This window comes from Patiria miniata, unplaced genomic scaffold, assembly GCF_015706575.1.
Source record: "Patiria miniata isolate m_02_andy unplaced genomic scaffold, ASM1570657v1 HiC_scaffold_7, whole genome shotgun sequence".
Lineage (NCBI taxonomy): Eukaryota > Metazoa > Echinodermata > Asteroidea > Valvatida > Asterinidae > Patiria > Patiria miniata.
In genome coordinates, this window is record NW_024037074.1 from 25,747,217 (window position 1) to 25,819,305 (window position 72,089).

The 72,089-nt window shown below is 39.9% G+C and overlaps 1 protein-coding gene across 2 annotated transcripts; it reads right to left on the bottom strand.

The window, feature by feature from the left end:
* Positions 1–7,911: 7,911 nt before the first annotated feature.
* LOC119744647 (amyloid-beta A4 precursor protein-binding family A member 1-like) lies at positions 7,912–52,980 on the bottom strand. 2 transcript variants are annotated; one of them, XM_038220703.1, is made up of 10 exons: positions 52,060–52,980; positions 33,008–33,153; positions 28,072–28,098; positions 20,948–21,034; positions 18,352–18,543; positions 14,650–14,829; positions 11,929–12,141; positions 11,001–11,120; positions 10,084–10,224; positions 7,912–8,013 (listed from the first exon to the last, which is right to left on the bottom strand). In XM_038220703.1, the coding sequence occupies exons 1-10, from the start codon at positions 52,139–52,141 to the stop codon at positions 7,942–7,944; spliced, it is 1,260 nt and encodes a 419-aa protein (XP_038076631.1). In that variant the 5' UTR covers positions 52,142–52,980; the 3' UTR covers positions 7,912–7,941. The 2 variants fall into 2 exon arrangements, with proteins under 2 accessions (XP_038076631.1, XP_038076632.1); XM_038220704.1 differs by lacking the exon at positions 28,072–28,098 and having other exon boundaries at positions 52,060–52,962.
* Positions 52,981–72,089: the final 19,109 nt, after the last annotated feature.

A 72,089-nucleotide genomic window follows, 5' to 3' on the forward strand; every position in this document is an offset into this window, starting at 1 on the left:
CCGGGAGAATTAGTAATCTGCCCGGGCGAATTAGTAGTCTGCCCGGGCGAATTAGTAGTCTGCCCGGGCGAAATAGTAATCCGCCCGGAAGTAGTGGGCCTAAAAAATATTTTCGGTCATGTCCTAAATACGCTTCCGTATGTTTTGATACGTGTCACTAATAACAGTTGTTTCGATTCTTTCACGACCAGGACGCCATATCCCGTGGTTCGGAAACATCGTAATTCGTAAGCTTCAAAATCATAAGAATCACAACTTAATTCATCCAGAACATAAACCGGGACAGCAATCCGGAGGTCGCAGGTTCAAACCCCACTCCAGTCAATTTCTGTGTTCAACTTTAAAAAAAAAAAAAAAACACCGTATAATGCACCTAGTTAGTTTTCCTCTGTGGTTTCTTTAAAAACTTGTGATAAAAAGCCGGATCGTCTCTGATCTGAGTGATCCCCGTTTGATATTTCCAACATTTGCAGCATTGCTGATATGTTGCTAGCATCGTGGCTGTGGGTGTGATCCCTGGCTACGTGGTATGTACGGATTTATAGCTTCTAACTACGCTCCCTGAACAAAGAATTATCAATTTGAGCGCCCGAACGGCAATCCGGCTGTCGCTGGTTCAAACCCGCTCCAGTCAATGTCTTTGTTCATCTTTAAAATTATTATAATACACCTAGTCAGTTTCACGTTGTTGTTTATTTGTAACTTTTTCCATAATTACTGTTGGCGAATGGTGATTTATATTTTAATCCTCTTTAACTTTTAATTTAAAATTTAAAAAGTTCCCACTTTTTGGCAACACACAGACCCCCAGTGGAGTAGCAAGGTTAATGTGATAGCGGGAGGGGGGGGGGGGCATAGACGTGAAAAGGGGCACTCGCCTGATCCGTGCTGAAAGGTAGACAGGGTATTTTAATCGGTCAACCAGCCTCCGTAAAACAGAAAAAAAGGGGAAGGGTGGAGGCTAGGGGGGCTATACATAACACCGTCGGACAATAGGAGGCGGACAAAAGGTGGCATTTGTCATGGCGGCATCGCACCATGTTATAAAAAAAAAAGGTCCCTCGTAAAAAAAAAAAGTAGCTCGTGAAAAAAAACCTCGTAAAAAAGTCACTCATGCAAAAAAAGGCGCTCGTGGCGATCGTGAAAAAAGGTCACTTGTGAAACAAAGCATTCGTGAAAAAAAGGCACTCGTTTCCAAAAAGGCGTTCGTGAAAGAAAGGGTCACTCGAGAAACAAAGCGCTCGTGAAAAAAGGTCAATCGTGAAACAAAGCGTTCGTGAAAAAAAGGCACTCGTTACAAAAAAGGCGCTCGTGAAAGAAAGGGTCACTCGAGAAACAAAGCGCTCGTGAAACAAATCGTTTGTGAAAGAAATGTCACCCGTTACATACAAAAGGCACTTGTGAAGAAAAGGGCACTCGTGTAGAAATATCGGGAAGGTTAGATAGCAACCCCCAAGAAGACAAGCACAATTTCAGAAAACCTTATACACAGAGGTTTAATATGCATTTTTGAGTTCAGAAAGTGAACAGATAACGCCTTAATTGAAGTACAAGTGTGTGCCTATAACATCACCGCAACAGCGCCCTCAGTTTTCAGGGACATTTTTTTTTAATTTCAAACCCTGACGGGGAACGTGGCGACGGTGTTCTTGGGCAAGCCCGAATAGCCTCTTTCCACCCAGGAGTATAAATGGGTACTTGTGAAGGTAGAGACCAGAATGCGCTGATCTCGAGCTGCTGCAGAAAAATGGTTTCAATAATGTGAAACGCTTTGAGATCTTTAGTATATAGAGCGCTTTATAAGCACCACATATTATGTGCAAACCCAACGTACAAGGTAATGAATGACGCACTACAGAAATCATTACTCGAGTACACTTTCATTTTTTATTGATTAGATGAATTTTGTTTTAAGCTTCGCCTTGGATTTTATTCAATAATCATTAAATACTGTACAAAGGGTAGGGAAAGAAATTAATCTATACAACGGTACTACCAGATGTACGCAATACTAAATGACTTATGAAACGGGACAAAGGCCGATATAGGCCTACAAGTACTTACTGATTAGAGGACGAACATTAGTTTTGGTCAAATATGAAGGAAAATGTGTGAATTTCGCGTAGTAATCGAAAATCAAAATCAATTTTGTTTATTTTAAATGAAAGTGACTTCATGTTTTTGATGACCAATCCTACGAATGTTCTTTTTTAAGTTAAGTGCAAATTTACTTGTCACAGTGCGTCCATTCATACCGCAACGCAGTCCTTTTTAAGGTTTTCCAGCTCGACCAACGGCTGTTATGTGACCTTATTCTACGACTAATTTTTGGCTAATGAAATAAAACAAGTTCTCTCTATCGAGGTGTGCTCATTAATTTCTTTTCGTTTTCTTGAAAGAACATGACTTTTGAAAGTGATTTCTTTTTGTTAGTCTTGAAAGAACATGTGTGAAATTAGGGTATTTTGAAGCCCTTTCAACCGTTCATATTAATAATTTTACACAATGTCCTCACCGAATTTTCAACACCAAATATTCGTCGGCATTTATAAATTTCAGATGAACGATGACGTTTTTACAGTACACGAAAAAGAATACGGAGAGACTTGCAGGGCGTTCATACATTCACTTTTTCATCCAACGCTGACGCAAATAGTCAACGGGGACAAAAATCGTTTACAATTTTTGTTACGAAGTTGTGTGTTGCATAACAAAAGAGTTCTTACAAAGCAAGAATTGATGCATTCTTGCAATTTTCCTTTCTCGCTAACTGAACTTCTACGGGCTACTTTGCATTAAGTGAATAACAGAAAGCAGAAAAGAAATCTGTAAGAGATATCTGAAACTGATTTGTAATCTTGGGTAAGTTTGGCTAACATTCTATATCTTACAGGCGAGAAATCTAGCGACAATACAAGCTCGCCCGCAGTTTAAGACAGCCACGCCCCCTTCCTATACAATGTATCTATTTACAACATCTCATGTCTTCCTTACTAACAGTGGAAGCATAACATTTTCTTTAAAAAAAAATATTTATACCACAGAAATACACCAGAAATCAACAGTTTATACTTTCAGCGGCTGCGTTTAAATAATTATGCGAGTTTTAAGGTTGCATGCTATTACAAGTGCATTTGCAGACCTCATTTTTTTCTTACAAAAAAATCACAGTTATTTTTTTTCTCCAATTAATGCCCAGCAACGATAATTCCATCCACTGTCATTGAGCGATTTTTTTTTTGACTTATTATTACAAACTAACTCCATAAACTTGTCTCGACACTAACATCAACACAATGGTCATTCTACCATATCAATTCATACTTAGTAATATTTAAATAAAAAGCACCATTTCATTGGATTGTACACGTAATACTCACGGTATTAATCAACATACTCAATTTTTGTTTTTAAAGTTACAGTAACAATAACATTTTACGATTTTTAAGAATTTTTTTTCATATTTGTCCCAAACTGGAAACACTTCAACATCATGCATCAAGTTCCGAATTATAGCATATTATAATCGTCCCATGTTTCTTCAGCTGTTTCGTATTTAAGTACAATTGTTAACTGCTGTGATGTGGGATATGACGTTTTGAACACCCGCGGGGTGAATAACACCCGATGCACCCCGAGGATGTTACTGTTTAAAAACGCCTTATCCCACACATCACAGCAGTCAACAATTGTTTTGTTTTACCTCTGTCTTGGATTCTTTGGATTTTGATGTGAAATTAACGAAAACAAACAACAGGAAACACAAAAATCATGAAAATCGAACGTCAAACTCACATGCATGTCGCTTGCTCCAAACAGCTGATCGTCTGCTAATTCACTGATCCCACTCATGTGTGAAAACATGGTGGAAATAGCGTGGGTACCAGTACAAACGATACAAGCCTTTCACACCGTATGAACATGATATCCCACAATATCACAGGGAGTGTGCCATGACTTTTTATATAAACTTAACACGTGATCGTTTACGCCAATGAAAATACAGTGAAAGAATTCAAGACAGAGGTATAACAAAATAAAATGAAGAACTGAATGTGTCTTTTTTTACGCACATTAAATACGGACAGCTTTGATAACGGACAGAGTGAATAAGTAAAATGGGACCCCTGAATTTGGCCTCCTTTCAATACTGCGCATGTCTCTTGAGACGACCAATTAATACACACATGTGATTGACGAGTACATGTATATCTTTAAGAGCAAAGAACCATTTTATAACAATCGCAATTTCTTACGACACCACTGGACATGCGGAGGTTTCAGATTTAGTACCACGAAGGCCAGGTTCGGGCAAGGACCATTAGTCAACTAGTGGTTGATTTGTGACGTACCTTACGCCTGCGCACTGATAGCAACGTGCGAACGTCTCCAGTCAAACGCTGGTCAAAATGTCATGGCAAAACTTCTGGATCCTGGCTCTCAGCTAGCGTTATGAATGCGTGCGGCTATTGGTTACCAGCGAAGCAGCCAACCCCAGTAGGCTGGTTCCGAATAGTCGACTAGCGTAGTCAACCACCGTCGACTAGACAGAGTTCGGGCAATCGTTAGTTAACCATCGGTCAACTATAGTCCTTGCGCGAACTTGGCCCTGGATAAAGCAGAGTTTACTCTTGTTTACGAGTCTTCATACGCGTTTAGCAATTTGCCATCGGTTAATTTCCCCTGCTATCAGTATCGTTAATACAAACGTGTACTTCACTGTATAGCTCCACTCACTTTTAACACAGTTATTTCTTTTACAAAAGTACGTAGAATCAAAAGCGTTATTACCTTTTCTTTCAATCGCACATCTGATTCAATTAGTGGTATGGCTTAACATACACGTACCTGTGCGTGACAGATGAGTTATGTACCCAGGAAGCAATATTCAGCGAAAGTGTTCAAATTCTGGTCAAGAACTTCAAAAATAGGTTTCGTTAAGATACCTGAGTCTTGTGTGTACGTTCATGGTTTGTATGGCGTGCTTTCATTTCGACCAATAGGCTTGTTTCGGTAATATTTTCACACAAAGAGGAGCACCTCATTTCATAAACCTGTCCCAAACAGTCTCTTTAAACTTCATATGTCCAAAACAGTCTCTTTAAACATCATATTCAGAGCCTTGAAGTTGATGAAGGAATCGAATGCCATAAATCAGAAAACGAAAACAAAAAACAACAAATTAAACGAAGAGAAAAAGTGAAACAAATATGTATACAAATTAGTAATGAATACAATTCAGAATTTCAGATATTTGAAAAAATTAATTGTGACTTCTGCTTAAAGAGCACTAACTCCACAAATTGACACCCTTAATGCGTCCGTTTGTGGTGTAACTATGAAATGTATCCAAGAACTTTGAAGAACCAAACAAATATGCAATACTTACATATACTGAGTTACCCTTCACATAGTTGTGTCTAAATACATGTACCGGTATGTCACTTATATTTTGGACGTTTTTTTATTACTCACTTTTCCTTAAGCCTACAACTGTAGTTTAGTTTCATATTTTTTACAATTTTCTATAAGATGTTTTCTGCATACATGTATGACTTTTTTTTTAACAAATTAGAAAAATAAATTAAATGATTCATGAACTAGCATATTAGTAACACCTCTACCCTAAAAAAAAAAGGATGCAGAATATTTGTAACCTTAAATTGAGAAGTATTTTATTCAGCTTGTATAAATGCGAGAATTGAAGATGTGATTGCTCTTATAATGATAAATATGATCTTGATGATTGTTTACAGTAACTTTACCCAAAAAAAAAGGTAAAAAAGAAAATGTTTCAAATAGGAAAAAAAACAAAACAAATTAATTCAATATTGTAAGATCAGTTACAGCAATCTGAAATTATGTCCCAGATTAAATAAATAATTATTGAATGAACATTTGCATGAGGTTTTGTACTATGAGATCATCAACATCATAGCTCAACACATATATACATTTTAATTTGGTACAATTTGAAATGAAGGCCTGTTTCTAGATACATTCAAATTGGAATTGATCAGGAGAAATCTCATTATGGTTTTACAACTGTAAAAAGTTCTAAACGAAGTCTCATATATCTGATAATATTCAGAGAAATCCATTTCCTCGACATTAAGTAGCAAAATTAGAGTTCCCACATTTCCCAATTTGACAAAAAAGGTCTAAACTGCCAATGCGACATACGTTACACACCTCATATGGGGTGTGACACACGTTACATACCTCATATGGAATGTGACACACGTTACACAAGTCATATGGGATGTGACACACAGCAATAAGACTGGATCCGAGTCGTACAGTAAATTTGAACGAAAGAAAACCAATTTCAATCAAGAAACGTTCACAAATTTTAGCTGTGGAAAATGTTCCACTTCGTGCAAGTGTATGTTGAACGCATTGCTTGGAAAGGACAGGAAAAAAGTCTGTTATATAATTACATTCATTTAAGGTCAGAACTGGCCTAAAATATGTATACAGTTGACATAACACAGCACCATCCCTTCATCGGTGGAAATGCAACATGGCGTCCACTTTCTTTTCCACTTCATCCCTGAAACTGAGGGTGCATTAGTTTTGGCACGGATCCAAATCCACATCCTTGGAACCAGTACAGTGGAACGTTGCTATACCGAACACCGCTATACCGAACATTCCGCTATACGGAACATGGTGCTTAGCTCCCGATGTTTGTGTACAAAACGTACTGAACATTGTTGTTGAAAATTTTTTACAGAAGAGCGACAAAGTGGCTATTATTTCCCCAAGGAATAGAAAGGGAAAGCCCCCCACTGCTGTTGGTAGTAAGCTCAAAAACTGTGTAATTACATCATTCAATAGTCGACACGTATTCAATAGTCGACACTTATTCAAAGTCGTCTTTCAGTAACTACCAGGGCATGCAGGGTGATGTTCTGAAGGGCGCTATTTTTTGAAAAGTGAGTACCGGAGCACCGGCAGCTTAAAATCGCTATACCGAACGATTGCTATTACGAACAATTTCGGTGGATCCCGCGATGTTCATCATAGCGGCGTTCCACTGTACAGTGCAATAGCAAACAAACCTGCGCCTGACAAGCCAAAATTAAACATGGAGGCAGTTAACATTGTTTTGTTAGTCCCCTCCTGCTTATCCAACTATCAGGAAGGATCCTTGAATTGCGTGATCCTGATCAAAGCAAAACAAACAAACAGATTCCGGATTTGGATCTGTGCCAAACAAACAGGCCCGCATTGGCTCACGATTACCGGTATCCTGCTTAGGTTCTTCATTACCCCATCCACAAGTCTGGGAACCAGCATTGGCAGGGTTGTATGTGCCTTGGTACATCGTTTCACCCGTCTACCGAGTGACTGGTATCTCCGGATCAATAGAGGGCAGTCTCCGATCATCCGGAAAAGTGGCTGGAACGGAGCCGTCAGCCAACTCCAAAACGTCATGATTACGATGGCATCCTAAGTGATCACAGCAGCAATGCACATCAAGAGCGCCCTCTATGAAGCTCAACCGTTACCCAGAAATCCTGAGGAGGAGCTGGCATTCCGTTGCAACTCCTTGGATGCTCACAGCGGAATGAATCCAAAACCAATCTTGGTTTCTGACTACAATTAATATGTACTCATCCAATTTAAATCGCGTGTGGTTCTGGTACAGTGTCGCAAATCGGCGCAGCTGTGATGATCCCCACTGAGGTGCTTCAGCAGGCCAGGCTCAAAGCACTATGGCGCCTATCTGGTTGACTACAAGTGACACGGGTGAGGTTCGAACCTCTATCCTCCTGCAACCTCCACAGCGCACCGGGAATGTTGTACGTAGATTTCTTTGGAATAACAGTGACAATAATAATCACAGTTTATTTTTCTTCCTGGTTTAGTTCTTACATGTATGTGCAAATATTTACAAATGATTTGTTTCCATTCGATTATGAGAGTTCCTTTCTCTCAGATATAGACTGGCTGCTCCTGTCCCGTTAGTAGCTTGTACATCGAGAGCGGCATTGTCTTCATACGAATCTGTAAAGAGAAAAACAAACATGAGCTGTGTGAAAGGCCTTTTTTCTTATACTGACAGTTCCAGGTAAAACAAAAAAGGAAAATCAAAATTTACAAAAGAGGCTGTAAAAATGACCTTCATCCAGAATATATGTGACTCGCTGTACAAAAAGGGTATTCTGTCGCAAATAAGTGAAATTGAGTTATATATCATTGGAAATCCCAAAACGTAAGCTTTCATTTGGTATATAATAGAGCTCCATAGCCCCTCCCGTTCTGGAGACATGACGCATATTAATTACTTCCTTGGAGTTCAAATTACACAACTGAGAAAACAGGCTTTGAAAAAGCTGGCTCTGTTGTAGAACAACAGAACGATGCACTCAAAATGGTAGTTTTTTCCTACTTTAATTCATCAAATTCAACATTTCTGTGAATGAAACCTGAAACTGTAGGTATTAAAGATGTCATTCATGACAAAAAATGACAATCACATTCTGACTAATGTTCACCCTCTCAATGTTGAGCGGGCCATTACACGATCAGCAATGTTATATCAAAGTACACTTGTCGACGATGTATTATTGGCACGCTGTTTCCTGAAACCTGCCGTTGCTAACATTACAGTCACTCACTGTACAATTCGGTGGTTTGCTGTACAAATTATTGACCTAAAACCAAAGAAAGGCCTTTAAATATTTTTTAGAAAATGGTGGCAAAAGGCTAAAAAAATATGCATTGTATTAATTTGAGAGTTATTAGAGAGTCATAATAATAATAATAATAACAGCTTCTTATATAGCGATTTTAACCAAGATCAAAGCGCTTTACATTACTATTACCCCTGATCATTGTGCCAATTAAACATTCCAATTACCATCTCAGCTCCCTGGGGAGTATACAGCTCCATGCTGCCATTTCGGCGCAAAGCAGCTAAAATCAATCACAATAACCATCTCTGCCCTCACAGGTGCCCATTTACACCTGGGTGGGGAGAAGCAATGAGCGACAAAGTGCCTTGCCCAAGGACACACGTACCACAACCCCAGGCTGGACTCAAACCCACAACCTGCGGAATTACCCGCAGACCACAAATTCAATGCCCTTAACCATGAGGCCACGGCAATGCATGATGCCCTTTAATGTCCAAGATGTGCCTTACAGCCATAATATACAAAGTTTGGACATTGATGCCTTAACCTCAAGTAACCTGTTGGTAATTAAGTACTAACTTCAATAGACCGCGTGCAAAATTACTCAGCTGTGGCTTGCATTAACACACAGGTCTATGGGAAGTGACTGCAGCCGCTGCCACAGGTGCATGGCTAACTGCCGCAGCCAAGAAATGTCAACCAGGCCTTAACTCTCCCTGGGGGGACTGGGACCAGATTGTCCCTAGGCCAACATGTCGTTTTCATGCAAGGTGAAATTTTGACAGAGTCCGTAGGCAAGACCATGCAGCAACTCGGCAAGGCAAAGCTGTTCATCAACCTTTCAACGTCCATTTTGATCAAACAGTGCGTTAAGAATAGCTCACCGCCTTGAGCTACTGACAACTTAAAACAAATCATCGTCAAAGTTACGGGTTTATAGCCGGAGGAAAGAGGAAGGACTCAACAGACAATGCTAATTCTCAGTCTTTTATGCAGAGTCGGCAATCCTCACAACGATTGTCTCTTTGTGTAAAAGAGAAAACTACAGGCTCAGAAATTATCGTTCCTCAGGCAAGTTTTGGACGTTATTAGAATTCAGGCATATACCTCTTCCATTAACAAACCTTTTATACTTTCTTTGAAACCTTTTGGGAATAACATGTCCAAAGGAATGAATACAAAACTGTGAATATATCTATTCCCTCTGCATGAAATGCCATTCCATCGCAGGTTACTCCCTAGATAATACCAGTACCCATTTATAATATTCAGTGGAGAGAGGCAAGTGGAGGTACAGTGGCTTGCTCAAGGACACAATACATGATCAGCAGCTGGATTCGAACCCTCGGACTATGGGTCACAGACCCCAACTACTGGGCCACACCCTCTGGAAGCCGGAAAATATTTGAAGAATTCAAACTGAGCATGAAGGACTCACCTCCCCAACCGACGTGGACAACATCTCGACAATTTTCTCATGTGCCGTAGCTACAACGCTGGCCCCATTGATCTCGATGATTCGGTGCCCTACCCGGACCCCACCCCTCTCGGCGATACCACCTCGCATTAAACTGCAGATCTAAAGGAGAGAAATCAAATTTGGATTTTCAATATTAACTTGCTTTTTTAATTTAGTATGCTTAACTTAATTAAAGCCCTCCAGCCGATTTCACAAAACAGTGTTAACTTATGCCGTGCGTAAGACTTACGCAACAAATTTGTTGCGCAGCTGTGCAACAAACTTACAATCGATTTCATGAAACCTGGCGTAGCTGCGCAACATTTTAAATGTACACATCTTGGACGAGGATAATAACAGCTTTTTTTTACATTGTTTTTTGTATTTATGATTTTGTTCGGTCTTGAAACAGTCATCCAATCACCTCTACCCCCAGTTTGAAAGTTTTGTCCGACTGTCTTCGGAATCGTGCGGCACTTTAAAAATTCTGTCACAAGTAAAATAGCAATTCATTTACCTCAAACACAAACTGTGAGTGTCTTGTATCAACCTACATAAGTCGTGTAATGACAGGCGATCACTATTTGCTAGTAATATAGTTAATTTTCAATCGCTACGGCACAACATATGGCACAACTTACACCACCTAAAATAATTGCACAAGTTACGCTAAAAGTTGTTATGTAAGTTGCATTCTTAACACTATGAAACTTTCGTGAAATGCGAAACTTTCGTGAAATGCAATAATTTATGGCGCAAGTGGGATCACGCCATTGCGTTAAGTTTCGTGAAACTGTCTGCTGAAGACATAATGACATCAAGGTGATTTCTTATGGGAGCAAAATTATGGAAGGCTTCTTGCTTAAGTTTTTTTCTAATCTTTTCCAAAAACTTACGATGCCGTTCTGTACGCTGAATCCCAGCTGGTACTTCGTATCAGGTCTCTTGATGAGGACCTGGGTTACCGGTGGACAGGAGACGATGTTGAACTTGGCCAGACTCTGGCTCTTCAAGGACTACAGGGTAAATGAAAAAAAGAGAAGACAATGGAGTTTGAAAATAAAAGACAAAATATTCAAATGTTGGCTCCATCTCTGGCTGCAGGTTGACTTGTGACACTGAACAATGTTAAAACCGAATGGGAAAACCCCAACCTGTTTCTTGGAATTACAGGAATGCACAACAAAAATGAAAACATACCATATATGGAGCTGGAATCTGCAAACAAAAAGGGAGCTAATAACCAGTTCGCGTCGGAGGCCGCGTATACGCGCAAAACTTTTGCGGTATTCAGAACGGATGACAGATAAACACGCAACAAGCGAGGCCGGAAATATCTGTAAGCAACCCGCTCGCAGCAAGCGAGGCCGGTGTTGCCCGAGGGTGATGGCTTCAACCCACCTGGCTTGAGGCCGACTGAAAATTGCAATTTTCGCAAAAGGCAAAATTTTCCAGCCAACTTCTGATATACAGCCAAATGCCACAAAAACTGATTCGCAAGAGTAATTTCAACAGTATTTGTACGATATTTCTTGCCGAAACCTCATATGTTTCAATACTCCAGGATATGCACTGGAGCGTAATTGTACAACAATAGGCCGTGCACAGCGGCCAATTCAAGATCAACACAGTCCGCCTCCACAGACTTCACTGACTTTGTGTGTGTGTACAAAAGGCATGAGATATTAGCGTGTTTAGACGTCACCCGGAGGTGAGTCGAGGCAATCTTGACTTCTTATCCCGTCAGCCGTGCCTGTGTATAAAAACAACCAGTGCGTGTTATCACGGCCTTCGACGCGAACTGGTTAGCGGAGGACCCCTCACCTTAATCATCTGTTGGCACTGTGCCAGTGGAAGGCCCACCAGGCTGATGCCGTTGATGGACATGACCTGGTCGCCGATGTTGAGTTTGCCGGAGCGTGCCGCCGCCCCAAACTGGGACATATTGGCTATGACAACGGTGGGGATGAGGGAGCCCCACCCAGATTCCACGATGACCACGCCCATGATCTCACCTCGCTCCTTCTCAATCAGGACCTAAAAAAAAGTAAGACCAGATATTTTTCATCAGTTTCTCATACAATTCTACACATACATGCCGATCAATATACAAAATTTAAAACAAAAATCAATTTGCTTAATTAGAGAGAATTAAAACAATGCACTGTGATATTTCAGCGGATGTATGAGTTTGCTGTCAATAGAGCTGCCATTTCTTAGCTGATTATCAGCTTGTCGGATGCAGAATGTTGAACCTGTTACATACATGTACATTTACAATGATTTTTTTTTATGAACGTTCTCTGTGTCTGGGAGATTTTCATTTTAATATTGGGTTCTGCCCTTCCCTGTTGTAACCGTATTGGTGGGGGCTGTGGTCCAATGGTTACGGTGTTCAACTCGTGTGCCGTGGTACATGGGTTCAAATCCTGACGGGGAACATGGTGCTTGTGCTCTTGAGCAAGGCACTTTACCATACTGCTTCATCCTTCAGATGGGACGTAAAGCCGTAGGTCCCGTGTGTTGTGTAATGCACGTTAAAGAACCCAGTAACACTCATCGTTAAGAGAATGGGTTTGCCCCGGTGTTTCTGGCAGTGGCTGCAATATGCGCCGCAGCACCTTATAAACCCTTATAAAGGTGGCACATAATGGGTCTCATATTTCTCATAAATTTCATTTACCTATCTTTAAAAAAATAAACATAATTACCAGCGCTTTGAGTACATATTTGTTGGTAGATACGTGCGTTATATAAGACTCCGGTATTATTATTTATTATTAGTATCATGTACAAAAGTGTTGTGTGAGATTCAAATCTGCAAGCCAATCATGGCAAGCTATGTGGTGGTCCAGTTGTTAACATGACTACACCAGAAAGCAGGAGGTTGTGGGTTCGAGTCCCAACTGAGCAGGCTTGTGAATTCTGTCACACAAGCTCTCAGACAGCACTGGGTATGAACACTACACGTAGATGGGATTTGTGACCACTTTAGTGGAGGGACACGCTGCATGTGCATACTGGTTCGCGTGCTTTTGGCACGAAGTACTGGTACGCGTGACTCATTTTATTCTAAATATACACAAACCCCAGCATCTTTGCATTTAAGCGTCAAGCATCGTCAGCAATGTGTTCAAATGTCCCTCCCAGTGGTCCCTCAACTCTCTCTCTGCAACCGTTGAGGGGGTACTTGTGCAAGGAGTCAATACGTTGCAGCAAAGTTTGATAGATTGACCAAAGGAAAAATTTGTGAATATCACGAGTGAAAAATAAATAACCTTTTTTTCTTGAACCGTCTATTACTGAAACAAAGAGAGTCCTTTAATCAATCAACATTGTTTGAGTCCTAGAGGCATAGGAGACGTAGCTTTTACAGTCCTTTTAAATTGTGTGGATTTTGATTATCAAATAAAGTGTCTTGTTTTGATGACTACTTCCGCAGAACTGCCGAAACATGTCTCTTGGGCATGCACCTCGACTATAAAAAGGACCATGCTTAAGGAACAAGGTACCTTGGGGCACGCTTCAAAGTGAATCTCGTTATAGGTTCTGATTGCTTTCATTTCCCCAGTACCCGTTTCTGTGGAATTGTGGGAATATCATCATAATTACGATGGCTGAATTCTTTCCCCCTCAGGCCCATGCCATCAGTAGCTTTTGCCATCAGAGAACCTGCCACCTGTACAACCAGATATAATGTGACTGCCCTTCATGAGCACTTTACTTACAGGTTGTTCACAAACTACTGCTTTCTTTAAGTTATGGGTATGTCATAACATCCTGTAGTTTTAAAAGTTTTTAAAAATATTCTCTATACTAGAACTTATGAGTTCATGAATTGAAAAATTTGGACCATAACACAACTTTGTAACCAAAAACCCTCAAGTTCAAAACATAGATAATCTATTGTTAGAGTTTTGGGCATTTGCATTGATAAAAGTTAGATTTTTAAAAAAATATTAAGTAAAAATCCCCTTGAAAGTAATTACAATCCAGCTTCAAATTGTCCATACCTGTACACTTTAATTAGAATGGAAAAAAATTGAAAAGCTAGCTGTATCATAAAATATCATACCTTTCCCACATAAGGACAAACATAACGTGCCCACAACAGCATCATAAGTGCCCACAACAGCATTGCAAGTGCCCACAACAGCTTCATACACAACACCAATATATATCCAATTATATCTTTGTAATAACTACAATATCATGAAAAGCAGGAACAAAGCTTTTCCCCATAGCCAGCCACCACAAACTGGATGAACTGACAAGCATATCTCCCACCGCCACACATCTGCCAGTTTGTAAAATAAACAAGTTGATGAAAACATTGCCACAGCATGCAGTAGAATTCCCCAAGACACTGAACTGACTAAATCACACGCAGAGTAAATGTAGTCTGCTTAAATGGAATGGCCTACTGGGATATGCGAGTTCACTTCACCATCCGCAAAATGTTCTAGGGTAAAAAAGAAAAACAAGGCCAAAGTAAACAACCTACTATTTGTGATCAAAATGGAATGATCTAAGAGTACACCTTACCTCCTTCTCGCACTCCTTGTTAGAGAAGAGCATGAGGTCATCACCGTAGATCTCCTGGGAGTTCAGCACATCATGGTAGTCTAGCTCATTGACATGGGGGTCTTCTATGCCGTTGGCTTTCAGGAACTCCAGGTAGGCCATGGCAAAGGCCTGGCCGATGGTCTGAGCTATCAGCTGAGCCTGGATTGGTTGGAGGGCAAAGGATCGATATCATTAGGCATCAGTCATCAACGGTGAGGGGTACGGCAGCCAATTAGTGATAAGCTGCCGATTGGCGATAATGATTGACAGGAGAACACTTTACATCACGGAAGCGCAAACTGGGATTTTGCCCCCTCTGGTATCGCTTCAAATGTAAGAATATCGAAGGCTACAACAGTGAGCTTTGAGCCCAGACACTCTCACTTAATGCATCCAGAATGATGGCGAAACTCCTGATCTAAACACTATTTGGTCGTGAGGATGACACCGATGTCTTCTGCCAGATACTCTTACCTAAAACAACCGTGACAATCCATCGATATTGTACTCATGGCAAGCTACATGAATCTTCCTCAAATACCAGTTTAAAATGCCAATAAAAACGTAGTCACAGTGAATCACTTTATTTGTCCTCGACGGAATCCCGCTGCAAACACAGTTTCCACCGTTATTTTGCTAATATTTCTTCCCGCGGCACTTAATAGTTCAAATCAATGGGCAGCACCATCCATTAGCAGGGAATCGTCTAGACAAAAGGGGGGGGGGAGAAAAAGCTTCACTAAGCCGAACAAGAGTGTGTAAAGACTGTACGCTTGCCTGTGTGGGCAAGGAAGTAGGAATTTATGAACTAGGCTGTTTTCTCAAGCTGAATTTCCTGTCATTTTACTGAGGTTACAACTTGTATCCTGTCTGTTCATGTGTGTGAGTAATGTCTGTGTAGTCCATGCCACTTTTTAACATGCAAACATAACCTGTTTCCGTTATTCATACTGAGCACTAGGGTATTATTTACATATGCACATATTTCCTTATTAATGTGTTCGTATGGTCTTTCAATATAAGGTATTTTTACGCTGTTGCATACAGTACATGTACATAAAAAAGTTGTTCATAAAAATGAATTCATTAATACCTAAGACAGTTTACCCATTCCCATTGGTCGAGAGGCTGGTTTTAAACAGTTGATAAAGACCGGCTGGCTGGTCATAAACACTTTTTACAGTGTCTCATGAAATTTGAACTCCTATGAAATCCGGTGCCAGCACCATTTTATTGGTTGAATGTTCACAATCCTCACGTAGGCATGCGCAATAATACATGTGTGTCAGAATTTCATAGTCCTAACTTCACACTACACTGACACAGCTGCATTCTGCGCCATATCACCCAGTACGACTTGTGGTTTTTATTTATTTATTTATTTTTTTGTACGACTGGACATATCATAATATAGCTAGAGGGGTGTCCTGAAAAACACAAAGTAAATTTGTTGCACAAAATCGTTGGAAATTTATATTTTTTTACTTGTTTTGATCTTCGGACCGATTTTTGGCTCGGGTAATTATCAACTTCCAGACTCCGACCGGTCTTAAACAGAGTGTTTAAAACCAGCCAAGCACACATTTATTTCCTAATGGAAACAAAACAAAACATCTGAGCGAAGAAGAACACATGCAGTTGTCCATCAGACTTGAATACAATCAAAACTTCCCTAATTGATTTTTCCTTGGACAATGTTGCACACTTGCAAAGAGCTCCAACTTTTATGGGAACGGACAGATAGCCTCAAAGTTGCATACAAATTTCAGGGGATGTTCTTCAGCTGTGTTAGGTGTAATCTTCATGCTGTACAGGATAAATATAATTTGGGAAAGCTGAAAAAGCAACCGAAGCCAAAGACAAGCAACTGATATCTGCCAGACGCAACTCTTTGCAAGACTGCACAAACGAAAATAACCGCAGGCAAAATAAAGCCAAGGCGACACAGAGAAGATTGCAAACTTCATTTTCTAGGTTTTCGCCCCATAATTCTGTATTTTGACAGCTTTTTATTGCATATCCTTGTTGTCACTGCCTGTTGCGGGGTGATCATGTTGACATTTCATGCTCGGGGAAAATTAGAGAAATGGATGTTTTTTCTTGCAGTTGTTGAGAAAAAAACGGGTGGCTTAGTTTACAGGTTGTGTTTTATCAGGTGGTTGTTTCAAATGAAGACGTCACGTCCTGCGCTACACAAAAATGCTCGGGGGACAGATCTGGGCTTGAACGGGCAGCTGCCATCAATTTCATTGTAAACTATAAGGACTTTCTTCACACGCCAATGAAATAGATACAGGATTCATCTCTAGTAGTTCTAATCACATTGATTTTGTGAGGGCTAGACAAATTATGAATTATTTTTATTTTATTTATTTTCAGTCTTATTTAAACAGGGTGGCCTCCTCAGTTAAATAACTGCTTTCCTTGAGGGCCCTGTACAAAAAATGAAATAAACAAATGAATTAAAGGGAATATACATCATTTGCTTTTGCTGTAATTTTCAGAAATGGATGGAATTGGGGGGTTGGAAATATATAGCAAATATAGTTACACTGACTTTTTTGAGGTTTTGGGTTCAAAAATGCTATAAAAACCAAGAAAAACAATCATTTTCCTGTAGTCTGGTTCCCTGACTCCATTTAAGAAGAAACAGAGCAGTTTACATACATTGGGGAATTGTAAGGTCAGGGAACCAGTCTAGCTGGCTTGTACCCGTTCATAGGTGTGTAATCGATTGCAAACAAGTGCGATGGTCAATTGGGGCCAGTTTTTTCCAATGCTGATCGGCCGATCAGCGTTGGAAATTGATACAAAAATACCACTTTTCTTGAAAATGACAGTATACCAGGTGCCATGATTTTACAGGATGCTTTACACTGTCATTCACTAACAGTCCAGCAAGGTATTTCAAAATGATTTGGTAGTTTTATTTTTTGATGTTTGCAAATGTTGTATTTTCCCTTTAAGTAATATTTAAAAATAAAAAATAAAAAAAAAAATTATTATAATGAAAACATGAATTGATGTTAATCGTGCCAACACCAGATACCCCATGCACTCTTCTCTCTCTCTGATCTCAAACCCACATTTGTCAACACGTAGTTAGGCCAGAATTCAAATTTCATGTAATTTTAACATGAAATGATAACCCGACTGTATCGCTGGGGAAGCATCCATTATTGGAGTGGGATATAGTCTGCATGCATGCTTGATCAATGCACGCTTCTTCTTTTTTTTCTCTGTTTTTGAACGATTTTCATTAAATATTACACTAAGTGGTAAGTTAAAAAATATAAAGTCAAACTCTTGTTTTTCAACAAGTCACGTGTACACTCACGTGCACTGAGACGCGTAAATGTCAGGTGTAATATTTATATCCTCCTGATTCTTAACCAATCAGAGTGCTCCGTCCAATTTTGATAGGAAGTTCCATGCCTTGTGTACAACGCGGGTGCAGATTATTCAAGTCGGTAATTGGAATCGACGTTCACGCATATTGGGGCCAAGGATGCAGGAATCGTTCCCGTGTGTTATTACACCGTGCGCTACATGTAACCCTGGGACAGTATGCATGCGGCTAGTACTAGTCAACGCCGGTGGAACGAGGCAGCACAGGCGGCCTAAACTTGATTTCAAGTCTACATTATTAACGGCAAATTAGATAACTGAAGCCCTACTCACATCTTCTGTTTCAAAGACATGGCAGATGATTTTGCGAGGTTGTCGCCTGCCCTCGGAGTCCACCATCATACCACTGTCTTCCATGGCTTCGTCCAGAGTCCTGGTCACTCGCCGTCTGGCCATGATGACCACGATGTTACCAATGTCCGCTATGTAGGAAATGGTCTTCAAGGGATGGTCCATCATCGTCTCCTGTTAAATTAAAAACAAATTGTAATGCTTACATAGCGCTTTCCATCGTACCAACAATCTCAAAGCACTTTACAATTATTCCCCCATTCATCAGGCCACGAGACCACACGGCAGCCGATATCAGCGCACATTCAGTCCTCTACCCTCACAGGTACCCATTCATACTCCTGGGTGGAGAGAGGCAATTGTAGTTAAGTGTCTTGCCCAAGGGCACAAACACCATGTTCCTGACAGGGTTCGAACCCATGCACCATCGTACACGAGCCAAACACCGTAACCACTGAACCATGGCATTCAACAAAAAATGAGAAGGAAGAGATTGAACAGTTACAACCACTTGTGGTAGATGCAAAGACTTGATTGAAAATCAAAACTGGTGATAAGGTTGTTTTACTCTTTGTGAATGGAACAACAAAGCATCTGCTTGAAATCGGTTTGAAAGAGACAACAAACTGCTGTCCTATGAAATTTGGACTCCATTGAAATCTGGTCTCTGTTACCATATACACATGTATGGATTCTAACCCTCACACATGACCTGTCACTGTCCAATCATATTCACTTAGGCATGCACATACTACCAAGGAGTTTGTATTTCATACACTGCTATTTTAGCTCGATGTTAAGTCTGCATGATTTCAATCCACGTTCAATTAATTCAACAGTCCCAGAGGTAATTCCGCACAGACAATTTTCTCACGACACGAGTCACTGTTATAAGCTCCCCTAATGCTAGGTAAGAGTGCTGTCTGGCTTAGTAAAGAAGGCTGGTTGTTCCAAAATCATCATCATTTAACCAAATTCTGCAAAGTACTGTAGAACAAACTGGAAAATTGTTGACCACTGATTCGGTGTCTTGTGTGTCCACAACAAAGGGTAACGGAATTTGAGCATTTTCATGTAAAAAAATCTGACAAAAGTTACCAGATACCCCTGGGTTTTTTTTTTACAGTTGCAAACCACGTCTCTTCCAATCTCTGATTTTATTAGTGATTTACCATGTAATGGGGAACATAAATATTTTAAGTCATTTCAGGCTGTTAAACACAAGCCACGAGAGCCACATCAGTAAATGGATCAACCAGGCTATAAAATCCCCCACCACCCATTAGTGGTGGATCATTGCCATTACTTGTATACAATTGAGCAGTCTCACAATTAGATATGATCCAAAACATTCCACTTCATGCATAAATGACAGCAAAACAATTTGTGGAAGTGATGGTGATTGATTGTAATATGAAAGGTCCATTACTGATGTTATGGAAAGATGCTTTGCTTTGCATAAAGCTGTTCTGAGAAGACAGGTACATTAGAGTGGTGCCGGTATATAAAAGCACTGATTGTTATCAGGACGGCCTGAAATTGCCTAGCATCAAAGCATTTCTGAAATATTACGTGGTTTGTAATAAATCAACCAATAATAAAGACTTGGGTAAGTGTCACGAAGCTGCTTGGAAGCGGGTTCATACTTAACGCAATGCGACTGTGAAGCGTATTTGACATCACAAATTATTCCCTACAAATTTCGCAAGAATGGAATTGTGTTCAACTTTGCAAGTTCGCAGCGCAAATACTCGCTTTGACGTCATAAATTCGCATTTGCGTTCGCTTGAAGGCGGGTTCATACTTAACGCAAATGCGAACGTGAAGCAAATTTAACGTCGAGATTTATTCACTGCAAAGTTCGCAAGAATGGAATTGTGTTCAACTTTGCGAGTTCGCAGCGCAGATACTCGCTTTGACGTCTAAAGTCGCATTCGTGTTTGCTTTCACGCAGAGTATGAACCGGACTTAAACACAGAAATCTGGTAAGCAGAAATATATTTGCTCAGCATATGCAGGTAAACAATCAAAATGCCACACAATTGATGGTATATTTTTTTTACAAGTTGTGTGGTCAGTGTGAAATTCGTTGTAAATTATCGATTTTCACCTCTTAACTGATAGGTTTATTAATCATGTGTGTTTTGATTGAAATAAAATGACCTGCTTAACATACGTTGTGTATCTGGCAGACTGGCAATGTCTGTATTTCAAAGCAGGATTAACATCAGATATGAGACTTTCATCTGAGGCTGCCATTTTTTGTTGGTAACGGTTCTGTTAACTAAGCATATTGCATCCCAGTACAGGATCCCAAACAACGAATGGTCGATAAGGGTTACCGATCCGTTTGCACACACGCATCCGTTCGGATGCGAAACCTCTCTATTGCATATGATTAGTTCTCAGCAATATTTTCTGCATAGAATTTCCATGTAATTGGGATGTTTTTGGATGGTGTAGTGACTTCATCGAAAATGTGAAACTTAACACGGTCATAGTACAATCTCTATGGGGAAAGCATGCCATTCACCATTTGACTTAGTTCAGTTCTGATGGAGTGAACTTTGTGTCTGACCTGTGTGTCCGCATTGAGAACTTTGATCTTCTCATTGGAGATAGACAGGTCCACCTCTGTGCTGGGCTGCTCCTCGCCTTCTGGGGCCTGGGAACAAGACCACAAACAAAACGAAACTAAATTCACATCAATCAAAGAAGCATTCAGTTATGAAAAAAATACAGAGTCACACTGTTGCACTGCCATTACCAATACTTGGGAGAAAATAAACGCCTCAATTACATGTACCGGTACTAACTCTGAACTGGTTACAGTATCTTTTCACAATAGGTATTATGAACATGACTTGATATTTTAGATTCAATAGAAAAAGCGGTCTACTTTGTGTTGATAGACAACTCAAATAACGCATGATGCATAGGATCATATAGCAGGGGATATTGAGGGGAAGGGGTGTGTTTCATTTGTGTTTAATGACTTGGTAACTGTAAACGTGCTGGCAAACATTCGTCTTGGTTTGTTAAGGTTAGTAGCTGGTCAACTCACATAGATCTGCTGTCAAATCCAATGAGTACATGTATGTCACAACATGACTACAGGTTCCGGATATCTGTTTTCAAATTCTGAGGGTATTTTTCTTCCAATTTCTGCACTTAAAATATGTTTCTTATCTATGCTATTTCTCTTTTTAGTATCAGAGAAAATCCGAAAGCGAGGACTTAAAATAAAAGGAAGGGGTGAATTTCAGGGCTGCACATTTATGATTAGGATATTCTGGGGGAAATGGACGAAATTGTTTGTTAAACAAGTGAGTAAGACATTAGTGGGCTATGAACATATAAAAGTTGGCAATGCATTGTTAATACAATGGTCATATCTTGATTTCAAGGAATGCCTGGTACTCAAACCACCCTGAAATGTCATATGTTTATTGAACACCATTGAAACGTCAGAGTAGTAAATCAGTATTTCCTAGATTTGGAATTAAAATCCATGTTTCATCCCGAAATGAAAATTGCAGGTACAGAAGATTATAATGAGTGCTTCCACATACACGTACTTAAACTTAGCAGTCTCAACATAATTTAAAGAGTGCCAAAATATAAAAAAAAAATCATGATTTTTACCAGATAAGGCATCAAGCCACATGTGCCTTTAAAAAAAATATGGCATCTCAAAATGATGAAAAATAAAAAGGAAAATAAAACAATAGAAAAAAAAATAACAAAACAACAGTTTCAACTTAATATGACGTTGTGCCAAATTAAAAGTTGTCATATCGTGGTTTCTATTCTATGCAACATTGGCCAGTTTTCAACAAAGGTAAAAAAAAAGTGTTGTTCTTGAGTGAAAATTGACAAAGTAAAGGTGAAATACGGTGGTGGTGATGGTAGTGGTGAAGGCGATGGTGGTGATGGTGAGTACAGTCATAAATATTAGGAGAATGGTTAGGATGCAAAATAGGGAGGGTATTATTTTGATGTCAACCTCAATATAAATATTTGTATGACAACAAAAATAAGAATCATGCCTTAATAACTAAAAAAAAAGCTGAAGGGTTTCTTTTTTATATAAAAAAAAATTCAACAGGGGATTGATAATGATTTTGATGGATGGATTTTTTTTTAAGAAACAATAGTTATAAATTTGGGAGCTGTAGGTACATGATGTCATTTTCGAACTTCTAAAGAAATGTGAGATAAACTAGGACCTGCTTGAAAATGGCAAAATGCTTTCGTTGGTTTTTGGGGAGGTTATTGGGCAATAATGTTTAGAAGAAAATGTAATACTTTCCAGCCGAGTAGTATATAATTTATGCCATATTTGGCTAAGTACGTGCACTTTGGGCCTTGCAGCTTTGGGAAATTTGCCTGGCAAATATGTTCCAGGGAAGGAACATATGAAACAAATACCACACATGGGATCTGGGAAATGCGGCTTCCCTGTTTACTGTGGGAATGCAAGATCCATTTTCACTTATTACTTACCAAAGTTGCAAGGCATCACAAGGCCTTACAAGTCATTACAAGTCAAAACAAGTCAATCAGACTGAAATTAAAAGACAAGCTATATGTATGTACATGTACATATTCACAATGGCATACCGGTACCTTTGTCACTGTTCATCACCTGTTACTGGTGATACAGAGTACTTATGATTTGATTTGGGATTGACTTGTGATTGGCTTGTGATTGACTTGTGATTGACTTGGGATTGACTTGGGATTGACTTGGGATTGACTTGTGATTGGCTTGTGATTGACTTGTGATGGACTTGTGATGGACTTGTGATTGACTTGTGATTGACTTGTGATTGGCTTGTGATGGACTTGTGATTGACTTGTGATTGGCTTGTGATTGACTTGAGATTGACTTGGGATTGACTTGTAATTGGCTTGTGATTGACTTGTGATGGACTTGTGATGGACTTGTGATTGACTTGGGATTGACTTGGGATTGAATTGCTATTGACTGGTGACTGACTAGTGATCGACTTGGGAGTGACTTGGGATTAACTTGTGATCAACTGGTTATTGACAAGTGATTAACTAGTGATTGACTTGGGATTGACTTGGGATTGACTTGTGATTGATGTGTGATTGACTTGGGATTGACTTGGGATTGAATTGTGATTGACTAGTGATTGACTTGGGATTGACTTGGGATTGACTTGTGATCGACTCGTTATTGACTAGCGATTGACTAGTGATTGACTTGTGATTGACTTGTGATTGACTTGGGTTTGACTTGGGATTGCCTTGTGATTGACTTGTGATTAATTTAAAACTGACTTTACTACAAACTTGGCTAAATGGATAACACACAACAAAAATGTTAAAAACAAAAGAATCAGAAACGTTGTCTTTGGGCCAATCCAGTTCACCAACCAAATTTACCAGCTTTCCAAAGAGATCACACACATAATTTGAAAGAAAAGAAGCAAAAGAACATTTGTTTCGTTTGTAACAATAATTAAGGTTTTGAATTTTTTAACTTTCATCATTTCCCTTGAAGACGTTCCCATTTCTTCCTTCTGAATATCATTGCAAATTCCTCTGTTCTTTATGTACAAATTTTGTAACAAAGAAGATGTCATGATCAACTGATCTGAAAATGATTCAATTTTGTGTACATTTGAGCATTTGTGATGAATATCGCTGCGGATCATTTGCTGCCAGACAAGGAGATTCATGCGATAATATTTCCAGGAACGCAGACTAATTAATGAAGGGTGACTGGATCAGTCCAAATGAACGCATTCTGCAAGTCTCCACTAGTAATGCGCTACGGGCAAAACACAATATTACCACAACGTTCATGAAAAAAAAAAGCACTGGGCATACATGTACATGCATTTAGTATGAGTCAGTACATTCATAATTATAGCAACGTAACCAACAGTGCCATAATGCTTGGGCTTTCACATCATGCACATGCACACATGAACATGCACACATGTGTATACACATCAGCAATTCATTATGTTAAGTGCGCAACCGCAACAAAGATCGAGGGTTTTTTCTCCTCGGAATGAACTAGTTTCTCAAGGCTTTCAATGCAATTATTTCAGACTCAGAAATCAGGTTAATTTGATATTTTTTGAGAAAGCAAAGATGAAACCTCAATATGTTGAATGTAATTTGGATAAGCTTAGTGAGAAAAGGAGGTTTAAATATAGTACACGTGCAATTCACTATTTGGGCAGTTTAGACGTTGGGCGTACATTTTTGACAATTCAATGGTGTGCATAATCAAAGTTTTAATCACATTGTGGATTTTAATGATATATTGTACCAGTTAGTTAACAATGATTTAAAAAAGAAATTATTTAGCCAACTTTTTTTTTGATGTAGTAGAAATCGGCTTGAAACACCATGGTGTTGGCTGTACTCTGACAAATTGATTTTTGGGGGTACTTAATTTATTTTTCAGTTAAAAATACCAGCGGAACTGTTCAACATTGTTAGAGCTAAACTTTATTTCAATAAAATACAGATAATAAGCTTCAAAATGATATACATGTTTATTTGTGGCATTTGGTTTTTTGAAGTTTATTTCCACTGAGGCTTATTATTCGTGGAATTGCCCAATATGTTAATATTTTTATGATTCTATGATCAATTTCAGTTCTAAAAATGAGAACGAACTCTTGTTTTGTTTTAATAATCTGAAAAGTTAACACGTTAACAAATACCACAAAATGTGTAATGTCTTTCTTGACTTAAAGGTAGATCAATTTGTCGTTGTGCATTCTTTTTGTTCGAAGCAACAAAAGTGCTAAAAATCAAAAGAAGGGTGCTTAACAACTAAACCTGATGAAGGTTTAGCTCAGTGAACGCCGTATATTCCGAGAAAACAATATTCTAGGATCTCGATTTCAATTCAAAAGTTGCCGAGTCATGTTTTGAATTGCGCACGAAATCAGCGTCCGGGACACATTCTCATTCAACTGATTGCAGCTACGTGATGTCACGCACTGAACCGACGAATTATTATAGCAACCGCATGCGCGCGTGTGCATCGTATCAACGCCTGTACGCACCCATTTACGGTTATCACCGAATTAAAAACGAATTACTAGCGGAAACTTCCAAAAATGCGTCTTCAGATCTTTAGATTGCAGAAGATCTTCAGCAGATAGAACATCAAATATGCTAATAATACCTCAAAACTCTTGCTTGCAACAAAGTAAAAAAAAAAACATGTTCTGGTCAATAATGCATTGATGCAAGCACTGTGCAGAGGTTGAATTGAGCTCACTATAGCAGTTTTCACCACAAACTGAATATCCTCGCCTTCTTCTTTAGGTGCCAGGATTTGCTGGAATAACTGAAATTTTCACACACAAAACAACACCATTTGTGATTGTTCAACAATCAGCATGCACGAAGTGTACCATGCTAAAGACTATTATGTGCATTTGAATTTCCTGAGCCGTAAAGTTTTAGGACAACAGCCACAAGTATGGCTATGACTGTTACAGCAATAAAAGACAGTTGTCAATAGCCACAGCCACTGGGCAAAGATCCACTCTTTTGCTCTTTGGGGCATGCAGTCATCATTTGATCCATGTGGCTAGCACTGTGAGCCACGTTGATGTAATACATATAATGTTTTGGAGTGCCCGCGCACAGCTATCTGCATGATCACATCAACCATGTCATACAAGGCAATTGAAAATGTCAAATTGTCCAAAAAAGAAAACAGGCAAAATTTTAATAAGGGGATGATGGTGGAGCAGTTATAAACGTGTGGTGTCAAACTGCTCCATCACACTCGCCTTCAGCTCGGGGAATTATCAGTGACCTGGGGCCGTTTTCATGAAACGCCAAGATGCACCTTAAGAAGGGTAACTCGTCTTAACTCGGGACTCGTCCTGGGATCGATCTCACCAAATTTAAGACGCGTTCATCACGTCCTATCGTCCTATCTTCCTGCGGCTGAACTCGTCTTAACTTAAGAGTGGTCTGAGGGTTGTCTTATCTCACTAATGTGTGCGTTAATTTGTATATCATCTCGAAATCATTGCCGTTAAAGATGAGTGTCGGCCTGAGTTATAGTTTCGAGGAAGAAAACCGCTGTAGAAACAGATTTGAAAAGATTTTGATAGGTGGGTAGTTTGAATAAAAATAATTTATATATAAAAATGTAATTATACGCCACCACCTAGTTAACTTTTTAAAACAGCGTGTTGAAACGGAGAGCAAGGAATGACTCTATTGTTTCTTGTGTTTTAACTACCTTGCATACCGTGTGAAATTTATTGAGTATCATTTTTCGGACGAAAGTTTGTGTTCTATGCACACGCACGAGAAGTTGGATTTGCGCGTTTCTCTACAATGACTGTTTCATCAAGCGGTAAAAACAAACATGAAATAGCCATCAAACTGGTAGTTTTGATGCGTCTTGCTTAAGATGGGTTTAGTGAAAATCGGTCTCAGGACGTACCGGTATTTTAGCTAAGATCGATCTTAGAGCAGGGACTCGTCTTAAATCCTAAGATGAGTCGCAAGATAAGACGAGTTTCGTGAAATCGGCCATGCAGGCCCCTAACCTGTTTTTAACCCACATTTTTAACTGCTCCATCCCACTCTTATCCAAATTCATATTTCATGTACCTTTTCGGTGAAAACCATTAAAAAATGTTGGCCATTTCGATGGTGCACGCAGCGTGGTGTGCTCAAGACTGATCTGCTTTTAAACACCGGTTTTAAACACTTCCATTTAAACATCTCAGCGGTGTTCAAACAGCAGTTTAAAACCACCCACTCAACAGGCTCTTGACCAATAGGAATAGGTCAACTGTCCCAGGTTTTTATAAACTGCCAATAAGTTTCGCAGGAATTTCTGAGAATTTTTGGACAAATTCTCCAAGTTTCCGGTGAACATTACCTTGTTATGACATGGCCCATATGGTAATGACCTATGAAAAACCCAAGTTTTGGACCAACCTTTTTTGGGTCCCATGTTAGTAATTAGTCGGTTAATTTAATTTTGAACTCCACTTAGGATTGGATATGTTAGGTCTGAGGACTGTACAGTTATTAATAATAGCAAAATAATAATTTGCCACAAATTAACATTTTTTTTCTTTGAATAAAGCAAAGTATTGACATGGGAACGTTTAACTTCAAACTTAGAAACTTGGTGCTGCATTTGAATAATACAAATCAATTGTGCCAACAAGTGGAAAAGCAGGTTTATTTAAGTGGAGCTGAGCTGGTCGTGACCGATAACATAAAATCCTCTCTAGAGGTCAACCTTAAGTATATGACCAATTGTGTCAGTATCCGAAATTGTGCAAAAAGTATTATGCTGCTACCAATAATTTTAGAACTGAACAGTACTAATTTTCAGACACGCATGCAGAGCCTGACTACAGAAACACTTCACAAAGATGTCAACAAAAAAACTACTGTTTTGACACAAATGTATACATGTACAATACAATTACATGACATGTAGTACAATATTTAAGGAAATTTCAGGGTACTATGAACAAAAAGGCCGCAAATGAAGTGCCACCATCACCATCACCACCATCACAATCACAAATCAGTAAAAGGAAAGCAAAATTAACAAAAAAATATAAAGTAAAAAAAAAAATTGAAGATATTTTCAGAGACAACTTCAAGGCTTTGTTGAGAAAACATCAAACATCTAGAGAGTGAGAAAAACACCACCTTATTCCATCTTCTCCGAATACGTGTCTATTAAGCAGGGGGAGTGGGGGATGCAAGAAAAGAAGACTGCAAGTCAGTTTTTGTTTTCAAAAAGGAAGTAAGATAAAGGATGAGATGTATTTGTGTTTGACAATTTTCAAAGATCCCAAATAAATCAGACAGTTCCCATCACCGGATGTCCAAGAGCTATTTGTAAGAGAACAAAGAATGGTTAGTGTTAAAAAATAAACTGATGTGCTACTAGAACACAGCACAGACAAAACGTAAATGTCAAATCAAAGTTTACCCAAACCCCAAAATGTGAAGGACTACAGAGAAAACCATAAAATTGAGAGCCTTCATTTGTCGCACTGACCAAAATCATAAACCAGTTTTAACCCTCCTGCTGTCTGATCAGTCACAGATAATCAAAAAAATCAAATCCTCTATCCCTGCCATGCCTTTTACACAGGCTAGTCACCAACCATCAGATCATATTTCAAACAAGCACTGTGACTAGTCAAATTCAGTCAACAGACAAGAGCAGGCAAGTGACAAGCACAGCTGGCTTATCAATCACCCGCAGTCAAAGCATAGCTGTATCAAGTAACACAAACAGTCACAGCCAGTCAATCCTGCTTTACGTAGGCAGGTAGCACTCAACCGTTAAAAACATTCACTTGACTGATTTTGACTGAAAGGACAACTTTGTACAGAATGTATGTTTGCATAGGAGGGTTACAGAGATTTAGAAAAAGAAAAAAAAATCAAAATCCTCTCACATGCATACCATTGAAATTTGTGCAAATTTGAGTATATCAAAAATGTATCTACATGAGAGACATCACATGACCAACTAACCACGAAACTAAACACATGGTCTGGGTCAAAGTTCATGGAGTTAAAATTCAAAACAGTCAGAATCAATAAACATAATATTTCCAATTGGCAACCTTTGTTTTTTATTTATACCTAAGTTTTCTCTGCTTGGCAGATTTATGTACTGACGAACTCCACGATTTTGGCAACTTTCCTAAGCAAAGGTTCCATAATAAAAGAAACAACCAATATCATGTCATGGCCCCTTGAACATTAAATTTCAGAGATGAGAAATTCAACCTCTTCTTCTTCTTCCTTTATTTTTTACAAAAACCTAAAGAATGATTTAAGTGTGGGTTTAATATTCAACCATAACAGATAAACTTGATGTGCAATTGGCATTTCTTTGAAAACCTAAGCTTCGTCTGACATTTTGGCTTTAAGCCTGCCTCAGGTCGGCCTGCGATTTGCTTGCGCCGTGATGGAATTGTTGGCATTAGGCTCAAAAGTCACGCTCAGGTCACAAAACTGAGAAATTGTGTGATGATCATGGAGCAAGCCGCGTCTTGACACAGAATAATCGCAACCATGCTCATGTCACCCACGGCACGACGACGATTCACAATAGAATTAGATGATCCGGATGTGCGCACAACGTCGTAACTTCATACAGGTCCACTGCGATTGATTCCTGCCTGTCGGGAACGAGTTCCGTCCCGACGCAGAAGTCGAAATTTTTCTACTCTTGTGACTGTTGATTTTTTTAAGTGCCAACTGATGCCAATCGTCTTAATATCGTCGCAGTTACACTCCGGTTGCAAAAAAAAACGACACTGAAATGTTGCCAACGGTTCCTAACGGCTTGTTCCTGAAAAGTCAGTTGTTGACTGTTCTGTGTCGTCGCAAGGTGGTCGACCTGAGGGTGGCTTTAGGTGAATTTTGAGGTACGAAGGATCATTTGCTTTGTGTGCATACATGTATTGTCGTTTGAAGCAACAAAACTGCTCAAAATCTTATGTTAGGATAACAACTAACCTGTTAAACTTTCAGCTCAGCAGATACTATACATTTTGAGAAAACAGAGAAGATGTATGCACCATTTTGAGGGTCTTGTAACTGGATTCCATTGCTAACGTACAAAACAAAGTCTGCTCGTGGGCAACCTATTTCTAAACCACCTCCAATGTTAGTGTTCTTCCAAACAATACCACTTCAAGCAGAATAATTTCACAGGGTATTTGATACCAGTCCTATCCTCGCTTTTGAGTTTCTGTCATTCAATCAGTACATCATGTCAGTGCAACAAGTTTTTATTCGGATTTCACTCATCTCGAATTCCCATTATAAACTTTTGTGACACCATGTAAATTTGTCTTTGACATGAAACTTGTGAAAAACATTTTAAATTCTACATCATTGATATCAAAACAAAATTTTCATTGTGCCGCAAAACTTTACATGGGGATTATTCGAGATGTTTGAAGTCCGAGTTACAACCTTGTTGCACTGATAGGATAAGTGCAAATGATCCTACATGGCTTTATGGCCCCCGTTGACTAAACACGGGTCCCTTTTTCTGCTTCAAAATCATCAAATCCTTTACATGAGGCCAAACATTTGAGTGCATGGATTTCCATTTAGTTTGGAAATTATGTGATTCTGAAGCCAGATATATACTGTAGCCAGAGACGAAACCCCCCCACCCCTGTCCCCAACCCCTCCCCCTTCCCCACCCCTTGAACAAGAAATCTGCATATCAAAGTACCCTTGCTCACAGGATCTGTACAGCTAGCTTCAAAGGCCATGTGTTTATAGGTTACTCATAAATCACTAGAGCCAGAGAGGAAAGCACACATTATTTAAGCAAGGCCTTCTACAACCAGTCATTTATCAACAGCTAGACATTTAGTCCTTTCAAATGCACAGTCTTTGTGTCCATATTTGCACAAATGATCTCAACGAAAAAACGTCATCAAAGTACATACAGAAACATGTCACACAAACCACGAATGAAGGCAAAATAAAAATCACAAGAAAATCATGGACTACGGTAGATAGGGAAAAGGGGAGCACCAAAGAGATAGCCAGAAAAATGTAATACTTTGCTGGAAAAGTTAAAATCTTGGATAAAATTGACGTCCAGGTTCTCATGAGGGAGTCATGACAGGTTGGCGTAGCGGTACTTTCCTCGCCTTCCACCGTTGTGACCCGGGTTTGAATCCCACCTTGGGCCAACATGTGGATTGGGTTTTCAGTCCCTGCCTGATTCCGTGGGTTTTCCCCAGAATATTCTCCTGGGCTTTTCCTCCCACCTTTAAAGCTGTAACTTCTTCTCACTGTCTTCTCTCCACAAGTTTCTTCAGGCTTGCGAGCTACAGTGCCTCGGGCACTTTTGAGAAATCCTTGTTTCATTACCAGAAATGATTACTACTACTACTACTACTACTAATAATAAGTTAATATCAAACCAAAAGACAAATCAATGAATAGAATGAGTAAACATGAAACAGCAGTGGAGAACAACTCAAAGACAAATCAATGATTAGAATGCGTAAACATGAAACAGTATGGAGACGACTCAAAGACAAATCAATGATTAGAATGCGTAAACATGAAACAGTAGTAGAGAAGAGTTCAGACAAATTAATGATTTGAATACGTAAACATGAAACAGTGCAGAGAATAACTCAAAGACAAATCAATGATTAGAATGAGTTAACATGAAACAGTGTGGGAAATAACTCAAAGACAAATCAATGATTAGAATGTGTAAACATGAAACAGCAGTGTAGAAGAGCTCAAAGATATTTTAATGAGTAAACACGAAACAGCGGCGGAGAATAACTCAAAGACAAATCAGTGATTAGAATGTGTAAACATGAAACACTTTCAAAGAGCTTAAAGATATCAGAAGAGTTAACACGAAACAGCGTTGGAGAATAACTCAAAGACAAATCAATAATCAGAATGTATAAACATGAAACAGCGGTGGGGAAGAGTTCAAAGACAAATCAATGATTGGCGAACTCTTGTCTGTCTAATTTCTTGGCCTGCATGTAAACAGTGTGACTAAATGGAGGCTCGCTGCCAGGCACAATGTCCGTCCACCATGGAACAGTCTGTAATATTGGGAAAGGTGGTGGCTACAGAGCAATGCATGGTTTGCCCTAATGACACAATCAGCTACCATCAATCATGTGTATTGACTGAAGGCTTCAGGTTTTGTCCGAGGGTACATGCCTGTGCACTTAGTGGCTCATTGCATTAGATATTTACTCTTCTGGGTCCCCACAAATAGCTATTTGTCAGTCACTTTCAAATTCTGTGGACTACTTTACAATGATTAAATGGATAAATGGGTGAGCCAAAAAAAAAAAAAAAGCCAATTTTTTTTTTAAAAACCCAGAAGTATAGATGTATGAAATCCATGTTTTAATACTAAAGGGCAGACAATTATATCAGGCACAGTAACAAAAACAGCTACACCCCCACCAACCAGCTAGAAACCCAGTCAGCCAACAAGTTGGCGAGACCAATGGGCTACAATGTTTAATTAGCTCAATGGGGAGTCAGTCGGGGAGTCAGCTGGCCAGTCAACCAGCCAAACAGTTGGCCAGCCAGCCTGGTTGTTAGTCAGACTGTCAGTCAGTCCAGCCAGCAAGCCAGCTAGTTGGCAAGCTAGCCATATTGCCAGACAGTCTGTCTACCAATCGGTCAGTCATTTAGCCAGCAAGCCAATTAGTTGGCCAGCTGGCCACCGGGGAGCTCGCCAGCCAGCCAACAAGTCGGCAAGCTGGCAATCAAGCCAGCCATCAAGCGAGCAAGCCAGTTGGCCAGCTAGCAAGTGAGCCACTCTAGCAATCAGTTAGTCAGCTAGCCAACAAGCAATAAGTTGATGTACAGAAAGCTACACAACAAGCCATTCTAGCTGTCGGGGAGTTGGGGAGTCAGTCAGTCAGCCTTCCAACCAGCTGCTTAGCTAGCCATTAAGCCAGCCAGGCAGCTAGCCAGCCAATAAGCAAGCCAACAAGTTGGTCAGTGGGCCAGCCACTCAGTTTGTCAGTTGCCATTCAGCCACTTAACAAGCCAGCGAGCTAGCCACAGGCCATCCAGAGCAACACTACAATAAAATATTGACCTTGATTCTGTTGACAGCCTCCTGCGCCTGTTGCATGCGTACTTTCTTGGTGGGCTGCTTGGTAGTGACCAGCTGCGTTGACCCCAGATATGCAGCTGGGTAGATGATCCCTTTGCTGAGAGCTGTTTCATCATGAGGCCCACGAGCTATCACCAAAAACAAAATAAAAAAGTAGTTTCAAATTAACATCCTACAAAAAAAAAGTACAAATGAACATGAAAGGGATAAAATTATTAAACCACCACCAAATGAATATGAGTGACATTGCGAGACTGTATTTGTTTACTAAGGAAGAAGACAGGGTGAAAGACACTGCAAACAGAGAACGTGGTTGGTTGTAATGAAAGCGAAATAAAGTGGCGCCCAACTTCGGAATGAAAGAATTGTTGGAAACGGAGGTGGGCAACTGGCATTTATTTAAAGATCTATAGGCAGCTTAAAGATTGCAAAATGCAGAGGAATTCCATAGGTACACAATCATTAAAAATCACCTCGCGCTGATTTGAGGTGATAAGATCAGACCAGAATCACAGGGCACAAAAAAGATTTCACTCAGGGAAACATGAGTCAGATGTGATAGGCACACACAAGACAAAGCAGGAAATACTCTGGAATACAGCGAATGTTGGTGACTCACTGAATTGGGTAAAATGCAGTGCAGTTGGATAAAATAAGACTAGTATTTCCTCAAATCTTGGACTATGTACCAGCATTTATTGCATGGACAAACCCTGCAATGGAAAGGGGGCTACATGTATGTACATGTATGTATGCTGTTGAAGCATGGCCTTTTACCCATTTACTTACTTTTTACCCTTTACCTACCTTCTTTTTGCTCTTTCCTTCTACCTTTCAAGATATGGTTTACGGAATAAAAGGAGGGGGGGGGGGCATTTGCCCCACTATGCTTCGACGAATGCCCCCTTGTATATTGGACAAACAGAAATCCCTAAGTGCCAAAAGTTGCATGGTAAGAGCTTGTTTTAATAGCGGCCTACAGTTTTTTATTAATCCATGCATGCACTTGAGCTGCATTGTCTGATGAAATACGACAAGCGTACAAGCGTAGTAAAAGATGACACGACACGTTTCTTATAAGCATGTTTGCCGCTTGACTGGACAGGGGAGTGCGGTTTAATCCCCTAGAAGCATTCGTTATGAAATTTGAGGGGAATGCGGCAAGAGCAAAAGAGAGAGAGAGCACTTGTGTAGGTAAATTATCCCTCATAAAAATATCGTGCTCTGTCAAAGAGCCTCGTGGATAAGGAGTCCATCTGGTTGTACATGTATGCTGCTTTTCTTTTTTTCATTTTGTGCTATATTCATCTAACCCCAATACAGAGAGATACTTCATGTACTTGGCACAATTTGTGTACATGTACTGTATACAAGCATACATGGTATGCCTACTTTGGACAGTGTATGTGTACACATACATATCTTAGCCTATGAACATGTATGTATGTACATGTACAGAGTGTGTGCAAAAAATTGCAACATTCAGAAAACAAATAATTAAAAATGTTTCATGTTTTTTTTCTTCAATGAAATTATATGTTACATTAAAGCCCGACTACGGTATTTCTCAATCCACTCCTTTTTACCCCATTCCATTTGGGTCTCTAGATCCAGAAATACAATCAAATAAGTGAAAGGGTGTACATTTTACTCTCACCTGGACATGCTGAATCTGGGTTAAGCATTGAATGGGCATTGAATAGGCATTGAAGTTGGTGAAATCACAGGTGAGAGTGGCCCAAGTAAAATTTACACCCTTTCACTTAATTGATTGTATTTCTGGATCTAGGGACCCAAATGGAATGGAGTAAAAAGGAGTGGATTGAGAAATAGTCAGGCTTTCATGTAATATAAAATTTCATTCAAGAAAAAACATTAAACAGTTTTAATGATTTGTTTTCTGAATGTTGCATTTTTTGGGCTGCCTGCTTCCATTATTGGGCATTTCTTTTTGTCTTAAATACAATTTGGACAGACTTCGTTGAACATTTTCAGGTAAAAACTTTTATTTCTTTAACAAAACATTTTAAAATAAGTTTGTTTTTGTTTTAATTATCAATAAGCGATTATTTTCTCATTCAACAATTCAAAAACGTCACCTAGTGAGTGAGCATACCGATATCAAAATAATTAATACAGAAATGCAAAAATGAAATGGCCAACCAAAAAAAAAGTCCCTACGTTTTCAATGTCAGCTCCCCGAGCCAAATCAAAATATTCCAGTGCTGGCAGCACAGGAGGGATTAATTACTTGTAAGCTGAGCATCCTTGTCACGCCTGGCTAAATGCAAATGATTGGGCCTGTTGGATCGTGTTATGCATAATGACTGCCTAGCTTCTTGCATATCATTAACACCTTTTTGCCTGCGTGGCTGGTCAGTGTCTCGCGGAACGGCAATAATTTTGTATTTTCATATTAATAATACACACTGCATTATTTGTCTGATGTTATATTTTCTCGCTGTGTGTTGAGACCATCGCAACGCCAAGGTTTTGATCAAGTGGTTTTTGATGCACGATAAATATTTGTTTAATGTCTATTCAGGCTGTGTCTTCATAATTCCTAAACCTTCTCAAGAAGTAAAAGAAAATAGCAAAGGAAAACTAAAAGAAAGGGAAGTATTGAGGAGAATGGCAAATGTATTAGTACAAACAGTGCACACTTTCTGTTGGATTTTATTCTCATGGTCAGATAGTTAACTTATTTCATTACAACTTTCTGCAATAAGTATTTTGTTTTATGAAATCTCTTCAATCATTTTCTTCTTCTTTTTTTTCCAAAATTGAGGGTTGAATTTTGCATCAAACTATTTCTAATAGTACGATAAACCTTTACATGCCTTCTCTAAATTATCAAATTAATAATCAATTTATCCCCTAACAATAATTGTAAGGAGCATTACTAAGTGCACATCAAGGGCCAATGTAATGGATTTTTTTAATGCAATCCTTGAAATGTAACTTTGTTTTCCATTTAACTTTATTTTTAATCATCATATTGTCATTTTTAGGATGTTTTGGTGCCTTTTTTTATTTGATACTAAAGCAATTTTCCATATTCATGAGCAAAAATGTGATGTAATTCAAGGCAGAAACTTCAGTTTTACATCTGCTTCAGCATGAAAAATCGCCAGAATTTTGGTGGCTTGCTGTGGTTATTTTTCTGCTTTCAGTGGTTCATTGTTGTTTCAGTACAGTTTATGGCAGTAAGACAATGAAAAGCTTTATGCACACATGTTTTCAATAAGCAGAATTTTGGGTTTACAATTTAAAGAGAAAACCCCTACACTGGAGAGAGTGTTCCTATAAAAGTGACATCACTTCATCAACAGCGTCCCCAGTTGCCAGAAAAAGCATGAAACTCATGTACGTTGGTGTGTGGGTTCGAACCCTGCCAGGAACATGGTGTTTGTGCTCTTGGGCAAGACACTTAACTACAATTGCCTCTCTCCACCCAGGAGTATGAATGGGTACCTGTGCGGGTAGAGGACCGAATGTGCACTGATATTGAATTGTAAAGCGCTTTAAGATTGTTGACACGATGGAAAGTGCTTGATAAGCATCAAAATGTATTTATTTTATTTATTTATAAAATGCAACATAAACTAGGATTAACTATATCAAATGGGCACATTTTGGGCTAATTTTATGCGACTTCTTTTGCAATGTAAAAACAAACAAACAAACAAAACAAAAATACACACAATCAAACAAATGAATTGATGCATCTTTGTTGTTGTGAAGCCCCAGTTTCTAGTGTCAAATTACTCAAAGTAATACAAATCTCAACCGGCCAGCTCCGAGTGTAGCTACGAAGACGCCACACTGTATCGCTCCCCTGTATGGCACAATCGCACCACGCTTCGATTTCTACCTGTTCTATTGGTTATTCAAGCCCACTGCCATTGTCAGGATTCTCCGGAGGAGAATCAATAACAAACCTGAAAGATTAAGTACAACTGCAAGAAACTACGCGGTAAACTGGCTCCCCCGCACTGCTTTAGGTGCTTTTCTTCACAATTAAGAATATCCTACAAAAAAGGTTTTTTTATTCTAAGGGTAATTTTTAATCCCTTTTTGTGGGGGGGGGGGTAACTTAGCAACTAACAAACATTTCAAAGAATTTGTGCTCAACTGAAAACAATTTTATTATGACCTACAAAAAAAAAATTGAATTTTTCCCGGCAGTAATTTTTTTCATTTAATAGCACTGTACAGTGAAGTCTTATATTTGTGTAATGTCATAAAATGTCAATTTTTTTGTATAGGTATCTTCAGTCCTTGCTTGGAGTTACATGTATGTCCTCTTGAACTTTCGTGAATGTTTGGATTAAACATTTATCAAATTTTTTTTTTATCAAGTTCTAAAAAATTCAATAATAGGTTTTGCCCTTCACTGACATATTACAAAATTATTATTCGTAGTTTTACAAAATAGAAGTGAGATGGCTTTTTAAACAAAATGACATCTGGCATATGTTCAACAGAGAGTCTCTGCCTTGTATCGTGAACGGGCAAAAATCCTTTTCGTTTTTCAAACAGTCGAAATATTGTTGAACCAGTCGCACAAGTCTGGTACCTGTATCCACTGACAACAAGTATATGTATATATGCATGAGGTCAGAAGGTGACAGCTTCTTTAAGCACCCATACATCTTGAAAAGCATCTGCAACGCAGTGCGCCATTGATTTATTGATGCCTTCTGAGATCCTCTTCATGCATTTTAAGGCATGAGAAAAAGACAAGGAAATGCTATATTTTTTATATTTATTTTGCTACAATTTTTAGTCTTAGGTTTTCTGCAGGGTCATAATCGTAGCCATGGGATGAGATTGTGTCCGTAAACCATCTTTGGATACAATCGTTCTTGGCTATCAATCTGGGGTGTTATTCTCAAGAATAATGTACATGTAGTTTTTGCTCATTCTTTCTGAATTTCAATTGTTGGAAAGTAGTACGTCTCTTTTGACTTTTTTTTTCAAATTTTAACACTGAAACTACAATGTACAATGAAGATAGTTTTAAATCGTTATTGGTGTTTCATTTATTTAAGTACATGAAATTTTGAATACTGAAATGTCACCAAAATGATGCCAACTACAATAACATGTACATGTATCTACATTGTATGTAGTGGCAGAATCAACCTTTTGGACACAGAGTGTTAAATTAGTTGACTGATTTGGAAAGGATATGGGAATAATACATAAGATTCATTTGGAAATTGGAACAAGAATGATTCAAAAACATTAAGAGTAAACTCCCCCCCCCCCCAAAAAAAAGGCTACCCCCCCCCCTGTTATTTGAAGGGGGGGGGGGGGTGAGTGCTGTTGGCAGCAATGTTATTATCTTTTTTCTATAGACAAAACCTCATGTACACGTACACGTACATGTAGTGTAGCGTCCCAAGTTTTTAATGAAAAATGTTCCAAAGTCACTTGAATCAAATGAGGAAATTGAAGCTGAAATCTCTTAAACGGAGAGTTAGGAAGGAGAGAATGCGATTGTACATATGCGTGGATAAGACTGACTGTCTGCATTTTACACATTGATATTGGCACACATGTAGAACACCCACTGATGGGTAACGTGAGCCTCTCAGTGTCAATCCTTGGGGATGCGGAGGGAGGTGGATGTGGTAAGGTAATCAGGGATCAGGATGCGTAGTTAGGACCCATCTCCCCTCCTCTCCTTATTCAACTCAGTAAACAACAATGCACACAATTACCCAGGGCTTTATCGAATCACTACACAGCAGAGCTGTGATTACAAGGAAGAGATGGTTACGACTGATTTTGTTTTTAAGCTTGAAACCAAGATAAACATAATAAGATAATTGTGTGCATTGAAAACTTCAACGAACAGATTACCTACATGTATGTATGTATACGTACACATACATTTGATTGCAGGTTTGTAACATTGTTTGAAGAAAAAGAGTAATCGAATCAGGGCTGTCCTGATATACCGAATATTCGATCACCAACTGAATATTCGAATAGCTTTTTACAGGTTTGAATATTCAAAAAGATAACAACTATGCACTTGCACGCATGACTGTGATGTTATTTTACTCGTAAAGATGCGTTTCTTATTGTCAGATGCCGCATTTTTGTCGACGGTAACTTTTTTGGTCATGCCTATTTATTGGTGCCATTCTTTAGCTGGGTAAAGTCCCTTGACATACACAGTCGAGTCTCGTTAATACAAACTCGTTCGGACCTAGCCAAATTGTTTGTTATATCAGAATTTTGTATTAAGAGGAACATCAGTCCCATTCATTTTGCACATAAATGCACAGTCGGGACCAAGGCTTTATGTTTGTTATAACCAGAATTTTGTATTAACAGAGTTTGTACTAACGACATTCAACTGTACAGTACTTACTGCAAAACACTCCAGTGGCCCATAATATCCATTGCCGCATGCAAATTGTAACCGGCAAGCTTTGTATGCAAGTTTTGACAAGTGTGGAAGGCAGCCGCAGCTGGCGAGTGTAAAACTTGATCAGCGTGTTTCAAGTATTCCAAAATTCCGTCAAGTGCAGTTTCGAATATTCAAAATACTCAATTATTCAAAATTGGACAGCCTTACATCGAGCGAGGGGCTAAAGAAGACAAACAATTGTGTGGCGCGTTGAATTGTGTGGTTATGATCATAACACAAAGGCTTGGGAGATACGGTGAAGCATTTATGAATAATAAAGGCAGAATAAAGCAATGTACAGTTTGATCTTTGTGTAAGAATTGATAGAAAGGGCTATTCAACAACTATGTCACATGATAAATGGGACAAATAGTACAGTGTGGGTACAATGCAAGACAGAGGAGGGAAAATAGGGGATGTGGTTTAGTCACAGCAAACAGGTTTTTGGCAATTTTGTGAATTGTGAGTAAGAAAACATGAAGACATGTCACAGAATTAGTGCAGGGGTGGGGGGGGGGGTGGGGAAGGGGTTTCACAACCTCCTGGACCTACCTCCTTCTATACATGGTAGTTAAAAAAACCCGCAACCTCATACTTCCAATATCCAGGGACCTCAAATTTTGATACCAACTCTTGATTCGGTTTCAGTAGTTTTGATCGCAGCGCCATTTTTGTGAACCAAAGTCAGGGGTTACGATAACCCTTTTGTTCACAATGTGCGATCATCCTACTTAGAGCCCCTGACCTTGGCTCACAAAAATGGCGCTGGAATCAAAACTACTGGACCGAAGCGGGAGTTCTTGGTATCATTCTCCTTCCAACAAAATTTCATATCCATATCAATAGTGTAGGTCTCTGAATAGTAGTAGTGTAAGGTTGTGGTTTTTTTTGACCAACCTGAATAGCTTTTAATTGTTATCCTCTTCATAATTAATTTTTTTTAATCTTGAAAAGGATTATTGTCCTCTGAATATTTGTCTGCCCAGCTAAACAGTCAGGCAGAGATTGGCAGTAATAATCCTACTCTACAGTAGTTAATGCAACAAACATCAGTCACATTCTATTGCGAGTGAAACTTTTATTTAGTATCTCTAAGAAATCAGGGTTTTTATTTGGGGAAAAAAACACTTCATGAGCTGTTCCCCTCATCTGCTTTTAAGGGATAGCTTGCTGAAATGGTTTTTGACTTAATAGATACCACTCACCTGTCATTTTCATATTTCTTCTAGATTTTAAATGAAGCCGGTTCAAACAAAATTACATAAACTCACACTCATCAATTTTACACAAAACACAGACAACAAACCAAACAGACATGCGTGAAAAAAATGATTACAATAAGAACATGAAGATGATAATAACTCTATGAGATAGCTGCCTAAGGGTAAGGATTTATATAAATACACATACATTAGGAATCCGATATCATGCAAACGTGGGATGACTCATTGTAAATAGCAAATAAAAGGATTAGAGCTGCAAAAATAACATCAGGCTTAAGACTTTTGCTGTTTAGCGCCCCTACTCGTGGTAGCCACTGCAAACTAGCCAAAAAATATCCCCCAGCGAGGGATGAGGGAGCGAGCGCGAGAAGCTGACAGCGTAGGCATTGATGTCAACAGATTTGGCATTTGGTGTGCGTACTGGAGTACGGCGTCTCCACATACATGATAATGCATATGCCTTGGGACATTAAGGCAGCTGACGGAATATACATGTACATCTGAATACACCTGAAACGCATGGCTCCCTGGTGCTGTTCCCACACTGCAGGTTGCTGTCCCCCATCTCACAAAAAATTACCAAATATTCTGCCTTGGGTTGCCTCGGCAGGGTATGGATTCCTATTAGACAAGATTACGTGTACTTACGTGTGTAGAAGGGGAAGTAGTCTCGTCTTACGCGCACAGTAAGCATTGTGGTATGAGCTTACGCTATCACTCACGCTGAACACAAGACAGCACAGGAGAGGCCAGGAAAACCGGTTCGCGTGCGAAATTCCAGCGCTTGGACTGTTACATGATACCGAGACGAAGGAAGGAATCTCTTCGCAGGGTGAGCGAGACAAATCTACACGCGCGTTCCGTGAACCATACACACACAACCTGATGCCCTGCGAGACCCATAGGCTGCCAGCGCAGTGGACGTGATTTGCCTGTCAAAGCCACAGAGGAATAATACCTTCCTAGAGCCACCTTCGATTGGTTTTCCTTTATACCCAGGTTTCTCCAGGCTAGATCCAATGTAAAGAGGAAAACTGCGAAACATGGCAGAAACACAACAAGCAATATTTTATTTAAGGGGGCGGAGGGGGTGTAGAGGCAAGAAATAGCAGACGGATGAGTAATTGCAGGGTTTAACGGAGAGGAAGGGGAGGGATTTTTTTTTTTTTAACTCCTACCCCGAAGCAATTCAATGCATTAGCTTTGAGGGGAGCTCGACAGGGCAGGTGCCGAGATTTCTTTAAGCATCCCGACACCGTCAGCTTTCTTCCCCTAGATGATCTTGGATCAAGATTTTATAACTGGTCGGGTACAGCTTTAAAAACATTTTTTTTAATAAGGCTATCTGTAGTCCCACCGCAGCCCAGCCAGAAAAATCAACTGCTGTGTAGATTTCTCTCGGTTATTCTAGTAAAAGGCCGAATTATACTGGGACATCCTAAAAAACAACATTTGTATTCATACATGTACATACTAATCACTTCTTGAGAGACTTTTTCAAAGGACCAAAAAATGTTTACCGGGGGAAGAAAATCCATCACCAGAATCATATTGTCTCTTGACCTAGAATGAATATCACTGACGTATGAAATCATTAAAAAATGTGTGACTGAATAAGCTAAGAATTAAAGGGACATTACATGTACGTCCTGGAATGCGCCCAATTGGGCTACAAAAACGTGTTTGAAACGAAATGATGTTAATTGGAAAGAGCATTTAAAAGTTGGATATAAACATCCACACAACCATCCTTTAAAAACTGGGCATTTTAGTGTTATTCTTGCGAGAACAAATATCCAGGGTCAAAATTTTGACTCTCAAAAATCGAGCTGTTGGGTGCTAGTCATGAATTCTGCCGCACATGTTCCACCAGTGCATCATATTTTGCGGATGTGCGAGGAAGAACATTTGTGTATTGGTGCTGTGTGTATTAAGTGTCACACACACAACGAGCATCGTACATTGAATGGACACGGCTGGAAATACGTCAGTCCGAGTATCACGCGTTCTCTATGCAGCAAATCTCTGGTAGAACGTCTGATATATCTAAGCATGCGTGACGTCATTTCATTCCGAAATCAGGACTAAGATTTTGATTGGTCAATTTCGATGCCACGTTTTTACAATGCAACCTGCTGTACACAAATGCTACTCATCATGGGCGTGATGTTTACGCACGTGCGGGAGTTCGCATTACACGCGTATAGAAGGTGCCTGCTGATTGGTCAGTTTCTCGAGTTCATACACAGTCTAGTTGCATAATTAATCGCCGAATCTGTTTACGTATCATAGACCATGGCTGGCTTCAACAGGGCCAGGGTCTATTTAGACTAGAAATACATATGCGTGTGCCACAAAATGTCTGCCATTTCAGATGTAACAACCTATTGTTTTCGTCTTTTATAAGAATGGTAAGACATTAGGTTAGCTTCCTTTCAACGAGACCTTTGAAATAAAATAGCAAACTATCCAAAACATACAATTTTGGGGGATTTTAGGCCCTAAAGACCCTTAAAGACACACATTTTAACTTTGCAATGAAGACAGCATACACTATAATGTGGTAGGTATCAACTATCATCATCATCAGTCAACGGTTCCGCGGTTGGTCACCATCTGTTTTGACTTTGCCTAACCTTTCTGAGATCTCGGTTGATGAGAGCTCAAATGACCACTCTCCAACATGTAAAACTGAAAACTATACAGAAAACTACAGTTCACTAACAAGTAGTTTAAAAAAATGACCACTCTATTGAAGAATTTCTACAGTTAAAGAAGCGATGGTCGAGTTACTGTGACCACGGCCAAGTGCCTCAAACTCAAGCATCGTGTAGCCATGGGGACTGAGACGTCATTGGCCGATCATTTCCATTCTGGAGGTGGATATAGTACGAGAGAAATCAAGTGGTCCGTCAGTCAGAGACCCATCAGAACCGCCTTGGTCATGCCCTCAATGGTTTCAGGATGGAAACTAGAAACAGCAGGGAGTTGTTGTTATACTCCTTAAAAATCACTTAATTAATTAATATAGTGTGGCGTTGCATACAATAATGTTCCTTAGCCCTAACCTCACCTAAAGCTACAAAATACTAGTAGTAAACTGCAGTATGCAGTACTTCAGCATACATGTAAAGTGGACACAGCACTAATAGTATTTTTTAGTATTTGGGTACTACATACTTAATTTTTGTAGAAATTTCTAGTATGTGATGTACTTTACCCCAAGTGAACTCTTTGGGGTAAGGGGTAATAGTGATAGGTACATGTACATGCATAACAGCGTAACTTGACAAAAAAAACCTTGGTGCTGCCCCATAGCAACAGACTAGACCGCTCAAAAAAATTTGCAAAACATTGGTCTCCCTTATCTCTGCCGACGTACACATGTACATGTAATTGTAGATTTGTTTCAAACCCTCAATGTACATATGCAGCTCCACATCTTCCAAAAAAGGGAGGCCCTATTACCACAAGGGAAATGACAAAGAAGACAAGGGACTGAGAAGTGAGTACAACGAAAGGAGATTCCAGTTTTCTGCGGTTATTCAGGTTGATTCATCCAAATAAAAGTTGTATTTCCTTGACAAAAAATGTCACCCCAAAACCCGAACGTACATGTATGGATGCCATTCAACAAATTTCCAAATGAAGATTTCAAAACAGAATTTCAAGCATCTTGGCCAATTTGCTATCTTGAATTATCTATGGAAATAGATACAGCACCGATTCCACAATCAGCAGAGCTTTAGAAGCGACACTTCAAAGGGCCATATTCCACAGACGGTGCACCTGCTGCCTGGTGCATTACCATACTCCCCAAGAGGGGGGAAATATTCACCCACGGGACAGCAGGTCAATATTCATAGAGAAAACAAAAATCGGAAGAGAACCGATCAGAAGCACTAAACGTCATCAGCCGTTTTTTGGCCGGTAACCAACTGAAATTGCTTAAAGTTACAGGTATAGCAATGCCCTGCAATCAGAGACACTGTGGTCAGCATGAACATCTGTGTCCTTAAGCAAGACATACTGCTCCAATCTGAGGACTTCCATAAATGATGTAGATGAAAATTACTATCAACATAAACTTGTCATTACGATTATCATCCTCTTTTTATAGGCAGAAAAACTCAAGTGTACAATGTACAATGCACATGTGTACATGTACATTTTGTACACTGTACATGTATGCACATCTCTATTCTTGACTGCTTGCGGGCTATGTCCAATAGAATTTGTACATGTACATGTACATGTAGGGATGTACACAAAGCAAATCATTCTTTTATTCACCAGTTTGTAAGCTGTTACATTTTTACAAAGTAAAATTTTCAAATTGAGGCTAGATTAAAACATGATTCATTGTATCTCCTTCCGACACGTTCGTCACAAGTATGTCATAACAGGTGAGGAACAACGTCTTTGTTACAGATCATTTAAATAGCTTGCCAATTGAGGGCAGATGACTTATGATTGATGTCTGATTGACTAGTGCTTGACTTGTGATTGACTAGTACTTGACTAGTGCTTGACTAGTGATTGACAAGTGATTGACAAGTGATTGACTTGTGACTGACTGGTGATTGACCAGTTATTGACTTGAGATTGATTAGTTATTGACTCACGCTTGACTAGTGATTGTCTAGTGCTTGACCAGTGATCAACTTGTGATTGATTAGTTATTGACTAGTGACTGACTAGTGACTGACTAGTGATTGACCAGTGATTGACTTGGGATTGAATAGTGATTGGCAAGTGCTTGACTAGTGATTGACAAGTGATTGACTTTTGATTGACTAGTGATTGACTTAAGGGCTTGACTGCAACAACACAATTTCAGAAGCTCCAGGGGCGTTTCCTGACGAGGTCAAGTCTGCAATGTAAAACAAAACTCAGGCCAAATCAACTCTTTCCATACAAGGATGCGGGCATGTGCTTCATCCCCCCCCCCCAATCCCTCCTCCTTGCTCCCTTTCACAGGTCCTTTCAGCAACCCCTCTGCAGACCGACGACAGCAGATTAACATTTGAAAAGCTCTCTTGCCAGGATGGGCAGGTGCCCATCCTGTATTCACAGTAACCCGGCTCCCGATGACCGTACTTTTGCAAAAACAAGCCTTTGATCGGACCTGGAGCGGGAGTAATTTGACCGCTTATCCACAGCAGTTGAATGATACAAAATGAGACAAAAAAAAACTTGGCAGACAAGAGAATGACATATTAAATTTTGGGCAATTCCACGCAAAAGTTAACCAACGGAAAAGTGGAGAATTTCAAAAACCTTTCAGAAATACAAGCACCGCTACCTCAAACATGGTATCAAATTAAAGGGGACAACAACCTTGCGAGTGGTGTGCCAGTCAGATGGAATATGGATAAGTGTATTTTTTGGTGTCAAAAACACCTGTTTCAGGTGTTTAAAGTATGGGTTTCGGGTAGTTATTTTGCACCTTGTTTTCACACGCAAAATGCAAGTGTTATAGTGAGTTTTCATTTGTAAGGCAGAGACAAAGGTTCATATTTTATGCCAAAGAGTTTTTTGTAAAAGAAAAACATAATTTCAAACTGATTATTTTCTACTTTGTAAAGTAATTTCAGACACTGAACTGTCCATCCGACACCAATAAATGTACATCCGACACTAATAAAAGCATGTCCGACACCTATGTAATAAATGATGCCATTTCTGCAAGTCACCATCAAACAAACACATGTTTTGCCATGAAGTGTATAATGTGATGAAACTACAAAGGAGGAAAAGATTGCTACAAGCCCAAACACATCACAGAGTTTTTGATATAAAAATCGATACACAACAAAACCAATTTGTCTGTACGTCTGACACCATGGTGTTTTGAGCCAATTTCTACTACAGCTAAAAAGTTGGACGAATAATTTCCTTTCTACATCATCGTAGTAACTAACTGATACCTTTTATAAGAATTAAAATCCACTTTTGGATTATAACTATAGTTATGCACACTGTTGAATTGCCCAAAATGTACGTTCGACACCGCGGAACTGCCATTTTCCATCCTTAACCTCCTATGCAAACATACATTCCCTGTGAAGTTGTCCTTTCAGTCAAAATCAATCAAGTGACTGCTCTTAACAGTTACGAGCTTCCGGCCTACATGAAGCAGGATTGACTGGCTGTGACTGCTTAGCTATGCTTTGACTGTAGCTGATTGATAAGCAAGCTGTGCCGACTTCTTGCCTGCTTTTGTCTGTTGACTGAATTTGACTAGTCACAGAGCTTGCTTGAAATATGATCCGACTGTTGGTGACTAGCCTGTGTAAAAGGCATGGCAGGGAAAGAGGATTTAATTTTTTGACTGTCTGTGACTGTTCAAACAGCAGGAGGGTTAAAGATAAAATCTGTACACTCTTCCAAGCCAATGGAAAAACATAATATTCATCAAATGTGAAGGCACTTTACAAATCCATTCACGAGTTCAAGCACATTGGGGAAAAAATGTCTTCATGCATGTGCTTGATTACAGAGGATGAAAGCTGATTTCTGTGCATAACAGAACGCATTGATTATCCACAGGTGAAATGATCAAGACCTTATAAAATAATACTTTTTGGCATCACCACAGCTGAAATTCACTCCCCTAATTCACATTTAAATACCACAAAACGTATGCAGAGCATTGAGGAACAAAACTGCTGTAATTTACGGACAAATCTAAGGATGACAGGAAGGCATTACCATGGAGCTAGGACCTATGATTACTGAACGTTCCAAGAAAGAGAAGTTGGGTAATAATGGCCGCAGCAATAGGAGAAACCCGATCCAAACCAAGGCAATAAATAATCGTTTCGTAACATTGGCTGAGCTGAGGTGCAGCACTTGGCAAAGTAACATGAGCGGAATATTAAAATGAAGGCTGGAAGGACGGAAAGGTCGTGATGAGTCAGGAACCACTTGTGAGACTTTGCCCAACGTGATGAGAAACACGTGTTTCTAATCATTCAGGAGGAGCGGGCACTCAGCCACGAGAAGAACAGTCCGAGCTTCAAGACGGACGCAGAATTGGGAAAAGACGGTCATTTACATGCAGCAATTGGCGCAGCTGTCAAATCCTCCGCCGAAATGAAGTCTAATAGTTTGAGATCACTTGGCAACTCCTTATTGACTGATTTTTCATACCAGAATATCTGTGTTCCACAATACAGCGATTATTTCCACATCTGTCTAAGGGATCGTAGTCATTCCACATTGCTTTACTTCACTGTGCTTTGCTTAACTCTCCTGCTATTTAAACAGTCACAGACAGTCAAAATTCACTTCCACTTCCCCTCCTAAGGCTGGTCACCAGCAGTCAGATCCTATGTCAAGCAAGCACTGTGACTAGTCAAACTGGGTCAATAGACAAAGCAGGCAAGTTGTGGCCACAGCTGTTTTATCACTCACCCGGAGTCAAAGCATAGCTGTATCAAGTTACTCAAACAGTGCCAGCCATTCAATCCTGCTTTATGTACCGGTAGGCTGGGAATTCTTAACTGTTGAACACAGTCACTTGATTGATTTTGACTGAAAGGACTAGGAGGGATAATTCACATTTTGTTTACATCCCTATGAATCTGAAAAAGATCAGGAACTAAATTTAGTAAGTTAACCTTCAAAAATTCCAGCAGTGCTGACATCACTTCTTAGTTCATCACTTCATCAATTCTTAGACATGATGGTCAAATAAGACTCTCCCAAAGGTTACCTAAACGTAGACGATGAAGACAAAATTACAATGTAATTGCATTGCATCTTCACTGGTAAGTGTTTTGCAAAATGTCAACTGCCAAACACGGACAGAACCAAGACGTGGCAGAGAACAAAGATGGGTAAGAAACAGGAAACTAAAAACCCAGCATTAACGACACATCAATGTTTGGTGCATGCTGAAATCCAAGCCTCGGTTTCCGTCCCTGTGGGTTTAGGTTGCTTGTATGATTTACCGTCAAAAATCACGTACGCGATATTAAAACGTTCTGCCGGCACAGAGTCGTAATAATTTAATCATGTGGGCCCGTACAATACACGTCAAGTGCTTATTACATGTACACGTCTGCCTATGTGGGACAGAATCCTCATTCAAGACATTGCAAGACAGCAAACAAGAAACACGATTGGTGTCTATCTGATGTGAATTGCAGGTACCGGTACCGGTACCGGTACATGTAAATATCCCCCAAAAAGAGTAACTACAACCAGAAAGGGTTTTTTTTGGGGGGGGGGGGGAGGGGGTTGTAAAATGTTCAATCACATGTTTTGAGCAGGAAAACTGGGTCAGATTTTTGTCCTCGCCTTTTTATTTTTGGTTGAGTATCAACGATACAATCTCATGGAGGAGGGGCAAACGAATTCAGTGTTCTCTTCAACTTTAAAGCACTACCACACTAACGATCAATATTTGAAAGTACACGTAATCCCTCACAAGTATGGGCTCCATGCGCCAACAAGAGAGGGCGCTTTCTCACAACTTTTAGAGCCTTGTGGATGGGACACACCATGTACACGTACTGGTTTGGGCAAGTAAACCAGTTCGACTTAGTTTACTCTGTATGTACATAAAGCAATAGCATCTTTGCGTGGTTGTCGGCGTTGTTGACAGGACACCAAGACCAATCCACCTACCAAGTTTGAAGTTGACCTTTGACCTGAGGTTCACAATCAATAGGCTTCTAGACGACATCAAAACCAACCCACATACCAAGTTTAAAGGGAATATACATCATTTGCTTTTGCTGTGATTTTCAGAAATGGATGGAATTGGGGGGGTTGGAAATATAAAGCAAATATAGTTACACTGACTTTTTGGAGGTTTTGGGTTCGAAAATGCTATAAAAACCAAGAAAAACGATCATTTTCCTGTAGTCTGGTTCCCTGACTCCATATAAGAAGAAACAGAGCAGTTTACATACATTGGGGAATTGTAAGGTCAGGGAACCAGTCTAGCTGGCTCGTACCCGTTCATAGATTTGTAATCGATTGCAAACAAGTGCAATGGTCAATTGGGGCCAGTATTTGAAAAAAGCCAGTTGTTTCCAACGCTGATCGGCCGATCAGCGTTGGAAATTGATACAAAAATACCACTTTTCTTGAAAATGACAGTATACCAGGTGCCATAATTTTACAGGATGCTTTAGACTGTCATTTACCAACATCCTATTAAGGTATTTCGTAAAAACTTGGTAATTTTATTTTTCGATGTTTGCAAATGTTGTATATTCCCTTTAAAGATGATATGTCAAGTCCTTCTCAAGCTATGATGGGAAAACTGATGGCTTACATGCACACATGCCCAATCCTGTTACGTAATTGTGGGGACCACACACCTGTTGAGCGCTAGTTATTATGGGGACTGAAGACACCATAGGGACAGCAGGAAGTCCCCATAACTCAGTCCCAATTTCCCTAACAATAGAAAACTTCCCCATAACTCAGTGTCAGCTCGCCCACACACGGAAGGCAAATGTAGTAAGCCCCTTCAGCTTCGCCAGTGGTGCATCAAAGTAGTATTAAAGTCAAAAAATCTAATGTCTATCTTTGTGCTCCACAATTTCTAACTTCAAAATAGTAGGATTTTTTTTTTTTAAAGCTGAGTTCACACTTCCACAGAAGAATGTCTGAGCAGCTTTATCAATACCACTGCAAGGGCAGATACATTCTAATATTGTGTGCAATCCCTTTAATATTGAACATGCATGTAGATTTGCTCTAAAAAGATCATAACTGAGTTGTAAGAGCAAATAATGTCTACACCATACTGGCTGAACTTGTTCCGTTCATCAGTTAATAATTGATGGAAAAAAGTGCCATATGAATGATTTATAAATGGTACAAGACAACCGAAGGCATTTTAGGAGGAATAAATTGCTATTTACACAGGACTGAATATTCCATTACGGGGAGAGTAAACGCTATGCCAGTATGCCTTTATCTCGGCTCCGGTCACGTCTTTAAATACTATCTGCTCCATCTACTGAATCTGTGTCGGCCCACAGATTGGCAACTGAGGGAGAAAAAAAAACCTACAAAACAAAACAAAAAGATCCAAGTGTTGGATGGAGAGAAAATGCATACCATATGCAGCCCTAGCCTACATAAACACACGGACGTGCTTGAGATATGTGCTAGCTGTATCACTCTGTTCAAGACATTCAGATGTATAAATTAATCAGAATCTTATAACAAAATATGTAAAAGAGTTTGAGTGGGTTGAGAATATGCATATATTTAAATATAACAACATGTAAGGCAACTGATCGCGATGCCTTACAGGGTACTTTCAAGTTCAAACAGAAAAAGCTGCTATCAATTCAACAAGTGCAATTCGCCAAACAAAATTTGAAATCGAAGAAATTTTTTGCAGTGGCGCAACACCTGCGTGCATGCCGCACTACTCTGAAAGCAGGCATGTAACTGGGAATTTAGGAAAAAAACTGAGGAAATTCCAAACCACACAAGACTTTGTACAGTGTTTTTCAATTTGTAATGGCATTCATGAGAAGTAAAAATGAGGAAATTAGCGGATCCGAGGAAAAGTTGCATGCCTGTTAAAGATGAGACGCATGCTCATCTTGGTAGCCCTATTGGTTGAAGGATCCCGAGTGTGTGCGTACTACCTGAGCACAACTTGCGCAAGCCTGGTGCCACCGCAGAAAATGGTTATCGCCGAATTATTCTATATACACTAAGTGGAAACTTAGGAAGACGGACCCATCACACGGCATAAACAAGTACTGGTTCATTACAATTTTATGAGTTCATTACGAGCAATATACAGGTTAATAACAATCCTGGCCAGTAATCTGATACTACTAATCAAAACACTGCTACATGTATTCTCAAATCAATCTTATTTATACCGAGGAACTTCGTACCTTAGCCAACAATATAATCAGACATAGCATTTGGATGGTTATTAACCAATGTTTTTCCACATTTGTCTTCATTAAAGAACAGGTTAGCCATTTTCTCCACTTTTTGGACTCCACAAAACGATTTTTCAAGGACCCTGCACAGTCACAAATATCGAAGACAAAGGAAAATCAGAACTGAAATCATATGTTAAGGCAGGTAAGTACATGAATGACATGTATCAAAGAAGAGACGAAGGAATGGACCTATCACTATTGAAACTGCAACATGACAATGAAGTAAATTATAAAAGGATTATTTCCTTTGCTACCTGGCAATCATAAAACCAGTTCAGTTTGAACGTAACTATACTCAGTATATTCACAGTGAAAACTCTACTCATCCAGAAAACAAAATATATATTGTATGTATTTCCTTTTTATGGACTGAATTCCACGAGTTAATACGTTAATGAAACTTGAAAATAAAAAAATATTGACAGGAAGTGATATTGGACTTACAGCCTCCGGGTCGTTTCCTGCAGCGGTAGCGTAGCAAAAAATTGTCCTCTGTCCTCAGGGCCTTGGACGCAACGACAGCCATGCTGAGGACAATGATGTGCTGCCAGCACCCCTGCCCTGACTGGCAGGGCCTTGCAAGGGGTACTGGACTGCAGTGGTTCACCCACGGAGGAGACCTCTACGCTCGGTACATCCACGCAATCCAGAGATCAGTTTAGAATAGTGATTGACACTCCATTACCATCCAATGGGGCTGTACGCGTGTAGACAGCAGTGTGGGAGTTACAGTGTGCATGCTGTGGGCCAATTTGGATCTCAAGTGGTGTCCAATCAGACTCGCGTTTCAATCAGAGAGGAAAACAAGAAAGAAACAAAGTGCTCTGAAGATACGGCCATGCTGAGAGCAACGGAGGGGAACTACGCATGTAGAACAGGAACAGGAAATTGTGAATCATCCCTTTGGCCCGGTTTCTGGAGAAAAACTCAAGTGAAATCCCCTTCGCTCGTTGGTTCGCGTTTAGTGAATAAGAAACCCCTGGTGACTGCAAGCACGTGTCTCCCGGCAAGCTGTGTGTGTGTGTATGTGTGTATCACTGCACCGATAACAGCCACACTATTATTATGTGCATGCATGCTGTGTCGCCGGCCAAGTTCGTCTCATACATGCTTAATGGTTTATTACTGGGTCTTCCTGTTTCACTCTGGCAGGCCTGTGCGTCCTGCACAATGTGACCGTGTTTGCGTAATGAGACCCAATTGCAGACTCACAACCATAAAGGTTGAGGGTAGAGAATGTGTACACAATATTTATCAGCCGGTGCCCGGGCACATTTCTACATCTGACAGTGTCCTCTCCTGTTGTCTTTATAAAGAGCTATTAAGGGTACCAGTTTGCTGGAGGCATGTAGTGAAGTGCGAAGATTAGCAGCTTCTTGTCAGTAATCTTGCATTGATACTGACTCATTTGTAAACAACCTGTCTCTCTTATCTTGGAGTTATTAAGAGAGCAGTGCAGGCATGCAGTGTGTACACTACAGCAGTGTGTGGGCTCTTCACGTCCAGGTGTGAATAAACAACCAATACATCTCCAAGAATAATCACAGACTGAAATGTCACTTACTTTTAGCACAGGGTGGATTGAACTGAAAGTAGACTGCAAAAACAAGCTTTATTCCAAACCACAACAAACTGACCTCAGGAACCAGTCTAGTTGTTTACTCCAATTGCTGATCGCAAACAGAACATTAAGTTGAGCAATACATGTATATAAGCCTCATCCACAAGTCAACCGAAAATACAAGATTAAACTTCAACTTTCCCAGCCAAAAAGCATGTTATTCCACAGTGTTGACAAACACAAAAACCTTTTCTGCCAAAGAAGATTGAAAGCCATATGCAGTGTTTATAGCTGTCTTAAGAAGGCTGAGGTGATGTCTCATTGTTTTTCACTGACATCTTGTTCACCTTTTTTGCAAATGTCTGATTTCCAACATGTCCAAAGGTAAATGTGTCCACAGGATATAAAATGAAATGTTTGGTTTGTTTTGTGATACCGGTACATGCAGCTGCCAAGGCCAGATGTATGCCTCTCATCCACAGTACAGCTTGAGAGAGGCGACATGGGAAGAGCAAGTTCTCTCCTCTTGTATCGTCACCTCAAAAACACCCAATGAATCGCACAAGATCACATTTGACAAATCAGAGAGAAAGTGCAGATTTCAGGATCCTCTGTTTAGGTGGGGCAACTTTCCACAATTCGAGCAACAATCTTTCCAGTTTTAAATCACAGTGTTTATGAAGCCTCAGACACTACAAATGGCCAATGTATGAGGCAGTCCTCTTATAAGAAAGAGGAACAGCAAGTTTTACTTTTCCTGTGAATTTCCTGAAGATTTCTATACTTTCCTCAGCTTTCTGTTCAAGAAGTAGAGGACAGAATTACCACTGACAGTAAACCACTGAGAAGAATTTGGGATCGAGCCACGATTGAATGCTAATTTCTGCCGCGAATCTACGCACACCGTTTCTCTGGAATCAATTAACTTTGATCTCTTCGGTCCATCTGTTATTTCATGCTCCTAAGTTTAGCGCACCAGTTTCCGCTTGACGTGAAGTACAAAAAACCTAAGATCTCTGTGTTGATTCCTTCGTGGTATCTCTTCCAGACACTGGCAGAATTTGTAAACACTCTGACACAGCGCAGTAGATATGACCAAACAAAGTCCAAGCTTTCAACGTCACATATGCAAACAACTTCCAGCTGCTCGGAATTCACTTGGCGTAGCTGGATGCCACTGACGATGTGTCGCGATATCCAAGAACGTTTGGAAATGAAGATTCTTAAATCAGGACAGTGTTTTTAATTGCGTGTGTACTGCTAATGCAATCAGAGGCTGGGAAACAAAGTGCAAGCGTCTGGGAAATCTTAAACCTCCTGGAAAAAACTGGATCCCCCAAGTGTGTCTTGGGCAGTGTTCTGAGCAGATGCTAATCTGCTTAAGTACAGAAAGAAATCAATCATTCATTCTATGTTCTGGTCCAATCTAGACTCGCTGGCTGAAAGCTTAATTAGCAACGACATCTTTTTGTAGGGTAAAATTCTCCCAGGGCGACAGCCCAGACACAGAGTTTGTAGTGGGACCTCTCCACAAGCCAATTAAAGAACCGGTAACGAGAAATGCTTTCGATTAAAGACGTGAAGCAGGAACATATTTTTCAAAGAGATATTGTCCCGGACAGCTTGACGAGCATGCAGCAGGTAGTTATTTCAATTGATATCTTCCGCAGCGTACAAAGATGGAGAAGTTTTTTTTTACTTCAAGCCATTTCCCGAAGCACATTGTCTGTCGTAGCACCACCGCAAGGCAGACGAAAATGTCCCGTCTTGTGTAGGATTTCTTGATATCAGGGCCACGAGTTTGTCTCTGCGTGGGTGATCAACGCAGGCAGCCTGACATAACTTTAATAATGAGGAGAGGAGCAGTTGCTGCGCTGCGTTGTTGGTTCAGCTCTGCTGCGGTTGGGCCCAGCTGCCACAGCGCGGAGTGTGTCTGCATGCACGTGGGGCCAGGGAGAGACAAGACGATAGATCTCACACCTCCTGCACAGGCACCACAAGGGAAATTAACACTCCGCTGCACACCGTGTGATTATGCCTGTGGGATGAGCTGAAGAAATTGCGATAAAGACTCCCATTGGCTCAAAATACAACAACAAAAAAGCGATCATGCAAGAATCATAGACCAAGCCAATGTGGATGCTAAAGAGCTTTACCACAGTGCTGATTGCTTGCAGGGATGCTGTGGAGGGGGGGGGGGGAAGGACAGCAAAGACCTGCTGAGAAGTTTGTGATATGACCCGGAAACAATCAATAGGGCGCTTACTTGAGCCGAGGTATAACGTGGCTATGAGGAACGGTCTCGTCCTTTCTCCATCCCCCAGGCCGGGAGGGTCTTGGGGCATGACGACAAATAAATTAGCGGGGAGAGAAAGGCTCGGGAGGTTTGTAGTGACAGACGAATTAGGAGGATGAAATGGGGAGTGATGATGAGGATTATGTGGGTGAAAACACACTGCCCTTACTGTGGTGACGAGACGGGTTGCTCTGGGTGATATAACAGGTATACACACTAAAATGTTCAGATTTGCCATCCACCAAATTTTAAGCAAAACTGCTACAAATGAGTAAAAGTGAAAAATATTTTTTTTAAAGGTAATGGACACCACTTGCAGACATTAAAAAATGAAACTGCCAAAATGTTAGGAAATATCCTACTTGATTGTAAGTAAATAATGGTATCAAGCATCCTCTGAAATTGTTTTGCCATGTATGGCCTCATTTTCAAGAAAACAGGAATAACCATCAATTACTTGTGATGGCTCAGACCGAACCATTGCCAGGGAAAAAAACAATTAGTTTACTTTACAATCGGTTACATATCCGTGAATGAGACTTATTTCTCCAAGTGACAAACTGGGGATCGTACCACAAGTGGATGCAAGTCAAAAGAATGAACATTTTCAGAGGAAGGGTGTCTGATGGAGACCTTGCTTTGCGTCGAGAAAAATGGAGATTCCCGCTTTCCATCTACTGAAACCCCTTTTTGCTTTTACATAGCTGCCATTTGTTCGTCAGCGTGTCCTTCTCTTGTATTGAATTCTTGCCACTTGTCTTTTGATTCAAATGGCAAGGGTTATACAAAGAACCTTCAGGCGTTGGATATATTCCGTTATAATTTGTGGTAAGGCGGTCAATCTCTTAGCAGTCGGAGGTACAAGCATATTACAAGCACCAGGTGAGAACCACTTAAGCATACTATAGAACAAGCCAGAGCAAAAAAATTGCTGTTTACCTGGACAGCGCACGTGTGGACTGACCAGTGAGCTTGATCAAATTGGACCTTGTCGCTTGTCATTAGTCCCATCGCACAAGATCACACAAGGGAGCCCTGTGTTTTGAGAATACATCCCATCAATAACGCCGCGCGGGTTCATGTGGACACGGCGGGCGGAAAATGAAATTTGGATTATTGTGCCAGGAGACGCACCTGCGACCACGGGGCGCGTTTCTGCACTGCTGCCCGTTTTAGAGATGCGTGACCGATTGGTGAAAATGCTTAATTTAACGAGGGTGGGATACAGTAAAGCGTCGTAAAGCATTTAAGGCAACGGGGAAGCGGTTGGGTAGAAGGGGAGAGTTATCTGAAACGATGGTGGGGGGAACACCCCCCAGACCCAATCAAAGTCATTCTACATATTGGGGCATCATAGAAGGTTCCACAGGGCATTGGGAGTTGGTGGGGGGGGGGGATGGCGAAACGAGCGGTAGCCCTTGAAGAGGTTCAACCACAACTGTTTTATTTATTGATTGATTGATTTTATTTATTGATTTTAAAATTTATTCTGGAGAAACTTTTCAGTGGAACACTGTTTTTCAAAGGTGCCCAGCAATTACAAACATTTGTTAGTACGGTCGAGTCTCGTGAATACAAACTCGTTCAGACCTAGCCGAATTGTTTGTTATATCAGATTTTTGTATTAAGAGGAACATCAGTCCCATTTATTGTATAACCAGAATTTTGTATTAAAAGAGTTTGTACTAACGAGATTCGACTTGTATAAAAATAGAAGGAAAAAAAGCAATATAACATTATCAAAATATTATTTAAGAAAATAAATGAACCGTAAAATAAGACAAGGTTAATCAAGGTTAATCACACTACATGTAAGTCGTTACATTGACAGTAAAAAAACAAAACAGTAACAAGACCTACATGTACATTGTACTATAAAATAATAAAATATCAGGTTCTTGTAATGGCGCTTAATGGCTAGAGTGGGAGGCAAAGGATGTTGAAGTGTCGCAGGGAGGTCATTGAATAAATTAACTCCACGAGACTCAAATTTACGTTTTTCCTGAATTAGATTTGGATACAGGAGGAACTAGATTACCTTGTGAGACAGACTGGCAGTGTATGAGTTGGTATTAGAAACTAAATGGAAACAGTTGCACAGTTGAGGAGGCAATTTGGATGTTTGAACTCATTTCTTGTGAAGACGCACTTTGAACACATTGCTATCTGGCATGCAGTTATTATTTTTATAAGAACACAGACAGATCACCAATTTTGCATCCCTTTCGTTACATGCCCGTCCACTGGTTATTATTATTATTATTATAATACGTGTAATGGTACCATTAAGGAGACACGGTATCCTAATTTCTTCGAACGATGGGAGAAATCGGTCATGTTATTGTCGCCATTAGGTTATATTTGTTGCTCATGGTCTAATTAGTAAACACACCCCGAAATTCGTGGAAAAAGGACAAGGGAATGTTGGGTTAGGGCACATTTAAGTTTGAAACGTTTTGTGCACAAGTCTATGGGGATGTCTCCCAAATGTCCAATCCAGGGTAAATTTTATTATTATTATTATTATTATTATTTATTTATTTATTTATCTGTGATAATGAAACCAAGGATTCCTCATAAGCGCCCCAGGAAGAGACTGGTGAATAAAGAGAAGGTGTGTTTCGTTTAAATACAGAGACTTTGTGAAATTAAGACTCAATTTTCCTTGCACCTGCGAGGAATGAGGAATGCGCACCGAACACAACAGGGACCACTAGAAATGGTACGCGTACGGAATACATAATGTGGCTCAGAAAACGTCCCTTGTTATATCACCATTTTGTGTGGTTATTTCATCTGGCGCACTACTGGCAGTGTGCATTTCACATTTTATATGTGGTTTTGGTGAAATAACCACACAACATGGTGATAACCATCCAGTTTTTCCAGCCACACATACATATCCTTTACAAAATGTACCAGCACCATTTCTAATGGTCCCTTTTATGTGACTAACCATTACTTCCTGCAATGTCATAGTTTTTACCATGATTTTCAAAACAATTATTAACAGTTCCACGTTTGACTGAGAGTAAACCAGACAAGTGCATGGGGGGGGGGGGGGAGGGGGGTGTTCAGACATGGCATATGCACCCTCCATGAATTCAATATCTAACTTTGAGAGAGTTACAGGTTGAACTACATTAATGTAATGGAGAGAAGAAATGGATTTTTGCCACCGGAACTACATTTGTACAACTTCATCTCCGATTGAGTCAATACCAGGCATCGAATCAACCTTTGACCTTTTACAAGACCACTTGAGGAACACCTGTTCCTTAGAGTAATCAAAGAATCGTTTGTTCGTGAGGATGAACACAGCCCTTCATGCACCCACTAAAACAAGGACGCCGGCTTCAAAAACAGGTCAGGGGACCAGTGATATTAAGGTGGAAGGAATACCACAGCTGGTCCTGAATGCTAGCACAGAAAATACTTGTACATGTATTTGCTTTTACAGGCTACCAGCAGTCATGCAATGTTTTATTGTGTTTGGTTGGTTCCCAGCTGGGTTTGGTATTTTATTTATCTATATATTTTTGGAAGAAATAAATTTGATTTGATTTGATGACAGCGGGCAAGGAATGGATCCCGAACCAAATTTTTCGGGGAAGGGGGGGCTAAATCTCATTTTCTCACAAATCCGAAGCGGGAAAAGGGATGAGTAGCATTGATTTAGAAACAGTTCTCTTCATTCCTCTTCTGGTTTAATAATTAAAAAAAAAATTGACAAACTGATCTAGATTGATGTAGAAGGAAAAAAAGAATTCCCAGATACCACAAAGTATAAACTCTGCTACTATTTAATTTCCATCCACTTCCCCTGCGATACTTTTAACACAGGCTAGTCACCAACAGTCAGATAACATGTTAAGCAATCACCGTGACTAATCAAACTCAGTCAACAGACCATGAACAGACAAAGCAGGCAAGTTGTGGGCACAGCTAGCTTATCCATCCCCCACAATCAAAGCAAAGCTGTTTTAAGTTGCATAAACAGTCACAGCCAATCAATCCTGCTTTATGTAGGCTGGGAATTCTTAACTGTTGAAAACAGTCACTTGTTTGATTTTGCCTGAAAGGACAACTTGGCACAGAATGTATGTGTGCATCGGAGGGTAAACTGATTTTATACTACCTGATGAGCAATAGTAGAAATAGACATTGCAGCACCTTTTTGCAAATCTTGGAAGACGTGTATATTTTAAATACATTTACTTCATTTACTTTATTTCCCCCCCCCAAAAAAAATACACAAATAAATAAAACAAAATACAAAAGAGCCTATACTTGCAAACCAATGTGTGACAATAAGCCACCTTAAAGTAAAAAAAAAAAGACAATAAAAACCCAAGCTATACAAAATTTCACGGAGTGTTGTCCCACTACACTAATTCTTGCTTAGTATTTCCCGTTGTTTATCAATTCAATTATTTTTACATGAACATAATTGGGCTTCAGCTTGATATCAACAAATCTTCCTCTGAGCTACTGTGCTAAAGAAGGGCCCAGGGGAAAAAGTCCCATCGTAAAGCCTCGTTTTTTGCAGATCAAGTTTCCTACTATCAATAAAAACCAACAGGGCCATACGAGAGAAACAAAAAATCCTCTGCAGAGCTAGACAAAGACATCAAATATGACAGGAATTACAGAGTGAATGTAGAAGAAAAGAAAAAAAAGACACCAAATCCCTTTAAGAAACTACAAATATAAGATTACTTTCTCTATCCATTTTTGGCAATTGCTTTTCCTGTCTCTCCGGACCAAGGCCCCAATTCACACAGCTATACAGCAGGCGTTATAATATAATTCGCAGAAGGCTGTCAAAGAGCAAATGCGTTTTTTCCGTGCCTCGGCAGATCTTTAAAGGAATCAATGTGCATCAACCAATGCCGCTGACAATTCACTGGATGAAATTTCACACCTGTAAGGACCCAGCGCTCGCTAGCGAGCGTGGGCAGTCCGCTCTCTCTCTGCCTTATTGCCATGGTGGCGTCATGACGATCATGCGGCGCCAGCACTGATCTCCAGTCTCAGGATGTGATTGATTTTTACCCAAACATGTCAACAGAGGGCTCCCTTGCAAATTGTGGAGTGGGAAGCCGAGACTTCACAGGTTTGTTTCCCGCTCTGACTTGGAAAGAAATGCAAAAATTGTTTAAAGGTCAAAATGCAAGCCTTGGAGGGTAATAGTAGGGTAGTGGACATTTGACATTTTCTAACCGTTTGCAGCATTTGTCCTAACAACTAAGGATGTTCTTGTTCAAATGTTGTTAAGTGCATTCTGCAGTTAGTGAAGACATTTGACAAACTGGATGTGACATTTGTGCCACATGTGGTTGATTTTATCCAAGCAATGTTTGAGTCTCGTTTGTTTGTGTCAACCTCTTCTTACACCTCGAAGAGGAATTGCAGCACTGGTGATAATTCAGTTGAAAGAAAATACCGCACTAAACAAACAAGTTATTCCATCTTTGAAAAGCGTCAAAATAGTTAGCAGTGTAAAACATCCAGAATAAAGTTTTATTAAAAAAAACACTAAAGTTCAATAAAAAACACCTAAAAGATGACGTACAAAAAGATGAAGTACATTAGCCTCATATGCAAACATACATTCTGTACCAAGTTGTCCTTTCAGTCAAAATCAAACAAGTGACTGTTTTCGACAGTTAAGAGCTCCCAGCCTACATAAAGCATGATTGACTGGCTGTGACTGTTTATGTAACTTGATGCAGCTGTGCTTTGACTGTAGTTGATTGATAAGCCAGCTGTGCCACCAGTTTACTGCTATTGTCTATTGACTGAATTTGACTAGTCAGAGTGCCTGCTTGAAATATGATCTGACTGTTTGTGACTAGCCTGTGTAAAACTAGGCATAGCAGGGGAAAAGGATGGAATTTTTGACTGTCTGTGACTGTTTAAACAGTAAGAGGGTAAGTGTCCAAACAGATATTACAAAAACATGTAAGTTTGATAAAGTTGTACATTTTGGGGCTGTCTCATTACAGAAAAAAATGAATGAAATAATGTCAGTTTGAATTCTTAGATAATGTACTTGAATGAAACTTTAAGACTATCACCTAGATTCGTTTAATATGCCATTGCAATTAATACACTCAATTAGACTTACAAAAAGTTCATCTTTCAATTATAAGCATTCATTGACAAGACAAAACTAAATTCACAATCAACAATGGATTAACAGGGGGAAAAAAGTGGAAGCAAGAAAGTACAACCAGGTCAAGCAAAGGATAAAAAGGTTGACTCTAATTTTGTACTTGGTAGCTCCTGGGCGTGTAGGGCTGATGCTGGGCCCCAATTTACACCTGCGTCAATGGTTTCCAGTTTGCCAAAGGGTAACCTACCTACACGACAACAAAAAATGCCCTCGCTCCGATTTTTCCCACGGACTGATAACGGAAGACAGCCAACGTTCACTTCCTTCCTCTTGCACAGCAATAATTGACTAAGCTGAACATCAGAGGATGAAACATCCCCCCCCCCCCCCCCCCCCCCTTTGCAGGAGACAGGAACTTTGGCAACGTGGCTGTGCATATTTAGCAGGGGGGGGGGGGTCTTTAACCGTTCAGTGAGGATGCCGCAAGTCAACAACAACAGTAAAGATGTCATCTGGCTTGTCAAACACATTGTAAGTCACTGGGGGAGGAGGGGGGGGGGGGTGCTGGCATATGAATTTCCCCAGTAGGGCACGACATGAGGTAATGTGTAACCTCGAACGTACATGTACCTATTAGCCACCGGTATGCAAATACTGATTATTTTTTTCCATTTTAATTTCTTCATTTGTCCCTCCAGTACAGTAGTCTATGTAATACGCCTTGCGAAGCAAGGGTCTATCATATGTGAGCCGATTTGCTGATTATTTTAATGCAAGATATCTGCCTCTTGACCTCTAGATTTTGACCAATCAGCGGGCTTTTTCGACATCGGGGCTCATCATGGATATCTTTAAATAAACCATGGACACGCTGTGAATTGAACCAAAAAATCGCTCTGTAACAATATGTTATGCGATACGCCAAGTAATAATAGAGCCGTCCAATCACAGTCATGTCTAGGTGTTGTAGATCTATGCATGCCCGGCCATTGTTGTATTTCAAAACACTGCATCCAAATCGACCAATCACAATTTTAGTCCTGATTTGCCAATGAAATGACGTCACGATTTAGTCACGTCGACTTTTGTAATGAATCTTTTGGAGTGATAAATTTCAATATACATTTTGTGTACATGTACATGTACATGGAAACAAAACAAAAGAAACAAAGAAAGATTAATTCTTGCCATTTCAAAAGGATGATCGGGTTAATTGTGCCCGATCACCTGATAAACAAACCCAAACATATCAATGCATACCTTGGTTTGGCCTACATTTGGCTCAGTTATCAAAATAAACATGGTCTCAATAAACATTTGAGATTTAATAAAGCAACGTCCAAGGTCACTTGACTGACTAGATTTTCCCTGTTTCAAGCAATTACACTGCCGCTGTCATAGCAATGAGGAGGAACAATAACACAATGGTCTTCATGTTCACAATATTCTGGGTCACGTAGCAGTTTCAACTGAATAAGCTGCTTTCATCATAGCAATGGCAAGACAGAGGTACATTGTTATTGGATGGAAACAAATCCGACATGCATGTACCAGTATAAAGATGCTCTTCTTTTTACTCACAAAAAATAGCAAAATCACAACTTCACAATTTTATAAATAACACTACTCTGTTAATTCTCTGCTGGCATTTTAAAGGTAGAGTACGTCATTTGATATTTGTGCATTTTTTTTCGTTTGAAGCAACAAATGTGCTCAAAATCTGAAGAATGGTGCTTTACAACTAACCTGATGAAATTTTAGCTCAGTGAATGCTGTATATTCCGAGAAAACAATATTCTAGGATCTCGGTTTTAATTCAAACGTTACCGAGTCAGTCTTGAATTGCGCCCGAAATCAGCGTCCGGGACACGATCTCATTCAGCCGATTGCAGCTATACGCGGTGTGCACTCAACCAACGAATAACAGCAACCACGCGCCCCGCGTGTGCGTCATTGTCAATGCTTGCACGCACCTATTCAAAGGTTCGCCGAATTAAACAAGAACTACTAATGGAAGTTTCTTTTTCTTGTTTTCTTCAAAATGACAGCATGCCAGAAAGAATAAGTTCACAGGGAGTTTAGTGCCATTACTATCTTAAACCAAGTATGCATTTCAACATTAATTTTGTTAAGTTAATTTTTGGATAGCTGCAAATGATGTACTCTACCTTTAAGTGCCTGTATGAACTATTCATCTTCTTCTGATTTCGAAAAAATCACCTACTATTTACCAGAAAAGAGGCCCAGCCAATGACACTCTGAATCATAAGACAATTTGACTGGTAACCTATTTCAGCTGAGATAAATTTCTCCACTTGACACATATGCTTCAGACACAGCTCTTAAAACAAAGCCCAAAAAATGAAGACAAATCAAAGACCCGACAAGAATTGTACTGGCACCTGATCGTGACAAGACACGTAATTCATCTGACATTAATTTGATCGAAAGCGATACGGACTGACCGACTTTGATATGAATCTTTTCTCCCCTCTGGCCCCCCCCCCCCTTTCTCTCTCTGTTTGATGATGGTTGGTCAATGATGGGCACCGGCGGCAGTTCTTGACTTCGGAGAAACCTGAGCCCACTTAATTATGGACGAGTACAATGCCGGAATCGCAGTGGCTCTGATGATGAAAGGGGTTTCAATGCAGGACAAGTCGCCAGCGGCTTCTCATCATAACAGACCTGTGCGGATATTTAGGGCGATAGGTGCAAGAGGAGGCAATATTTCTGATATCACTGCTAAGCATTCAGCGTCGGATATTCACAGACATGAACAAGGCCGCAGACTGTTGACTTATTTAACAGTAAATGAATAATTGAATTGACATGAATCCCCTACAGACTAAAAATATGCATACCGGTACATACACATGTCTGTCCTTTCTGCATATTAAAAACTAAAATGAATTGATTTTCGCCAAAACAGCCAAACAACTGTAGTAATAAAAAGTGTATGTAGGATGAGTGATATTAATTGTAATGATTTTTATTTTAATTAGAGATGCGTAACATCCCTCTGTGTTATTTTTAGATTTTCCTGATGATGTCACTTTTGATTAACACAAAATCAAAATGGCCATAAACTGTGGACAATGCATTTGAACGATTATATTAAACCAAAATACGACAAATGAATTTTTTTTGGGTACAAAATTACAACTACAACTTGTGATGCCTTATTGTCAGTCTTTTACAGCACGTTTTTCAATATTTCACACAATCATATTTTACAGGATGCCACAAGTTCAACTCATTAAGCAATTCCCATCCATGGATAAAAGTGAAAGTATCAAAATGGCTCCAATAAACCAAGAATTATGCATCCAGATGCATAGGGCCACTGAACTATTCCTTCCAACTCAACGCCGGTCCGAGACCGATCCAAATTAACCGTGAATGAGGTCGACGTACCGACTCGCTAGAGTGCGTGTCATCTTACATCAGGCCCAACTGATCATTTCGGCAGGCTACCGTCGCGCCGCGAACCGGGATAAATCGCCTGCCGACAACAACACAGTCCGGGAAATGTTCGGCACACAGTGTGTTATTGCAACTTCTCTGAAACCTTACCGAGGCAAAAAATGAAGACGCAGAAAGGGAAGTAAAAAAAAAAAATCTGCAACAATATTAAAAACCAGGGTAGGCCAAATTGCACGTGGTACGCTAGGGGCGATAGTAACCTGCACAATGGAGTAGGAGAGAAGAAGTTGCGGGTAAAGAAACCGAAGTAATTTATTTCTAATTTGCACAGTACGACTGAAAGCATGGAGACAGGACTGGGCAACGGTAGGTTGCGTCGGCATCCATGCCAGTACCTCGATGTCTTGATTAAAGGGTTGTTGGAGAGGAGTGCTAGTAGCGACTTCATTTCAATAAATAACTGGGGAAAGTTATGACTTACATACAAGAACTGCTTGTCAGACTGTGATGTATGGTGCACTCAGTCTGGAATTACCTTCAAAATCTGGGTTAGCATTCCGAAGGGCTTTCAGCGCTCCATCATAAGTGTAAGACTGCCAATGTGATTCCACTCTTGACGTTTACGAGGACCTTTAGTATTATTCATTTTTTTTGTGACAAAAACTTAAATTAAGTTCTGAAATAAGAGCTTTGTTTTCAATCCAGGGGCAGTCCGAAATGCCACAAGTTGGACACTTTCAGGACAGATTATAGTGTTGCCTTTTCATGAAAGGTTGATGTTACCACTCGCAACAGTCTCGCAACATCTCTCGATCATCCAAGATGCAACATTCTTGTCATGACACCCGCTTTAATGCTTAAAGTCACAATCATTTTTAACCACATAAAAACTTACACAATAAGATGAAAGGTGAAAACAAAAGTGAATCAATTGTTCAATCTTTACCCATGGCATTGTCTCTTAATTTCTGCCACTGTCCATCACGCCTGAACTAAGTAATGTCACTTATTCCACGGCCAAAAAGACAACCGAAAAAAAAAAGATTTTGAAGTGGAGGAATAAAAAGCCGGAACATGCATAAACAACTCCGACTCCTCAATCAAATTCTTCCGGGAAGGGTAACAAGGCATAAAACAAGGACTTATTTCTCTCCGATGCACCCAAGAGGTCACCACCGTAGCTGCAGCGTTGCTGACAGGGAACGTTTGGTACAAGATCCCACACGATGTCGTCGACGTCCGGATTTCTCAGAACCGTAACATTTGAAAGGTCGGGTGGGATTTGAGACTGGGACTTGCGTCACCAGACATCTGGTTAGTTTAGTTGTTGTGATTGCACGGGCGGCTATGCCGAACCACGAGGGAAAAGTCGACGAAAAAAAAAAATTACACTCAACTCAGGACGAGCACGAAAATAATTCTGGTTGTCATGGCTATTTCACTTTTTCCCTCCAAAGAAAACACACACTGTGGTTTGCACTGCAAACTTTGCAGCCATTTAAAATAATGCAAGTCAATTTCAGAACGTGTTTTCCTACGCATGCTACTTGTCACTGAATTGACAAGTACATTTCAAATTTTATTTATTTTATGGTGTGAAGTGGTCAAATAAAGACTTGTGAAATTGTTTAAAAACCTAATACCGAAAGGTATCAACATCAACCGTCAACCTGCGATCCCATCCAATCTACACCTTCAGCTTTCCCAAGACCTACGTATCCACACTCGTTACGGTCAGCGGGCGTTTACAGTTGCTGCACCTACATGTGCATGTTCACTCTGGAACAGGCTCCCCCACATATCCAAGACTCACCCTCAATAAACTTATTCAAAACTCAGTTAAAAACATACATATACACACAGTAGAGAACACTTTGAAACGCCCGTAGAAAACGCTTTATATATGTAATGTATTATATTCCTAAATGTACCATTATGGAGACACCTTATCGTAATTTCTTTGATAATAGGGAGACACCGGTCATTAGGGAGACACATAACTGTCTCCCTAATGACACAGCCCCCCTTTAGAGGCACAATTTTACTGTCGCAATTAGATCATATTTGTTGCTCGTGGTCTAAATTAGTAAACATACCAAAATTCGTGGAAGAAGGAAAAGTGAATATTGGGTTAGGGCACATTTAAGTTTGAAAAATTGTGTGCACAAGTCTATGGGGATGTCTCCCAAGTGTCCAATCCAGGGTAATTATTAATATTATTATTATTAATTGGTCTTTAAAAAAAAGAACCCACATTTTAAAGGTAAAACATATATACAACATTTGCTTTTGCTGTAATTTTCAGAAATGGAGGGATTTAGGGGTTAGTATTTTACAGCAAACATTGGTATAATTACCTGTTTAAAGTTTTGTGTTCATAGATGCAGGAAAACCCTAGAAAAAATGTTGTTCTTGTATTCTGGTTCCCTGACCCTACTTTAGACAAATCAGAGCAATTTATATTCATGTATGTAATTTACAATGACGTCGGGCAATTGTCAGGTCAGGGAACCAGACTAGCTGGCTTGCACCCGTTCACGGATGTGTAACCGGTTGTAAACAAAATGTGGACAAACTAAATTTGGTAAATTGGGGGCAGTATTTGAAAAAAAGTCAGTTTTTCATACAAAAATTTTACTTTTCTTGAAAATGACAGCACACCAGATGCCATGATTTCACAGGATGCTTGAGACTATTATTCACTTACAGTATTAAAAGTAAGGTATTTCATAATAATTTGCTAGTTTTGTTGTATGATGTTTGCAAATGTTGTATATTACCTTTTAATATGCAGTAGGTATAGGCCTACATTAACTTGTACATGATTTCTTCACTTTGGTAGTGAGCATTGCTAAACAAGTTTAGTTCAATTGAATACTCTGAAACTTATTTTAATGAGGGAAGTCCACACTATAATATCAGGGGGTTTCAGTAATGATATTATGCAGTTTTGCCAGCATGCAATACTGCCCGTGTGAAGGGAGATACGGTAGAGCAGCATGCGAACTTTTCCCAAATGTGCACTGTCAATTCACGCGAACGGTCTTAAAAATGCGCAATACCATTAATGGTAATTGCATTGGCTTCAGCAGAGACGGCAAGTTGTAAGTTGAGTCGCATAATTACAATCATGCCGACGACGGATGGGTGCCTATGGAAAATTGGCTGCGGTCCGTTGGCAATGCTATAGGAGCCTTGTTTGGCCATTCCCAAGCCTCTAACCTAATTATATCATACAAGAATTCCTAGCTACCGGCATGTTGCCCTCGGGACCTATACTGTTTTTTCTTTTTTTTCGCAGGAAACTCAACGGGGAATGCAAACATGAAATCCGACAAAAAAGGGCGACGACTTTCAAGCATGTTAAGATAACGCAAGAGAACAGTCTGCATGATACTTCACTATGGGAGTCCAAATGGTACAAATCAAACAATTTACCTTCCTTGACATTCTGTGAAAAAACTGGAAACACTGACAGTAAAAATGTCTCTCACATCACACCTTAGATGAGGTCCCGACAATCTGCCCAGATTGATTTCAAATACTTGTCATTTGTCACCTACTTCTTTTATCATGAATCTATTCTAAAGTAAAGGGATTAACCCTAACTCCCTAGGCATTTTTGCCCAAATGCAACCTCAATCCTACAAAATCTTCCAACTGCCTCCATGTAAAAATTGCATAGAGCCTCAATCCTGCAAAATCCTTCAACTGCCTCCATGTAAAAATTGCATACAGCCTCAATCCTGCAAAATGCTCCATTATTTCTTGAATGTGGTCCTTCGAGGGATGACCACTGCCTCAATTCAGCAAAATCCTCCAGCAATCACTGACGATATGTTGAGGCAGAGCCAGTGACATCCTGGAGCAGCATGGATGATTTCGAGTATATTCTAGTCCTAAATTTATGCACGGCTGAGCATAGACAACACAAGGCCCGGCCCAAGACCTTGACACAGTGCATCCTCCACAATCAGCCGCACATTTTTGCCAAATAGCCTCAATCGTGCAAAATCCTCCATTTTGCAAAGAGGATTTTGCAGGATTTGGGAAGGTTAGGGTTAAAGATCAATACAACAGTAAGCAATAAGCACAGAACTAGTGAATCCTTGTCCAAAAAAAAGGACAAAAATTAGTAAAACTGGTGAACAAGCAATCCTCCTATGTACAAACATATGAATGACTGTCAAGCAAAATGTAACATCTGGTTGATGTGTGAATCCTTTCAATTTTTAGATTTTTACAAATGTTGCTGGTGATGCAAATAACGGGACTTTATGCCATGCCTTTGAAATTTTGCCGTTGGCGTAAACGTAGCAGAATCACCCCCCCCCCCCCAAATCTCCCCCAAGCAGACATCTGGGAATAAATGAGGACCAATGACCCACATTCAAGGAATGATTAACCCTGATTTGTGCACGGGGTGTGTGTACCATCGCGATACATTGGTCGTAGGTATTCATTCCTGCAGTTACTAGACAAAAGTAGAGCTGTGCGGTCAGGGAAAGGAAGCAAGTTCAAATTTCCATATGTCACCTTCGCAGAATAAACTCATGAAACCGAGCCTCTCACAAGAGCTTTTTGAAAGGGAAATTTTTGAATCTTAGATTAAGGAAAAGCAAAATCGGAATTCAAGACTTCGTCCTTCAAAACTGAGCCTGCCTAGTCCGGTTTCCAATGAAAACTTGAAAGATCTATGCAAACTAATGAAACAAAATACCATGACAACTTACACTAGATGAATTCACTGAGTGTGGGCGCACAGCTGCAATGGCACTAAAGTGCTCCTCAATATTTGTGCTATCCGTCATTTTTTTCCACTGAGGGTGTACTGTACTGGGAGTATATTGTTGCTTAAACCACTTCGCACCGGGATTATTTTCGCCGAAACTTTTGATTTTCGCAAAAGAGAAGATTTTTAAACCAACTTCTGATATACATTTGTACAGCCAAACGCCACAAATACTGATTCGAAAGAGTCATTTCAACAGTATTTGTACGATATTTCTTGCTGAAACCTCATATGTTTCAATACTCCGGGGTGTGCACTGGAGCATAAACTGTACAACGATAGGACGAGCACACATGGTCCACCTCCACAGACTTCACCAACTTTGTGTGTACAAAAGGCACAAGGGATTAGCGTGTTTAGACGTCACCCGGAGGCGTGCGAGGCAATCTTGAGGTCTTAACCCGTCAGCCGTGCCTGTGCATAAAAACAGCCAGTGCGTGTTATCACGGCCTCCAGCGCGAAATGGTTAACCCTAACCGCTTAGGCCCTTTTGGCTAGGAACCATCCTCAATCCTGCAAAATCCTCCAATTGCCACTATGTACATGTACCGGTAAAATAGGATTCAGCCTCAATCCTCGAAAGTCATCCATTATTTCTTGAATTTGTTCAGCGGAGGGTGACCATTGCCTCAATACTTCAAAATCCTCCAACAATCACTGTTAATGGGTTGAGGCAGTGCTGATGACATTCAGAAGCAGTGCGGATGATATCCAGCATAATGCAGGGCTCAGTTATGCATGGCTGAACATAAACAATGCTGGGTACAACCTACGAACTTGACACAATGCGTCCTCAAAATCAACCTACACTTTTTGCTATTCAGCCTCAATCCTGCAAAATCCTCCAAAACCGCCTGGAGGATTTTGGGGGATTGAGAGTAATAGGGTTTATTTTTATCACTCAAGTTTCTATCATGCTTATAAATACTTCTTTCTTTCATTATTTAATTAGTTGATACCGTAAGACTTACAATAACATAGTCTATGTAATAGAATTCGCCTTGGTCCATGTTATGTGAGCAGATTGGCTGATTAATAAGGCAAGACATCCGCCTCTTGACCTATAGATTTTGACCAATCAGCGGGCATTTTCTATATCGGGTCTTCGGTTATTCACCCGTTGTGAGTCATAGACAATGGAGGAAAAAAAACCTGTGTCACACGCCCTGTATCATGTTACGCGATAATGCGCCCGGCTGTTGTTGTATTTACAAAACACTGCATTCGATTTGAGCAATCAAACCATTTAGTCCTGATTTGAGAATGAAATGACGTTATGATTTAGTAAAGTCGGCTGGCGCGCGGCTTGCATATATTTGCATGTCTAGACATATCAGATGTTATACAGGAGATTGGCTTCGTGGATAACGGGTGACACTCAGATTAAGACTAACAAGACTATACTTCGTCAAAACATAATGGTACATGAAATATGAATAAGTAAAAGGTCAAATAATTTACGGTCAATTTTGATAACACGAGTGATGTACATGTATCAAGCAAAAGTTGTAAGCACTCTTAGATAAACCAAACAAAAATACTTCAAAAAAGAAAAATTGCAATAAGTTTATTATGCTCAATCTCTAAGAATCATATTTCAGCACACAATCTCCTTCCAAAACAGTGCAATAAAGGCTACCTTCCAGGCTCAAGACCATCGCTAATAACTTGACACCAAACACCACAGGAAGGTGTTGCCTGCCATCTTTGTCGGCGCAAGAGATGATTACATCTGCAGGTGTCTCATTTATGAAATGTGTCTCTGACTTTTCATCTGTCATCTCTACCCTCGGACGTTGGCCGCCAGAATCCATATTTTGTCAGTTAGCTGAGAATCCAATCTATGTAATGGGAGTTTAAATAGTATTGATTCGTTGAAGAGGGGGGGGGAGGGACAAGGAAATACGTAATGTGATTAGAGACGAGACGGAGTGCCGATATGAGACATAGAGGCGGGATGGAGGGAACGCAGAGACTTGTTAGGAGATTGTATCGCCACGAGGAGGCACTTGGGGACTGTTGGAGGACCAAGACAAAACACAGTGCCACTGACCAACTCCTGTGTTCCTATGTGTACACAGGACAGAATGTCCAAGCCTAAGTGTGTGTCAATACATCAGCCCAATTCTACATCTCTGAGAAACGTCTGTGTTCTACTCTTTATGACAGATCAAGAGAGGATGGTTTGAGGGATTGATACAAATTAATACCCTGGTTAAAAAAACTAGTATGTCATCAAGTTTGCTTTCCACATCCCTACTCGCAATCTGGTACAGACATC

What these genes read in the sequence shown, in the direction of transcription:
- LOC119744647 (XM_038220703.1), bottom strand. Translation starts at nt 52,141, where the DNA reads ATGGCTGTCGTTGCGTCCAAGGCCCTGAGGACAGAGGACAATTTTTTG. An exon ending in ATGTCTTTGAAACAGAAGAT is followed by an intron (nt 14,830 to 18,351) that starts GTGAGTAGGGCT and finishes CAACCAATCCAG; the next exon opens with GCTCAGCTGATAGCTCAGAC. An exon ending in TCAGCGTACAGAACGGCATC is followed by an intron (nt 10,225 to 11,000) that starts GTAAGTTTTTGG and finishes TCTCTCCTTTAG; the next exon opens with ATCTGCAGTTTAATGCGAGG.